Below are 72,089 nucleotides of genomic sequence, written 5' to 3' on the forward strand. Positions count from 1 at the left end.
CATTTTCCAGCACTAACCTATTGACAAGATGCCGAAGCGCCGCTTCTCGTTTTCCTGCTTTTGGTTTCGTAAATCCTACAAAGGAAATATTCTCGGAATTGGACGAAATCAACGCCCAGGGTCTTATTTTTCCACGGAGCTTCCAGAAGACCGAAGAGCATATGAAGTGGGGCCACGAGGTGGCCAAACCATAGGGCGGCGCGACCTGGATGGGGCCTACGCCGGCCTATGGTGTGGGCCCCTCGTCAGCCCTCCGACTCTGCCCTTCTGTCTACTTAAACTCTCCGTCGTGAAAACCCTATTACCGAGAGCCACGATACGGAAAAAGTTCCAGAGACGCCGCCGCCGCCAATCCCATATCGGGGGATTCGGAGATCGCCTCCGGCACCTGCCGGAGAGGGGAATCATCACCCGGAGGACTCTACATCACCATGATCGCCTCCGGACCGATGTGTGAGTAGTTCATCCTTGGACTATGGGTCCATAGCGATAGCTAGATGGTTGTCTTCTCCTCATTGTGCTATCATGTTAGATCTTGTGAGCTGCCTATCATGATCAAGATCATCTATTTTTAATGCTACATGTTGTGTTTGTTGGGATCCGATGAATATGGAATACTATGTCAAGTTGATTATCAATCTATCATGTGTTGTTTATGATCTTGCATGCTCTCCGTTGCTAGTAGAGGCTCTGGCCAAGTTGATACTTGTGACTCCAAGAGGGAGTATTGATGCTCGATAGTGGGTTCATGCCTCCATTGAATCTGGGACAAGGATGAAAGTTCTAAGGTTGTGGATGTGCTGTTGCCACTAAGGATAAAACATCAATGCTTTGTCCAAGGATATTTGTGTTGATTACATTACGCACCATACTTAATGCAATTGTCTGTTGTTTGCAACTTAATACTGGAAGGGGTGCGGTGCTAACCCGAAGGTAGACTTTTTAGGCATAGATGCATGCTGGATAGCGGTCTATGTTCTTTGTCGTAATGCCCTAAGTAAATCTCATATTACTCATCATGATATGTATGTGCATTGTTATGCCCTCTTTATTTGTCAATTGCCCAACTGTAATTTGTTCACCCAACATGCTATTTCTTATTGGAGAGACACCACTAGTGAACTATGGACCCCGGTCCATTCTTTTACATCTGAATACAATCTACTGCAATCATTGTTCTCTACTGTTTTTCGCAAACAAACATCATTTTCCACACCATACATTTAATCCTTTGTTTACCGCAAGCCGGTGAGATTGACAACCTCACTGTTACGTTGGGGCAAAGTATTTTGATTGTGTTGTGTAGGTTCCACGTTGGCGCCGGAATCCCTGGTGTTGCGCCGCACTACACTCCTCCGCCAACAACCTTCACGTGACCCTTGAATCCTACTGGTTCGATAACCTTGGTTTCTTACGGAGGGAAAACTTGCTGTTGTACGCATCACACCTTCCTCTTGGGGTTCCCAACGGACGTGTGCTTCACGCGTTATCAAGCTCTTTTTCTGGCGCCGTTGCCGGGGAGATCAAGACACGCTGCAAGGGGAGTCTCCCACATCCAATCTCTTTACTTTGTTATTGTCTTGCTTTATTTTACTTTATTTACTGCTTTGTTTGCTTTTTATATCAAAAATACAAAAAAAAATTAGTTACTTGCTTTACTTTATTTAGTGTCTTGATTGCATTCTCTATATTAAAAACACAAAAAATTAGTTACTTGCATTTACTTTATTTAGCTTTTGTTTATTTCATCATGTTTCCTCCTAAGTTCACTCTGAAAGATATACCGGTAGGACAAGGGTCTATCATTGGAAGAGATAATATAGAAGCATTTTTCACTCATGTTAGTATGGTTGAATATTTTGAAGATAGACACTTGGTAAAAGTTGTTCCTACTTATGAAAGTGCTACTGCCTCTTTAGTACACATGTTGGAAACTAGATTTGTTAATCTCAATCCTATAATGCAACATATGTTTCTTACACTCTCGGATATGGAATTGGGAGAAAAGAGAGATTTTGTTTTAGAGGTCCTTCTTAGAGAATTTGGTGATATAGCTAAAGAAGCTAAAAAAGTTTTTATTAAGCATAAGAGGCTTGGTTTTTTCACCGATTTTTGCAAAATCACTTGAAAAGATGGACATGGATAGAATAAAGTACACTAATAACGTCAATGATGAGGGGGAGATTAAAGTACTGATACCTAGTAAGCTCCTAGGAATGCATGAAGCTCTAGAAAATAACTATGCTTGGCTTGTTCCTGAAAATTTGTTTGATGAGGATAGTAAGCCTAAGAGCAACGAAAGAGGAGTTACTTACATAGACAAGATACAATGCATAGTTGAGAAAACTCCCAACTCCCCTGGTTATGATGTTGATGTTTCATCTCTTGATAATACTTGATTCACACTTTCTGCGCCTAGCTGAAAGGCGTTAAAGAAAAGCGCTTATGGGAGACAACCCATTATTTTACTTCTGCACTTTTGTTTTATATTTGAGTCTTGGAAGTTGTTACTACTGTATCAACCTCTCCTTATCTTTATTTTATTACATTTTTGTGCCAAGTAAAGTCTTTGATAGTAAGGTTGATACTAGATTTGGATTACTGCGCAGAAACAGATTTCTTGCTGTCACGAAATTGAGTAGCCCCCTCTGTAGGTAACTCATAAAAATCTGCCAATTTACGTGAGTGGTCCTCAGATATGTACGCAACTTTCATTCAATTTGAGCTTTTTCATCTGAGCAAGTTAAGTGCCCCTAAAAAAATCGTCTTTACGGGCTGTTCTGTTTTGACAGATTCTGCCTTTTATTTCGCATTGCCTCTTTTGCTGTGTTGGATGGATTTCTTTGTTCCATTAACTTCCAGTAGCTTTGTGCAATGTCCAGAAGTGTTAAGAATGATTGTTTCACCTCTGAATATGTGAATTTTTGATTATGCACTAACCCTCTAATGAGTTTGTTTTGAGTTTGGTGTGGAGGAAGTTTTCAAGGATCAAGAGAGGAGGATGATACAATAGGATCAAGAAGAGTGAAAAGTCTAAGCTTGGGGATGCCCCGTGGTTCATCCCTGCATATTTCAAGAAGACTCAAGCATCTAAGCTTGGGGATGCCCAAGGCACCCCTTCTTCATCGACAACTTATCGAGGTCACCTCTAGTGAAACTATATTTTTATTCCATCACATCTTATGTGCTTTACTTGGAGCGTCTGTATGTTTTTATTTTTGTTTGTGTTTGAATAAAATCGGATCCTAGCATTCTTTGTTTGGGAGAGAGAGACGCTCCGCTGTTTCATATGAACACAGGTGTTCTTAGCTTTACTTTTAATGTTCATTGCGAAGGTTGAAACTGCTTCGTTCATTGTTATATGGTTGGAAACAGAAAATGCTTCATGTGGTAATTGGTATAATGTCTTGAATAATTTGATACTTGGCAATTTTTGTGCTCAAATAGATCATGTTTAAGCTCTTTCATCATGTACTTTGCACCCATTAATGAAGAACTACCATAGAGCTTGTTGACATTTGGTTTGCATGATTGGTCTCTCTAAAGTCTAGATATTTTCTGGTGAGGTGTTTGAACAACAAGGAAGACAGTGTAGAGTCTTATAATGCTTGCAATATGTTCTTATGTAAGTTTTGCTGTACCGGTTCATACTTGTGTTTGCTTCAAACAACCTTGCTAGCCAAAGCCTTGTATTGAGAGGGGATACTTCTCATGCATCCAAATCCTTGAGCCGAAAACTATGCCATTTGTGTCCACCATACCTACCTACTACATGGTATTTCTCTGCCATTCCAAAGTAAATTACTTGAGTGCTACCTTTAAAATTTCATTCTTTGTCTTTGCAATATATAGCTCATGGGAAAATAGCCTTAAAAACTATTGTGGTAAAGAATATGTAGCTTATGTATCTTATTTCTTATAAGTTGCTTGTTGAGCGGTAACCATGTTTCTGGGGACGCCATCAACTATTACACCTTTGTTGAATATCATGTGAGTTGCTATGCATGTTCGTCTTGTCTGAAGTAAGGGTGATTTATCATGATCAAATGGTTTGAGTATGCATATTGTTAGAGAAGAACATTGGACCGCTAACTAAAGCCATGTATCATGGTGGAAGTTTCAGTTTGGACATTAATCCTCAATCTCTTATGAAAATATTATCTGTTGTTGAATGCTTATGCATTAAAGAGGAGTCCATTATCTGTTTTCTATGTTGTCCCGGTATGGATGTCCTTAGTTGAGATCTATCAAAAACGAGAAATCAAATGTGATCTATCTCCTTGGACCTTTGTATAGGTGACATAGAGGTACCCCTTTGTGACACTTGGTTGGAACATATGTTATGCAATGATAATCCATGTAAATCCAAGCTAATTAGGACAAGGTGCAAGCACTATTGGTATTCTATGCATGAGGCTTGCAACTTATAGGATGTCTTATGCATAACACATATGAATTATTACTACCGTTGACAAAATTGTTTCTATGTTTTCAAAATGAAAAGCTCTAGCACAAAAATAGTAATACATGCTTCCCTCTGCGAAGGGCCATTCTTTTACTTTATGTTGAGTCAGTTTACCTACTTCTTTCTATCTTAGAAGCAAACACTTGTGTCAACTGTGTGCATTGATTCCTACATACTTGCTTATTTGCATTCATCATATTACTTTGTGTTGACAATTATCCATTAGATATACATGTTGAAGTTGAAAGCAACTGCTGAAACTTATATCTTCCTTTGTGTTGCTTCAAAACTTTCTACTAAGAATTTATTGCTTTATGAGTTAACTCCTATGCAAGTCTTATTGATGGTTGTCTTGAAAGTACTATTCATGAAAAGTCTTTGCTATATGATTCGAGTTTGTTTAATCATTGTCTTTACCATTGCTTCGAATCACTTCATTCATCTCATATGCTTTACAATAGTATTGATCAAGATTATGATAGCATGTCACTTCAGAAATTATCCTTGTTATCGTTTACCTACTCGAGAGCGAGTAGGAACTAAGCTTGGGGATGCTTGATACGTCTCAAACGTATCTATAATTTCTTATGTTCCATGCTGCTTTTATGACAATACTCACATGTTTTATACACACTTTATGTAATTATAATGCATTTTCCGGCACTAACCTATTGACAAGATGCCGAAGCGCCAGTTCCTGTTTTCTGCTATTTTTGGTTTCGAAATCCTACAAAGGAAATATTCTCGGAATTGGACGAAATCAACGCCTGTGGTCTTATTTTTCCACGGAGCTTCCGAAGACCGAAGAGCATACGAAGTGGGGCCACGAGGTGGCCAAACCATAGGGCGGCGCGGCTTGGATGGGGCCCGCGCCGGCCTATGGTGTGGGCCCCTCGTCAGCCCTCCGACTCTGCCCTTCCGTCTACTTAAACTCTCCGTCACGAAAACCCTATTACCGAGAGCCACGATACGGAAAATGTTGGGGGGATGACCCCCGGTATGCCAAAGGCATGCCAAACCGGATGGTTTGAACCATCAGGATATCGGTTAGATGTTCATGCCGGAGTCTAAGATAGGCGTTTGGCTGAACAGGCTAAGCCGGTATCCTCAGAGGAGGGATACCGGAACCGGATAGAAAAGGTACCGGGTCACCGGAAGGAAGAGCTTGTCGGCAAGGCTGGTCAAAGATCCTCTCCGAGCTAGAAGACAAAGATGAGCTAAGCAAAGTAGCTTTAAACGAAGGGCCGACGATAAAGAAGAAGATGACGGAGAAAGAAGCCGGAGGACGTCAGCCTCCCTGATTAAAGAGGACCCCGGTGTCATCTATGATTAAAGTAGCTTTGTAAAGTAGCTTTATAAAGTAGTTTGTCTAGTCAAAGATGCCATTAGGGTTTCTTGCACTGTAAGCCACCCTCTCCCCTATATAAGGAGAGGGGGCAGCCCTCCTTACGGGCGCGGAACACAGAGGGAGAGACAAAAACTGTAACTTGTGAGAATCAATGAACATAGTGATCTAGAGCGAGTTCTTCCTTGTGTCTTTCTTCGTCAACCTCTGGCCTTGGCCAAGTTCTTGAGGAAACCATCTGGAAGTTCATCCCACCTGATCACAAACCCTCCCCCGAATCCTCTAGCGTCCATTCGGCCCCAATCTAAGCCATCCTATGGCATCTGTCTGTTCACCACGACGACAGTTGGCGCCCACCGTGGGGCGAGAAGTGGCGCTTGAAGGAGTTCACATTCGGGCGGGCATCCTCGAGGTCGCCAGCGAACGTACGGTGTCCGCGCTCGTGCAGCGCATCTACGCCATGGACTTCATCAACGACAACGCGGGCTGCTTCGCCAACGGCGGCGTCTTCCCCAAGAACGGCCGCGTCATCGAGTTTGGCAGCCACCGCGTCTATTTCGGCACCGTCCCTGTGCGCCAGCGCCTCTCGCCGGTGCTGGTGGCACCGGACCCACCAAGATGGCTCTGTGCTGGCCGCGCCGCCGGCAGCGTCGAGGTAATGATGACCAGCGTGGTTGGTGCAGGGAAAGAAGCTGTGGGAGAAGGTGCTGGTCGCGCGGTTTCGACCCGTGCGGCCAAGCCGCCGCTGGAGCGCGACGCAGGCGCAGCGGGAACATCATCCGCGCCACCGGAAACACCGCTTCAAGCGGCGATGAACGTCCTCGCCACCCCCATCGCGCAGAACGTCGATCCGGCAGCGGCTCAGGCGGAGCTGGAGGCGCAGCGCCAAAAGGTGCTCGAGAGCGGCAAGGATATCCTCCGGGCGCAGCGCGAGCTGAACCTAACCCTACGTGAGTACAACGCTGCCCATGGCTTTGCTTCTGTTAGCGCGCATGCTGCTAGGATGCCGGAAAACCGGCTAAAAGCTCGCAACCTAGATCAGGATTTGCGCAAAGAAATTCTTACCGGCAAGAGTGCCTCTGCATCTGTTAGCATCGTGGAAAAACCTAAGTATAGCAGCCCGGATAAAACTATAAAAGCTGCTAAAGCTGCGGTAGAGCTATGCGAGTCGCTTTCCGGAGATGCTTTGATAAAACAGCAAGAGCGTGTTAGAGAGCTGCTAGAAACTATTGAGCAGCAGAACGCTGAGCAGCTGGCTAAGCTGAACAAGGCCGCGGCCTCGAAATCCGCGCGTTCAACAAGGAATGCCGGTAGCAAGTCCCATGGGCAGGCTTCGTCCCCCCATCCGGACAGAAGAAGAGAAAAAGAAGTGAATGCGCAGCAGATGACTGTGTATGATCCGGTTCTTGCCGGAAAGCAACAAGCCGGGCAACATGATGCAGGTAGAAAAAGCCAAGGGGCAGAACGAGGCTACGCCAGAGGAGGCTATGCCGGAAACAATCATGCCGGTAGATATGAGACCGGGCAAAATTATCGAGCTGCAAGGGCAGCGTACGATGAGGAGGAAATAGATCCCCAGAGGTACCGTCAGGCAAGGGCCGCGGTACCGGAATGTTATGATGAAGCTGATTCCGCAAGACCGGCAGCATACCGGAACCCTTTGGGAGAACGCTTGGGAGAGAGATACTTACCGGAACGGGATGCGAGGCACCGTCTGGATAGAGTGTACTTGTCGGAAATGATCGAGGAAGAAGGTCCTCCAGGTCCAAAGTGCTTTGGCCCAAGGATCATGAGAGAAAAACCACCAGTTCGCAACTTTACGTTGCCCCGTGACATAAAAACATACGATGGCACTACGAAGCCGGAAGATTGGCTCGCGGATTACGTGACCGCGGTATACGTCGCAGGCGGTGGAGGAACCGTAGCAGGAGGAGGAAATCGGCGTTGGGCCGTGAGAATCATACCATCGTTCTTGGTTGGACCGGCAAGAATCTGGCTAAACAACTTGCCGACAGGCAGCATAAATGGCTGGCTGGATTTTGAGGAAGCTTTTGTGAGCAATTTTAGCAGCACCTATCAGAGGCCAAACAGGCCGCAGCAACTTGCTCTGTGCGTACAGCGCGCGAACGAAACAGACCGGGATTATCTGGCCCGGTGGAACACTACAAGGAACTCCTGTGAAGGGGTAATCGAGGCACAGGCCATTGCTTGGTTTAGCAGTGGGTGCAGAAGAGGTTCACCGTTGTGGCAAAAGCTGCAGCGGAACATGCCGACAACGTTGGCAGAGATGATACGTGTGGCGGATAGCTATGCGTTGGGAGACCCAACACAGCCGGCAGTGCAACCTGAGCCGGAACAGCTACGCCAAGAACAACACCGGGATAACCGGAATAACAAAAGAAGAGAAGATTTTCCGGATCGAAGGTACGGTCTGCAGCAAGTTGCTGCTGTGCAGGAAAACTCCGAGGCCAGCGGCAGTCGGAGGCGCAGAACCGGATCGCAGCCGTGGGCGGGTCCTAAGAAACAATGGGTAGAAAAGAAACCCTGGGTCCAGAAAAGAAACTGGCAAGAACCCGCAAAGTACACCATGGAAGCAGCCATGGACCAACCTTGCCGGTGGCACACACCGAATCCGGCACACCCGTCAAACCACCTGACGAAGGATTGTACCTGGACCAAGTACTTGATGCAAAAAGGAACGGTAAAAGATGCACAACCACCACCAGACATGCCGCGGCAACAACAGCTACCGCCACCACCGCCGCTTACCGGGGCAAACGCCTTACCGGTACAGCCGAACCGGCAGCAGTACCAGCAAGTTAACCGAGTGGAGCAAAACGATAACCAACCACCTCCACCGGCACCTTTAGGCCGGAATGTTTACGAAGACCCGCATCTGTGCTGTGTTGTTTTTGTCACTGAGCCAACGGATCGTGCAAAGTATGCATCGCCGCTCCATGGAAGTAAACGCCGTGATGCCGGCAGTTCCCAAATATATGATGTGGTCCAATCAAGAAATTACCTGGTCATCTAAGGATCACCCCAAAATCATGCCGAATCCGGGTGGATATGCTCTTGTTGTGGACCCAATCATGAAAGGGCCGCAAACTCGAGTAAAATTCAGCAAGGTGCTGATAGACAACGGTAGCAGCATAAACATCATGTACAAGCATACCATGCATACGCTGGGCATAACAGAAAATATGCTTCAGCCCACGCGTACGACGTTCCACGGAATCGTTCCGGGCTTGTCCTGCGCCCCGATAGGAAAAGTTCGGGTGGACGTAGCATTTGGAGGCCGTGACAATTGCCGGGTTGAAAATGTTGAGTTTGAGGTGGTGGATCTAGACAGTCCCTACCATGCATTGCTGGGGAGACCGGCATTGGCAGCCTTCATGGCCACAACTCATACGGCTTACCTCAAGATGAAAATGCCGGCACCTCGTGGGCCCTTGACTGTGGTGGGAAACTATAAGGTCTCACTGGAAACTGCGTCTGCCGGATCAAACCTAGCGGAATCGCTGGTGATCGCGGAGGAAAAGAAAAGAATGCAAACAGCTGTTGCGCTGGCTCAGTCCTCACAATTGAGCTTAGCGGCAATGAGTGGAAACTTGGGTTCACCGGCATTCAAGCCGACGAATGAAACAAAGGACATTGTGCTGGATCCGGCTTACCCAGAGCGCACCGTTCGTATCGGTGCCGGACTTGATCAAGCATAGGAAAGCGCGCTCATCAGCTTCCTCCGTGAGAATCGGAATATCTTTGCCTGGTCAACTGATGATTTGGTAGGTGTTCCGAGGGAGCTGGCTGAGCACTCCTTGAATGTCCGGAAAGATGCCAAGCCGGTGCGACAACCCTTGCGCCGGTTCGCTGAAGATAGAAGGAAAATCATAGGAGAGGAGGTGACAAAACTGCTCGTTGCCGGATTTATTGTGGAGGTCACGCACACAGAGTGGCTGGCCAATCCGGTAATGGTCGAAAAGAAAAAAGATGAGAACCTGGAGGCAAAAGCTCCGAAGGTGTGGCGCATGTGCATCGACTACACCAACCTAAACAAGGCTTGCCCAAGGGACCCGTTTCCTTTACCACGGATCGATCAAGTGATTGATTCAACTGCTGGGTGTGAGTTGTTGTCCTTCCTGGATGCGTATTCAGGTTTCCACCAAATTCCCTTGAAAAAGGAAGATCAAATAAAAACTGCGTTCATTACCCCGCACGGGGCTTATTGCTATGTTACTATGCCCTTTGGTTTGCGCAACGCTGGTGCAACGTACCAGCGCTGCATGCAAAAATGCTTGTTTGATCAAATCGGAAAGAATGTGCAAGTCTATGTAGACGACATTGTGATAAAAACTAAGGTAAAGAACACCTTAATCGATGACATCCGGCAAACATTCGATAACCTAAGACGGTTCCGGATGAAACTTAATCCGGCAAAATGCACCTTCGGTGTCCCTGCCGGCAAGCTGCTCGGTTTCCTGGTATCAAGCCGGGGCATAGAAGTCAATCCGGTAAAAATCCGGGCAATAGAAAGAATGGCTGTCCCTCGAGAGTTAAAAGATGTGCAAAAGTTTACCGGAAGCTTGGCATCGCTAAGCCGGTTCGTAAGCAGGTTGGGAGAAAAAGCTCTGCCACTCTATGCTCTGATGAAAAAATCTGACACGTTCGTCTGGACCCCTCAGGCAGACGCAGCGTTTAAGGAGCTAAAAACAATGCTAGCCACAGCACCCATACTGGCTTCACCTCTAGAAAGAGAGCCTATGTTGTTATACATAGCGGCAACAAACCGGGTTGTGAGCGTAGTGGTTGTGGTTGAAAGAGAAGAGGAAGGAAAAACCGTCCAGAGGCCGGTATACTACCTGAGCGAGGTGCTCTCCCTCTCAAAACAAAACTACCCTCACTTCCAAAAAATGACTTATGGCGTGTACATGGCCGCCACAAAACTAAAGCATTACTTTGAGGAGCATCCTATGAAAGTGGTGAGTGAAGCACCAATCTCCGATATCATGTGTAACAAGGACGCCAGCGGCAGGATTGCGAAGTGGGCAATCCAGATATCACCATACGTGCCGGTATATGAAAGAAGAGATGCCATAAAATCACAGGCTTTGGCTGACTTCCTAGTCGATTGGGCGGAGATGCAATACAAACCGCCAGATCAAAGGATAGAATACTGGAAAATGCACTTTGATGGATCCAAACTCAAAGAGGGTCTAGGTGCCGGTGTGGTGCTCACCTCACCAAAAGGAGATCACCTCCGGTATGTTTTGCAAGTACATTTCAGGGCATCGAATAATGTCGCTGAATATGAAGCTTTGATCCATGGGCTTAAGGTCGCAAAAGAAATCGGTGCACACCGGATCATTTGCTATGGAGATTCAGATCTTGTGGTACAGCAGTGTTCCGGGGATTGGGATGCAAAAGATGCCAACATGGCCTCGTACCGGTTTCACGTGCAAAAGATTGCCGGATTCTTTGAAGGGTGTGAGTTTCACCATGTGCCACGCGCAGAAAATGAAGCCGCGGATGCTTTGTCCAAGCTGGGCTCATCTAGGCAAGAAATTCCTCCCGGAATAGCTCTAGCTCACTTAAGAGCACCATCAATCAAACCAAGCCCAGAATCGGAATCAATTTTCGTACCGGAATCGCATGTAGTACCCATGGATATTGATGAAGGAAACCCGGGGACTGCACCGGTAAACCCGGGGACTGCACCGGTAAACTCGGGGACTGCTCCGGCAAGCTCGGGGACTGCTGTACTCATACCGGAAGAAATGATGCTAGTAGATAGCATGGAGATAGATGCACCGGTGTTTTTGGTTCGAGAGACACCGTCATGGGTTAAACCTATTAAGGAATTCCTGATCAACGGTATCTTGCCGGATGACGAAAATGAGTCAAGGAGAGTACAAAGAAGGTCCAAAGCATACACATTCATCAACGGTGAGGTGTACAAGAGAAGCGTTACCGGTGTCCTTCAAAGATGTGTGGAACCGGAAGAAGGAAAAGAAATGCTTGAGGAAATTCACCAAGGAGAATGTGGGCATCATGCTTCATCAAGGGCGCTGGTAGCAAAAGTATTTCGGCATGGGTTTTATTGGCCCACTGCTTTGGAGAACGCTGAGGATTTGGTAAGAAAATGCAACGGGTGCCAGAGGTACGCCAAGCAAAATCATACCCCAGCATCCGGTTTAAAGACAATACCATTAACATGGCCGTTCGCCGTTTGGTGCCTTGACATGGTTGGCCCATTCAAAACTGCAAGAAGCAGCATGACCCACATCTTAGTCATGGTGGATAAGTTCACCAAATGGCTAGAAGTAAAACCTATCGCAAAGTGTGATGGGCATACCGCAGTAAAATTCTTAAAAGATGTCATTTTGCGGTATGGATACCCGCACAGCATCATCACTGATAATGGAACCAACTTTGCTCAAGGTGAGTTCAAAAGGTTCTGTGAGGACAACAACATCCAGTTGGATTTGTGCTCAGTGGCACACCCACAAGGCAATGGCCAAGTGGAAAGAATGAATGCTTTGGTACTTTCCGGTATCAAACCTAGACTCATTGATGCAGTGGAAAAGTCACCGGGATGTTGGCTCGATGAGCTACCATCAGTACTGTGGAGTATAAGAACAACTCCAAACCGGTCTACCGGATACACTCCTTTCTTCATGGTTTATGGAGCAGAAGCGGTCATACCAACCGACATCATCCATGATTCACCAAGAGTACAGCTCTATACCGAGCAAGAGGTCAAAGAGGCCAGAGAAAATGATGTGGACTTGCTAGAAGAAGCAAGAGAGCTGGCTTTGGCAAGAACAGCCATTTACCAGCAAAACCTCAGACGCTATCATAACCGGAAGGTTAACCCGAGAGTTTTCCGGGAAGGAGATCTCGTGCTACGCCTAGTGCAGCGCGACCGAAGGCCGGCATAAGCTCTTGCCACCATGGGAAGGTCCCTTCATTGTAAGCAAGGTGCTTCACAATGATGCATATTACTTGATTGATGCACAGGAGTGGAAAAAGGAAAGGCGGACGGAGTCCGGAGAGGAGAGCAAGCGTCCATGGAACGTAGCTCTGTTGCGTCCTTTCTACTCTTGAAGTTGTGGTGTAAGAAGTTCCTTTTTGTACCTTAATTGCTATGAATAAAAGATGCCGGAACCTTGAATGAATCTCGGGGGCTACCCCAACTTAAAGTTGCATGTAACTTGTTTATTTTTTCAGTTTACCGGTTGCTTATTGAACGTTTTTTCTTTCCGGTTTAGTAGTGTGCTAAGTCCTACCGGAGTCTTCGACTCTGCTGCTGTCCGCAACCCGGCTTCATGGCAAGCAAGATAAACCGGTAGGAGATAAGCACATGAACTGCGAAGAGGGAGAGCAGGAAAGAACAATCCGGAAAATGTAACTAACCCCGGTTTAACCGGTTTTTTGCAAAATTTCGAAGTTATTTCTAAGTTCAAGAAGATGCTTGTTTGGTGAAAGAACCTTGTGCTCATACGCCAAAGAACACCCAGAGAAGGCAGGCAGAGCCAAGGCAAAAGAACCAAGTATGCATCGAATTGGATGCGGAAACAATTTAGAAATCTTTGCAGTGCAAGATAAAAGCAAAACCAGAAACAAATATGCTAAGGCAAACTTAAGATAATTAGCTACCGGTATAACTTACCGGCATAAAATGTTGTGGGATAAGCAAAAGCGGACTTAAGGTTTTACATCATACACCCCGGCATACCGGGGTCAAATTTAACAAAGTCTGTTGTAAAGCAAGCAGGAGCAGATAACTTGTTCAGGCGACGGGGGCATCAGGTGGAGCGGCACCGGTCTCAGCGTCTTCAGGGGGAGCAGTGCTGGCCTCGGGAGCTTCCGGCGGCACGTCCTCAGCAGCCTCATCTTCATCTCCCTCGTCTTCTTCTTCCTCATCGCTGAGGTAGTCCTTGACACCAGGAGGGGGAGGGATGAAGGTGCGGACCTCGGCATACTCAGCAAGCCGGTAGGCCCGGTCCTGCCGCTTCGTGGTGAGCGCCGGATCCGTGTCCGTGGGAGCATCTTGGCGCACGCCTTGAAGGGCATCCAGATTCAGATCAGGGTACCAGGAGCATGCGGAGCGCAGCGCCGTGTCCGCTCCGGCACGAGCCGCGGAACATTGCCACTCGCGAATCCGGCGCCCGGCATCCTTGAGCCGGTGGGAGGTAAGCGTGATGTTTGCCGGCATCTCCTCCTCAGGCCATAGCACCTTGAAGAGCTGGATGGCAGCGTCCGGTAGGTCGCCAAGAAGCCGGTCGACGGAGCGCATGTGTTGGACTCGCGCGGAGAGGGCGACCAGATAGTCGTACCCGTCCTAGTGCGCGTCCATGTTGGGAAATTCCCGCGCCACCCGATCCTCCATCACCTTCTTCACGGCATGGGCCTGGGAGTCCGGGAAATGCTCTACAGGAGGAAGGGAGAAGCGTAAACACAAAATACCAGAAAAAAGTATGTCGGAAGAACAAGGAACAAGGATACATTTTCAAAAGGAGCAAGCTTATAAGCGAAAGAAGGGACAAGGCAGAGGCTTACGGAGAGCCAGCGCGTCAATCTTCATAACCAACCGATCATATTCCCTGTGATCAGTGGTCATGGTATCAATGAGGCGCTCCGCTGCCTTCCGCGCTTTCCTTTCCTCCTCCAGCTCTGCCGTCAGTACGGTGTTGGAGTTCGTGGAGTCCTCCACGACCTCCGCCAGCCTGGCCTCAGCTGCAACCCGGGCATCCTTCAGAGCTTGATCGTGCTGGAGCGCGGCTTGCATAGCCTGTTCCTTCAGCTCCCTCAAAGCGGTCTTCTGGGCGTCCAGTGCCTCGTCGTGCTCCTTGAGGAGCTGCTCCTTCTCGCCTAGATACCGGAAAGAAACATGTTAGCAGGTGGCAATAGGACAAGTGAAAACAAAACGGGTTAGCCGGAAAAGAAAGGGTGGTACCTTGAAGCTTGGCAACCTGGGCCTTAAGGGCCTCGATGGTAGCTTCCGGAACAACTGTTAAACAAAAAGATGCGTAAATAATCAAAGAAGAAAACATTCCGGTGAAAAGATGCCGGAGGAAAAGAAACAAGACAAACCTTGGCAGTGGCTGTGGGCCTCGGCAAGGTCCCGATGCTCCCACAGAAGCTCCTCAAAGAGTTGCTTCCGGGCGTCTGCGGTGCTCTGTTCAAAGGAAGATGGTTGTGAGAAAGAAAGAAGCAAAGATCTTAACCCGAAACTCGGGGACTGGCTATGCCGGTTTCGCGCGTTTCTAGTTGAAGTTTCGCGCTAAAAGCTACGCTCTCAACACGAAACTCGGGGACTGGGAGGATAGACAAGATCCGGAAAGAAAAGAAACCGGCATCAACAAAAATTACAAGAGGATTGGCAAAACTTACCACCACGTTGCTGGTAGCATCGTACCATGCACTATCAAACTCCTTCACGGCACGTTTAAGCCGCGTGAAGTGTTCTTCAGTGCACCGAGGCCCAGCAGGGTCTGGTGCCGGAAGACGGTCCTTCCCCAGGCCGCGGGTAGATGCAGAGATATCCGCATCGTTCCACTTTTGGGCGTAGGGAAGAAGGTGCCCCAGGTCCTTGCCCGCGCGATTCGGCGCAACGATCCGGCCTAGAACGCCGGAAGGTTTTTCCTCGAGAGCAGCAGCAGCTGGGCCGACGTGCAGCACCACGGACCGCGAGCCGCCTGAGGCGTCGCCCTCCACGGCCTTGCCCCGGGAAGCCCCGGGCTTGAGGAATTTGGTGATCTTGGGGGGTCTCTGGCGGCGCCGTTCGCTTGGCCGCGGAAGGTCCTTGGCTTGGCGGCGCTGTCGGCGTGGCCCCGGGAGGAGGAGAAGATACCGGCGCGGAAGTATCCGGCGCGGTGGGGGAAGAGCTTGGCTGCTTCTGCTTTTTCTTCGGGGCAGGAGGAACCAGAGGTTCCGCCTGCCCGGCATCTGTCTTGTCGGCGCCGATGTTGCTGGCGCCGGTGTCTTGGGCTTACGGAGGGGAGGTGAAGTCCTCCTCCGCGCGGTGATCGGGAGGTGTAGGGGCCGCGCGCCCCGAACTTGTAGTGCCTCCCGGAGGGGAGGCAGAGGTGTTGCCGGCACCGGATGGTGCCGGACTTGAGTGAGGAGGAGGAGTTGAGGTCCTTGCGGAGCCGGCAGAGCCCTCCGGCTTCGAGCCAAGCTCAAGCGCAGGGCTGAAAGAGAGAAAAAAGAAAGCGGGTTGGAAAAAGCAACCGGAAAAGAACTTGGTGGAAACAAAGAGAGCATAAAAAGAAACGAAGAACTTACCCGGAAGAAACCGGCATCCGCTTCTGCTTGTAGCGCTTCGTGCTCACCTGCTTCCCTCCAATGACTTCTGTCCGAGGGCGTTTGGCAGGGGGAGCATGGCTAGGGCCGGCGCCAGCAGCTGGAGGATCATCCTTCTGGCCTTCGGCCATCAGTTTGTCCAGGAACTCATCCCCAACTTCGGCCTGCAGAGGAGCCACATGCTCATGAACCTGTGGGTTGATGTTGGCTGAGGGGATGTCTACAGAGCAGAGATAACAAAAGAGTATGAGAGGACGAACAGAAAAGCTACCTCGAGCAAGATCAAGTCATCAGACGAACCAGCTGGTTCCGGCGGAGACTTGCCGAGGCGAGAAGCTGGAGTCCGGCCCATCCTCAGATCCAGCCAGTGAATGACGGGATCCGGATCGTACTTGTCCAGAGTCCTTTTCCGGCAAGGGCCTCGTCGGTCTGAGTCAATCCGGGGGAAGCGGTCCTTGGCCTGAAAACAAAGGAAAAAAGAGGATCAGTCGCAAAGAGTAAAAGTTGCCGGTAAAACGACCCGAGCCGCGCAAATTCTTACTTCTTGGGACGGAGGATTTCTGGAGCTGAGAGGGCAAAGGCCCCACTCCCAGTCATCCGGCATGTCCGTTTGGCAAATTTGGTTTGCCTTCAGGACCACGTCCGCCTTGCTCAAGGGCAGGCCGGTGATCTTGGTGGGATCACCAGGGCCATACATCTCACTAATCTTGTGAGCGCGCTGCTGAAGGGGAAGCACCCGGCGGCAGATGAAGGCGCGGATGATATCATCAGAGCAGATGTTGGTGTTCTTCATCAACTTCAACATGAAGCGCACCACCCGGTTCGTCTCGTTGTGATCCGTACCAGGGTTGTAGTGCCAATTGACCTTGGCGGGCGGCGCCGGGTTGAACGCCGGCAAGTTGATGAGGTCGGTGGCGCTCTTGTTCTTCACATAGAAGAACGTAGTCTGCCACAAGCGGCAAGACTCGAGGCCGTTAAACTTAAAAAAGGGGCTCCCTTGGCGGGAGCCGATGATACAAGACCCGCATTGAACGGGGGGTTTGGGCTTGGGAATGTCCTTGCCCTGGACCGAGTTGATCCGGAGAGAGAAAAAGCGGGCAAACGTCTCGCGAGCGGGACGGATGCCGATGTAGCCCTCCATGAAGGCCACAAAACAAGAAAGATAAAAAACGGCATTGCCGGGAAGGTGGTGAGGTTGGAGTCGATAGAAGTCAAGGAATTGGCGAAAGAAATCGGAGCGCGGAAGGCCGAAGCCACGCTCAAAATGAGCAAGGAAAACAACGACCTCACCGGGTTCGAGCACCGGTTCGATCTCGTCACCCGGAAGCCGGCGAGATGACTCCTTCCGGAATCCTCCTAGACCGGTAGAGCCGGTCGATCTCAAACCGAGTCACGTCGGAACCCCTCCGGGCTCCGCGTGTCTTATCCTTTCCGGAGGCCCGGCTAGATGTGCCGGCCTCTTGGTCTCGGCTAGATGCCGGATCCATCCGGGCGAGATCTTCGGTTAGCCCGTCAGAAGTGCTACTGCCTTGATTACTAGAGGTGGCGGCGGGGAGAGACCCTTCGCTAGACATATGGATCTAGGCGACGCCGGAATCTACCAAAAACAGTTTTCCCCAAAGAGACCCTCGCACGAAGATCTACGAGTAAGAGGAAAAGCAAAATAAAGAAGGGATAAATGCTCTACCGCCCCCAAGATCTGAAATGCAAGAAGAAAAGAGGTAGAGGCGCATCGGGCCTAACCTGAGGCGGTGGAGTCGCAGAAGAAGAGGTTCGCCGGAGAGACGGTGAGCCTGCGGCCGGCGAAGAAGTCCGTCGACGGCGAGGTGAGGAAGAACTTGAGGAAGCACGAATGCAGCGGATGCGGTGAAGGCGCTGCAGAAGGTTCCCGCACGACGAAGTCCGGCGGAAGTGCGGTGTGAGTTCGCCGGGCGACGGAGCTCGAGCAAGCGACGGCGGACGGAGAACGGCGAAGGCGCAGAGGCGAGGAGCACTGTGCGCGAGGAAGTGGAGAATGCGAGAAAAGGAAGAAGGAGCGGCGGTTGTCCTTATAAAGAAGAAGGGAGGTGGGCTGAAAACCGCTGGGCCGCGGCGGTTCGCCTCGCGGCCCGCGATGGTTCGCACCATGGGCCGCCACGTGGCGAGGAGGTACACGCGAGAAAATAAGGAGGCCACACAGCGGCACACACAGGATACCAGGTGGCCAGTGGGATCCGCGGTGGTGCATTTAATGAGCGCGCAGAAGCCGAAGGGAAGTGACCCCTGACACTGGCGCGTCAGTCACAGTGCGCATGTCTCTGTCACGCGCGGGGCCCGAGATATTCTCGACTTCGCCGAGGAAGTGTTTAATGACTAAGATACCGGAAGAAAAGATACCGGAGAATGACTTGAAAAGAAAGATAATGAAAATCCGGGTAAAGATGCTGAATCCAAGCCCTAAGCCGATGGATTAAACCAGTATCCAAAGACATGAGAACCTGGCATGGTCTGTTGGATAGAATCCGCCAGACTATACCAGCTTCGGGGACTAATGTTGGGGGGATGACCCCCGGTATGCCAAAGGCATGCCAAACCGGATGGTTTGAGCCATCGAGATACCGGTTAGATGTTCATGCCGGAGTCTAAGATAGGCGTTTGGCTGAACAGGCTAAGCCGGTATCCTCAGAGGAGGGATACCGGAACCGGATAGAAAAGGTACCGGGTCACCGGAAGGAAGAGCTTGTCGGCAAGGCAGGTCAAAGATCCTCTCCAGAGCTAGAAGACAAAGATGAGCTAAGCAAAGTAGCTTTAAACGAAGGGCTGACGATAAAGAAGAAGATGACGGAGAAAGAAGCCGGAGGACGTCAGCCTCCCTGATTAAAGAGGACCCCGGTGTCATCTATGATTAAAGTAGCTTTGTAAAGTAGCTTTATAAAGTAGTTTGTCTAGTCAAAGATGCCATTAGGGTTTCTTGCACTGTAAGCCACCCTCTCCCCTATATAAGGAGAGGGGGCAGCCCTCCTTACGGGCGCGGAACACAGAGGGAGAGACAAAAACCTATAACTTGTGAGAATCAATGAACATAGTGATCTAGAGCGAGTTCTTCCTTGTGTCTTTCTTCTTCAACCTCTGGCCTTGGCCAAGTTCTTGAGGAAACCATCCGGAAGTTCATCCCACCTGATCACAAACCCTCCCCCGAATCCTCTAGCGTCCATTCGGCCCCAATCTAAGCCATCCTATGGCATCTGTCTGTTCACCACGACGACAGAAAAAGTTCCAGAGATGCCGCCGCCGTCAATCCCATCTCGGGGGATTCAGGAGATCGCCTCCGGCACCCTGCCGGAGAGGGGAATCATCACCCAGAGGACTCTACATCACCATGATCGCCTCCGGACTGATGTGTGAGTAGTTCATCCTTGGACTATGGGTCCATAGCGTAGCTAGATGGTTGTCTTCTCCTCATTGTGCTATCATGTTAGATCTTGTGAGCTGCCTATCATGATCAAGATCATCTATTTGTAATGCTACATGTTGTGTTTGTTGGGATCCGATGAATATGGAATACTATGTCAAGTTGATTATCAATATATAATGTGTTGTTTATGATCTTGCATGCTCTCTGTTGCTAGTAGAGGCTCTGGCCAAGTTGATACTTGTGACTCCAAGAGGGAGTATTTATGCTCGATAGTGGGTTCATGCCTCCATTGAATCTGGGACAAGTGATGTAAAGTTCTAAGGTTGTGGATGTGTCTGTTGCCACTAGGGATAAAACATCAATGCTTTGTCTAAGGATATTTGTGTTGATTACATTATGCACCATACTTAATGCAATTGTCTGTTGTTTGCAACTTAATACTGGAAGGGGTGCGGATACTAACCCAAAGGTGGACTTTTTAGGCATAGATGCATGCTGGATAGCGGTCTATGTACTTTGTCGTAATGCCCTAAGTAAATCTCATATTACTCATCATGATATGTATGTGCATTGTTATGCCCTCTTTATTTGTCAATTGCCCAACTGTAATTTGTTCACCCAACATGCTATTTCTTATTGGAGAGACACCACTAGTGAACTGTGGACCCCGGTCCATTCTTTTACATCTGAATACAATCTACTGCAATCATTGTTCTCTACTGTTCTTCGCAAACAAACATCATTTTCCACACCATACATTTAATCCTTTGTTTACAGCAAGCCGGTGAGATTGACAACCTCACTGTTACGTTGGGGCAAAGTATTTTGATTGTGTTGTGCAGGTTCCACGTTGGCGCCGGAATCCCTGGTGTTGCGCCGCACTACACTCCTCTGCCAACAACCTTCACGTGACCCTTGACTCCTACTGGTTCGATAACCTTGGTTTCTTACTGAGGGAAAACTTGCTGCTGTACGCATCACACCTTCCTCTTGGTGTTCCCAACGGACGTGTGCTTCACGCGTTATCAAGCTCTTGCTCTGGTTCCTCCTATCAGCTTCACCGTCTCGAGATAATCGACTAGCCAATCCTCTGGATCTTGAAGGCCATCGATTTTTTTTGAAATTATCGGGTAATTTAAACCCTGAAGGAACTTGAGTTTTCTGGACCCTCCTTGTAAAGCACGGCAGCCCACACATATCCTCGTCATCTATCTCTGGGGAATGCCGATGTTCCCTTCTATTTTATCGTGCTCATTCCACCCGTGCCTGTGCTGCTGTGTCTCTTGCCCCACTTGTTCTCTCGGGACCTGGTGCTGCTGCAGTAGGTCGCGGACTATTTTGCCTTGCTGATCCTTCGGGAGGCAAATTTATAAACGCCGTTCCCATGGCTCCAACTCCTGCCATAGCCATATTGTACAATGCTTCTCTTGGATCTCCGGGAGGTGGCCTGGATGCGAGGATGAACGCTTGCGTCGCCATGTATCCAGCCTCTGGTGTCTTAGGGATAATGTTCCCTCTCGTGTCTATTGACATAAAGGACATGTCGAGGTTTTGAACCAGATTCTCCCTATCTGCCTCAGGTATATTTTGTAGCCGAGATCTCGCTCTATTTCGGGCTGCTCTGTGACTATCTCCCGAAGTACCAGATTGTTGATTCAAGTTAGCTCTTCGCCTGCTTGACGCAGAGGCTGCTTCCTGCCTTCTATCCAACTCGATTTTCTACTTCTCGAGCTCCCGCCTGGTACGTGCAAGCCTATATTGATATGCTTGTAACTCCTCAGGTGTCGCCGTTACGGTCATTGGCTCTGTACCATCAATAGCTCTTGCAACTCGATCCCATACTGCATGCGGAAATCGCACCATCTCTTGGGTTCCTGGTCCGATATATTTTGTTCCTAGACCTCTCGTGAGATCTGCAGGATCGACATATGAATTTCCCGCCTCGTCGAAGTTCTCCGATGTCTCCTCCTGTGGGCGACTCGAATCTCCAATTCCATAGATCTGATGATATTTTGAATTCTGAGCTTTATCTGGTTTGGTGACACCATCACATAGATTGGTGAAGACCTTGCCAATGCTAGTGGATCTGTCGATGAAGTTGAAGCTGCTGATACTGCTCGAGTCACCGCTTATATCGGAGTCCGCAGATGACTCGAAAGACATGTCGCTGAAGATCTTGGCAAGTTTTGCACTTGCCATAGTGCTGATGAAGCGTGGTGACGAAATCTCCTCGTCGCCTGACTCGATTGACGATGTTGAACTCGATAAATCGGAATCGACCGCCGATAATCCCGACGAGATAGGAATTTCGAGATGATGCGCTCCTTCTTTCTCGACGCGGAAGTGGAACTTTCCGAACGTCATCTCCAAGGCCTCCTCCAGATACGCATATGCATCCAAACGGGAGGGCGGGTGAGGAACAAAATCAACTAGACCAGTTTCGATCTGTTTACCTCTGTCCATCGCATTGCTTGCAGTTGACGAAGTCGACGATCTTGAACGTGCCATCGAGATCAGATCCTTGACACCTATAATTTCCACAGATGGCGCCAATTGAAAAGGGATTAACTTATCAATGCCTACAAGTTGTAGACTAGGGTTTTAGTCGGAAGTAGAGGGCAAGTAGATCTCGAAGGTTTCAGCCGAAAAGTATTCGACGATGTGAAAACTAGGGTTGCGTGAAACAATGAATCGATGCTCTCTTTGTCCCTCGACTCCCCCTTATATAGGAGGTGGAGTCGAGGGATTCATAATACACAAGTTACAGAGTCCGGGAGGGTTTCCAACCCATCCCGCAAGATTACAAGTAGTGCTTCCTAATACAACTCTAGTTTTCCTTAATAATAACTTGGGCCTCCGATTCTTCTTATTCTTCGAGTCGTGGGCCTTCAGTAAACCCCGGGTACCATCTTCGGCAGGCCCATTGGGGATGCCTATGTCACTGGGCCTCCTCTGGCCTGGCCCTTCTGGCTCCGTGAGTCTTCTGGCGAAATAGAATTACTGTGATTTTTCTGGATTTTTCCGAGCACTTTGGTTTTTGGGCCTTTTCTGCAATAAACAGACATAATAAATAGAAACTGGCACTGTGGCATCTTGTTAATAGGTTAGTCCAATAAATGCCATAATATGATATAAAGTGCATATAAAACATGTAGGTATTGTCATAAACTAGCATGGAACATAAGAAATTATAGATACGTTTGAGACGTATCAGCGCCACAAGCCATATGTGAGTGAGATGAAGAGTGTCCTCATAGCTACCAAGAGTGAGATAAGAGAAGTGCACCACAACCCATCCACCAAATTGCACTATGTGCTCATTTGCAAGGGGCCATCCTCGGAGACTAACAACTTAACAACACTTCCTTCGTCTTTGTTGTCTCTTTTGAAGGAGTTCCAAGATGTCTTTCCCGACGAGCTTTCTCATGGACTACCACCGCTTCGAGGGATCGAGCACCGCATCAACCTAATACCCGGCGCCCCTCTACCAAACCGCGCCGCCTACCGCACCAACCCCGAAGACACAAAGGAGATTCAACGCCAAATACAAGACCTCCTCGAAAAAGGGTATGTACGTGAAAGCTTAAGCCCTTGTGTGGTTCCCGTGATTCTCGTTCCTAAACCGGATGAGTCGCAACGAATGTGTATGGATTGTCGCCCCATCAATGCCATTACCATTCGATACCGACATCCCATTCCGCGTTTAGATGACATGCTTGATGAATTGTGTGGTGCCACGATTTTCTCTAAGATTGATTTTCGTAGTGGCTACCACCAAATCCACATGGCAATTGGTCATGAATGGAAGACGGCATTCAAGACCAAACTTGGTCTCTATGAATGGCTTGTCATGCCATTTGGTCTTTCCAATACTCCATCTAATTTCATGCATCTCATGAATCACATCTTGCGACCTCTCATTGGCAAGAGTGTGGTTGTCTATTTTGATGATATTCTCATTTATAGCAAAAATCTCGAGGACCATGTGCAACATGTGAGAGAAGTCTTATGCATCTTGCGCCACGAAAATCTCTTTGCAAATCTCCCAAGTGCACCTTTGCACAAAACAAGTTGGTTTTTCTTGGATTTGTGGTTTCCGCCAATGGGATTTAAGTTGATTCTTTGAAGGTTGAGGCCATCCACAATTGGCCCACTCCTACAAACGTTGGTCAAGTTCGAAGTTTTCATGGACTTGTCGGTTTCTATAGACGCTTTGTGAAAGATTTTAGCACCATTGCTTGCCCTTTGAATGAACTTACGAAAAAGAATGTTCCATTTGTGTGGGGCAAGGCCCAACAAAAAGCTTTTGATGAGTTAAAAAAGAGACTTACCGAGGCTCCACTTCTTGTTCTTCCGAACTTTTCCAAAACTTTTGAGATTGAATGTGATGCGAGTGGACTAGGTATTGGTGGAGTTATTATGCAAGATGGAAAACCCGTGGCATACTATAGCGAGAAGTTGGATGGCACACGCCTCAACTATCCTATATATGACAAGGAACTTTATGCTTTGATTCGTGTTCTTGAAGTTTGGCAACACTATCTTTGGCCAAAAGAATTTGTTATCCACTCCAACCATGAGTCTTTGAAGTATTTGAAAAGTTAACACAATTTGCACAAATGACATGCAAAATGGGTTGAGTTCATTGAGTCCTTTCCATATGTAATCAAATACAAGAAGGGCAAGGACAATATTGTTGTGGATGCTCTTTCCCGCAAGCTCACCCTCTTACTCATTTGTTTGGATGTCCATGTTTTGGGTCTTGATGAAATCAAAGACCTCTATGCCTCTGATACCTTCTTTGGCCCAATTTTTGCAAAGTGTTCTAGTCAAAGGGGCATTGATGATTTCTATTTGCACCAAGAATTCTTGTTTAAAGCTAACAAACTTTGTATACCCGAGTCTTCTCTTCGTAAGTTGCTTTTGCAAGAGTCACATGGAGGTGGTCTCATGGGACACTTTGGGCGAGACAAGACGCTCTCCATGCTATCTACCCATTACTATTGGCCAAGAATGAAGCGAGATGTGGAGCGCCTATGCAACCGTTGCACAACATGTTTACAAGCTAAGTCTACAACCAACTCTTATGGTCTTTACACACCGTTGCCTATTCCTTTTGCCCCTTGGTCCGATATAAGCATGGACTTTGTGCTAGGATTGCCTCGAACCAAATATGGTCATGATTCAATTTTTGTAGTGGTTGATAGATTCTCCAAAATGGCTCATTTTATACCATGCTCCCGAACGGATGATGCTACACATATTGCCTCCTTGTTTTTTAGGGAAATTGTGAGACTCCACGGTGTACCAAGAAGCATTGTTTCGGACCGAGATGTCAAGTTCATGAGCTACCTTTGGAAGATACTAATGGCCAAGTTCAACGTCAAGCTTTTGTTCTCCTCATCCTCACATCCACAAACCGATGGCCAAACCAAAGTGGTGAACTGAAGCCTCTCCACACTACTACGAGTCCTTGTCAAGAAGAATTTGAAGTCATGGGAAGATTGCATCCCACATGCGGAGTTCGCCTACAACCGTGCCAAGCACTCTACAACAAGGAGAAGCCCATTCATGGTGGTCTATGGGTTTGAACCACCTACGGCGATCGACCTACTTCCTCTTCCGCTACATGAACAAGTAAACATGAACATCGACAAGCGAGCCCAATACATGAAGAAACCACATGAAGACACAAGGGCAACAATCGAGGAACAATTCGTTCGTCAAGCCACTAGACTCAACATGAAGAAGAAGGCAAGGATCTTCAAGGAAGGAGACTTAGTGTGGTTACACCTTCGCAAAGACCGCTTCCCTCAAGAACGAAACTCCAAGCTCAAGCCCCGAGGCGATGGTCCCTTCAAGGTCCTCAAGCGCATCAACGACAAAGGCTACGGCATCGACATACCAACGTCCAAGTACTTGGTGAGCAACACATTCAATGTGTCCGACCTCTCACCATACCATGAAGATGAAGAGACCATAGAGTCGAGGACGAATCTTTCCCAAGGGGGGAGATTATGTAACCCTACCCAAGGTCGACACTACATCAAGACCGACAAGCCCTCCTCGTGGCCCAATGACACGAGCTCGAGTCCAAGCCATACACCAAGAGGTGAATTCGCTCCTTTCCACATATACATTTGATACCTCTTTGGATGGCATGCTACTTCATGCAAATACCTTGTGTTCAATCAGGTACATCGGTCAAGACGCAAGCCATGGCGACCAAGCCAATGGAGAGGGAGCTGGAAATGAAGAAGATGGAATCTCAGCGCCCCAGCCGGAACTTCCACCCCCCAGGACCGGAACTTCCGGCCAGATGCCTCCCAGATGCCCTCCAGCGCCCAAGAAGAAGCATCCAGCCGGAACTTCCGCCCAAGTTCCACCCTTGTTTCGGAAACATGCCAAAACAACACTGGATAGTGCTGCAAGGAAATCAACAGTTTCCGGAACTAGGCCGGAAGTTGGCCGGAACTTCCGGCCCGACCGGAACTTCCGGCCCTCAGGACCGGAACTTCCGCCCAGATGCCGCCAAGATGTTGTCTACATGGAATCCTGCCAGAACTTCCGCCAAGACGATCGGAGCTTCCGCCCGACCGGAACTTCCGCCCCCTGAGGCCGGAACTTCCGCCCATACGCGTTTCAGCACCAAAACTGGCCGATTCAGCATGTAACTTACCCCTTCGCCCCACCAACTATAAATAGCCTTGTTGGCTCAGATCCGAGATTCAGACTTGATGTGAAATTAAACCTGAGCTTTGCTCACCCTTGTGGGAACCCTACCATAGATCTTAGATCTTGTACCCACCCGGGCTCCGATCGAATCCTATTGTATCTCTTTGGTGACTTCTACCAATATTGGTCTTTTGCTTGCACTTCTGCCTTTGGGTCTTTTGCTTGCACTTCTATCGATTTGGTCTTTTCACCCTTCTAGATCTCTAGGATTTCGATTCGTCTATCTTTTTGCGGGACTTCTACCGAAAGGTCTTTTCCTGCAACTTCTATCGAGTTGGTGGTTCGGGCCAACGAGGACAAACTGATTTGTGTGTGTGTGTGTGTGTGTGAGTTTGTATCCCACGATTCCCCTCCGCGTTCTTCGTGTTCATCGCGTTCTTCCACCTCCCCCACGAATTCCACCCAAATCCGTGAAGATCGGGCACACCCTTGGGCTTAGCCTTTATCAAATCTATAAAAAACTTGTATGAATATTGTTTATATTTTGTGAAAAACTTTAACATATTGTGTGAAACTAGTAAAATAGCATGAAAAATTGTTGAATAATCACTGAAGAATTATTTGGTTGGTACAAATGGTAATTGTACTTTGATAATGTGATAAGAGAAAGAGAGATGAAACGTGTAATAGCCTGAAAAACCTGAGGGATGGTATGTAAAATCGTTGAGCATAGGGGAAGGGTGCCATTGTAAGACTCTTTGCACGAATCTCCGGGATTTGAATGGCTATGATAGTGCTGGGGGGGCCTTCTTACATCAGGAGATGCATTTCTCCCCCCAAATAGACATATTGGGGTCGGCCGTATTTTATTCGCAAGCCATCTCTAATGAAGCATTTTGTATCCACTTTTATCCACACGAAAGGGAAAAAGGTAGAATTATGGTTTAGCGGGACAACTAAACTGATTGAAGTGTCCGCTTGGATGCATTTCTGGTCAAAATTTGGAGCAGACTTGCATCAAAGATGACACGTCTATGTGAATCTTAGTGTCGGCCTCTTCCAAAGGCTGCAACTTTATCTACTCTCCCTCCTCATTTTATCTCCTCCATGTTTTCTAGGTAGTGCGGCCGTGCGGGGCAAGGGGCGACTGAGCATGGTAGAGGAGGAGGTGGTTCACGAGGCAGCGCTCGCGGCCGGCGGAGCACGCGGTGGTGCGGGCAGCAGAGCACGTGGCACACGGGGCAACGCTTGCGGAATGCACTCTAGTGTTTCTTGCGAGTTCATGCGCCACGCTCATGTTGTTGTCTAGGGTCATCGATACGTACCAGGAAGCCATGGATAAGGGGCTCACCCTATTCGCGTCCAACGTGTTGGAGATATGCCCGAGAGGCAATAATAAAGTAGTTATTGTTTTATCTTAGTGTTCATGATAAATGTTTACATCACATGCTATAATTGTATTAAGTGGAAACATTGATACATGTGTTTTTTTGTAAACAACCACAGTCCCTAGTAAAGCCTCTCGTTTAGCTAGCTTGTTATTAATATATGATCATAGTTTCCTGATCATGAACATTGGATGTTATTAATAAAAAGATCATATCATTAGGTGAATGATGTGATGGACACACACCCATAGTAAGCATAGCATAAGATCAAGTCATTAAGTTCGTTTTGCTACAAGCTTTCAATACATAGTAACCTAATCCTTCGACCATGAGATCGATTGCGTAAATCACTTACAACGGATGGATGCTTTGATTACATCAAACGCCACTTCGTAAATGGGTGGTTATAAATATGGAATTAAGTGTTTGGAAAGTATGATTTGAAGCGCATGGATCAAGAGTGGGATTTGTCCATCCTGATGACGGATAGATATACTCTGGGCCCTCTCGGTGGAATGTCATTCAATTAGCTTGCAAGCATGTGACTAGGTCACAAGGGATGACATATCACGGTATGATTATCGGTAACGAGGTTGAACTAGGTATAGAGGTACCAATGATCGAACCTCGGATAAGTAAAGTATCGCGCGACAAAAGGAATCGGTATCGCATGTTAATGGTTCATTTGATCACCAAGTCATTGTTGAATATGTGGGAACCATTATGGATCTCCAGGTCCCGCTATTGGTTATTGGTCGGAGAGGTGTCTCGATCATGTATGCATAGTTCACGAACCGTAAGGTGACACAATTAAGGTTCGATGTTGTTTAAGTAGATATGGAATATGAGATGGAGATCGAATATTGTTCGGAGTTGATACGTCTCAAACATATCTATAATTTAATTTCTTATGTTCCATGCTACTTTATTGATGATACTCACATCTTTTATACACACTTTATGTCATATTTATGCATTTTCCGGCACTAACCTATTGACAAGATGCCGAAGAGCCGCTGTCATTGTTCTGCTGTTTTTGGTTTCAGAAATCCTACAAAGGAAATATTCTCGGAATTGGACGAAATCAACGCTCAGGGTCTTATTTTTCCACGAAGCTTCCAGAAGACCGAGGGGGATACGAAGTGGGGCGACGAGGCGCCGCCACACTAGGGCCGCACGGCCTAGGGGGCCCGCGCCGCCCTAGCGTGTGGGGCCCCCGTCAACCCTCCGACTCTGCCCTTCCGCCTACTTAAAGCCTTCGTCGAGAAAACCCCAGTACCGAGAGCCACGATATGGAAAACCTTCCAGAGACGCCGCCGCCGCCAATCCCATCTCGGGGGATTCAGGAGATCGCCTCCGGCACCTCGCCGGAGAGGGGAATCATCTCCCGTAGGACTCTTCATCACCTTGATCGCCTCCGGATTGATGTGTGAGTAGTTCACCCCTGGACTATGGGTCCATAGCAGTAGCTAGATGGTTGTCTTCTCCTCATGTGCTATCATTGTTCGATCTTGTGAGCTGCCTAACATGATCAAGATCATCTATTTGTGATGCTACATGTTGCGTTTGTTAGGATCCGATGAATATGGAATACTATGTTATGTTGATTATCAATCTATATGTGTTGTTTATGATCTTGCATGCTCTCCGTTGCTAGTAGAGGCTCTGGCCAAGTTGATACTTGTGACTCCAAGAGGGAGTATTTATGCTCGATAGTGGGTTCATGCCTCCATTTAATCTGGGATAGTGACAGAAAGTTCTAAGGTTGTGGATGTGTTGTTGCCACTAGGGATAAAACATCAATGCTTTGTCTAAGGATATTTGTGTTGATTACATTACGCACCATACTTAATGCAATTGTCTATTGTTTGCAACTTAATACCTGGAAGGGGTGCGGATGCTAACCTCGAAGGTGGACTTTTTAGGCATAGATGCATGTCTGGATAGCGGTCTATGTACTTTGTCGTAATGCCCAATTGAATTTCACACTACTCATCATGATATGTATGTGCATTGTTATGCCCTCTTTATTTGTCAATTGCCCAACTGTAATTTGTTCACCCAACATGCTATTTCTTATTGGAGAGACACCACTAGTGAACTGTGGACCCCGGTCCATTCTTTACATCGAATACAATCTACTGCAAACATTGTTCTTACTATTCTTCGCAAACATCATCTTCCGTACTATACATCTAATCCTTTGTTACAGCAAGCCGGTGAGATTGACAACCTCACTGTTACGTTGGGGCAAAGTACTTTGATTGTTTTATGCAGGTTCCACGTTGGCACCGGAATCCCTGGTGTTGCGCCGCACTACACTCCGCCACCATCAACCTTCACGTGCTTCTTGACTCCTACTGGTTCGATAACCTTGGTTTCTTACTGAGGGAAAACTTGTTGTTGTACGCATCACACCTTCCTCTTGGGGTTCCCAACGGACGTGTGCTGCACGCGTATCAGGAGTCTCTTATGGGATCCATGAGATCACGAGGAGGTCCGGAATAGTTCGGAGAATAAGATTCATATATGGGAAGTCATTTTCCGGGTTACCGGAAAAGTTCAGGATTTTTCGGTATTGTACCGGAGGTTCTAGAAGGATCCAGAGGGTACCATAGTTGGGCCCACCTATCCCGGACGACCAACATGGACCGGAGGGGGTCACATAGGCCCACATGGACCAGGCACACCAGCCCCCCAAGGCCCATGAGGCTGGATCAAGTGGATAAGATGAAATCCCTTGAAAATAGGGACTTAACTTGGGGGGAAAGTCCCCCCCTTTTTTGGCCGACCCTAGGGTTTGGAGGAGGGGCCAAGGAAGCCCCCCACGCCTATATAAGAGGGAGGGGAGGTTTGGGGCGCAACACATCATCCCCCTAAACCCTAGGCGCCGCCTCTCTCCCTCCTCCTCCTTCCCGCGGAGGCTTGGCGAAGCCCTGCAGGAATTTATCCTCCACCACCACCACCACGTCATCATGTTACTTGGATTCCGAGGGGATCTACTACCTCTGCTGCCCGCTGGAACGGGGAGAGGAAGGACATCATCGACATCATACGTGTGACCGAGTACGGAAGTGCTGCCGGATTGCAGCATCGAAGGATCGTCTACATCAACCACGAGATCTAATCTCGTTAAAGCTTTGGTTCTTCAAGGGTTAGTTTCTCATCTATCTCGTTGCTTCGATATCATAGGTTAGATCTTGGCTTTTCCATAGATTGGATCTTTGATGATTCGTCTTTGCGGTAGAAAATCTTTGTTTTCCATGCAATGAACCTGTCACAACGATGATGCGTTCCACGCCAAGGGCCTCCCAGACCTAACCATGCTTCTTCTGAGGACCATTTATGGTCTAAAGTGATCATCAAGGTGTTAAGGTGTCCTTTGGTTTTGTCCATCAATGAAGCTGGTAAAAGATGCAATCTTCTGAGGACCATTTATGGTCTAAAGTGATCATCAAGGTGTTTGTCTTGATGAAGAGGTAAAAAGAGTTTATCTTTGGCAAAGCAAATTGTTGTTTCCGAAAGTAAAGTGGGAGCGTAAAGTATTTTATATGTGAAAGACATATGGTTAAAAGCATATGATTTCCTTAACACGGTGAAAAAGTCGGTTAAAGAAAGTTTAACAAGACTTGGGCAAATCATGATGTCTATAGGGCACTCAAGTCTATGGAGATAGAGGCACCTATAGAGATTATCCAAAGCACAACCTTAAAGGTGTTTAAGGTGGATGAATACAAGGGAAGGGTGAATCCCAAGTCATATAAAATAGTACTTAGCAAGATTCTTTCATCATGATCAACAAATGAGAGGGTATGAAATATTATGGTAATAATTTTTTGCACTTAAATCCATAATATGTGTTATGACATGTACAAAATAGTTGTTTCAAAATTACGCTAAAGTGTTAGCGACAAACACCAAGGTAACTTTTGGTTAGCAGTTTATAAGCTAACTCAAGAAGGATTAAAGAAATGTTCACAATTATTTGGATTGATCATTGTAAGAGTTACATTGATGCTAATTTTTTTAGTAATCCAATCAATGGAAAGACTATGTAATCAAATTCAATTTTGACGCAATATGCTACAGAGTTCTTAGCAATGCACCAAAGCAGTCTCTAAAATAAAGGCGTAGCACCTTGTAGCTTTGGAAGTCTGGAGGGAGAGCTGGAGGATTGAAAAGGTTCTTTACTGTTGTTTCTTCTTTGCTGGATCAACTTGAGCTCTATATGATAGTAGAGTTGTGGGTACGGCAAGGAAATCGAGGTTACACTATAAAACCAAACGCTTTCAAATTATGGTTTTACTAGTCCACATGTTGAGAAACGAGTGTGAAAGATTATGCAATATTTATACAGATCCGAGGAATTCAGTTTCAAGAGACAAAGTCTATACCAAGAGCAAAGGTGAGGCTCTCATTTCCCCCCTTCCTCTCTCTCTATCTCCTCGCTACAATACTGTTCTAAGTCTTCTCTCGCTCCCGGGCGCTCCCCCGCCTCAACTCCGGCGCGTCTCCGTATGGAGGAGAAAAGGAGGGGTTGCCTGAAGTGTACAGAGTAGGATTAGATTGTATGGTGTTCTACTGGTAGTGGGCTGCATGCCCGGTAGGTGGAGCGGGCCTTCGGATCTTGGCGACCGGATCTGGAGCAGTTTAAGGTTCATCTTCTTCCTCTGCTTGTTTCTCTGGTCGAAGCAGCTGAGCAAGGAGACGAACGGCGCTTCCTTGAATAGAGCCGCAGTTCGTTGCCATCTAGAAGAGCGAAGCTGCTGTGCTGCGGAGTATCCTCTGGCCGGCCATTGAGGCGAGGGGAGGAGCCGATGCGGCTAGCGGTCTGCTGCTTCTTCTTGGTCGCGTCAGGGTGTACGCATGCGGGCGGTGATGCGCGCGCTAGAAGCTGTGTTCCTAGGAGTTCCCACGAGGTCCAAGCAGCTATCCATGACGAAGGGAGCCACTCCAAGCTCGGGTGTGAAGACGGCCCGAGCTTCTTCTTCCTCCAAGGTGATGTGCCGACGCGGTGGATCTTCATCGACCTCGACAAAGGATCCACAACCGGCATCGCCCCAAGTGGCATGTTCCCCGGCGGCGGCGCTGGATCCCGAGCCTTGAGGTCTTGTGGCAGTTGCGGTGGAGAAGACTAGGGATTTGATTGCGTTGTTAGTTTAATTTCTAGGGTCTTTCTTGTAAAAGTCACAACCTTATCCTGTATTTCCCTATTGCTTAGAGATTTGATGTAAACTTGTACCCACCGCTTGATCAATGAAGCTTCCACTGCCCTCGGGCCTTTTCCCGTTAAAAATACCACGAGCAAATGATGAGGAGCATGGTAGTTCCGTTGGTGTTAACGAAGTCCCGTAACTAGATTATTAACTCTAATGCAAGTGGAAGACTAAAGGACTATGCCGTAGAGGCAATAATAAAGTGTTATTATCTAACTCAAGATTTATAATTTTAGTTTATTTCTTTAGTGAATTTCACTTTTTACCCTGTAGTTTTGTATTTGTGACATTAATTACCCCACCGAGTAAAAATTTGTTTAGATTGCCATTTTAAAGGCTCTGTACCCTTATTTTTTCGTGTGTGTCCATTGGGCAAGGTGTTAGGTGATGATCCAGGTCCAAAAATATCAAAACCTTAGTGATGAAGGGAACATATGGATTAAAAAAGTTTGGGCATATATCGTCCATAAGGCCCTTCTATATTTACATATTTTATCGCTCCATATCAACGTATCATACCTATTCTATCTAACAATAATAAGTAAAATAATAAATTAGGTCTAAACCGTGTTTAAAGTCTCCTAAATATTGTATTTTAGTAGAAGTTCCACTAAATGAGGTAATATGTGTCACAAATGCAGAGTAAAAATTGGAATTCACTCTTATTTCTTTGAATATGATATTCAAAGAAAAACTCACGTACATGTGTAGAGAAACGAAGAAAACAAGTGTTTCTAGTTCTAGCTCTAGAGCTAGGTCATGTGTTGTTTGATGACCTGTGTATTCCTGATCATATATGGTTAAGTGTAACATAGATACAAATAATGTGAGTACATTGCTAGGAAGAATAAAATTTTGTTTTAACCCCTTCAATAGCTACATACGCCCGACTTTCTGGTTAGAAATAGAAAAAAGAGATTTGATTTCTCTTAATCAGCTACGGGATGATCTCTTGGTAAGATGAGACATTTTCAGTATTGTACAATATGCTTTCTTTTGCTCACAGTCTCATTTTTTTTTCTTTGCGAATTACTCTCACAAGCTTTTTCATCTTTGTTTCTGCGTCACGAAATAAATAAAAAGCCTATCAACCAACAGGGCCTGTCAACCAATGTATCTGCCCTTTTAAGCGTCAAGCAAAATCCAAAACTGTTGGTCGGAATTGGCTAACCTGATACCTGACCTGAGCACCTCCAGTACATTTTACTGTTCCAGAGGAGTTGAACTTTTCTCCAAGACTATCGTAATCTTGCATTTCCAGCCTTCCTCAAGCTAAAAGTATAACTGAAGATTCGTCGTTTATTCCATCTTCCCCAAACCCAACTAGAAAAGAGTTCCACCCTGGTTCAAAAAAAAAGAAGAGTTCCACCGGCACTTTCCCATCCAAACGCCAAAACCAAGAACAAGAAGAAACCAACCCCCAATGGTCAACATGGCGGCTGCAATTGCATCCCCCAGCCTTCTCATCCTCCTCTGTCTCAGCTTCCTCCTCACCAGCTCCACCTCGACGGCGCCCTACAACCCTCCCACCGTGCCGGAGCTCATGGACCTGTTCGGCCTCCCGCGCGCGCTCCTCCCGAGCACCGCCCGGCGGTACCTCCTCCACGACGACGGCTCCTTCGAGCTCTTCCTCGACGACGTCTGCGAGGTCGAGGCCGGGGGCTACCGCGTCCTCTACGACATCCGGCTCGCCGGATCCCTGGCGGCCGGGTCGGTCACGGGGCTCGAGGGCGTCCGCGTCCGCGTGCTGTTCGTCTGGGTCCCCGTCACCGGCGTCGAGGTGGGCGGCGGGGTCGTGACCCTCAGCGTCGGGCCCCTCAAGAAGTCGTTCCCGGCCGTCGGGTTCAAGACCAGCCCCCGGTGCGCCGTCGCCGGCCCGGCCGCCGCCGATGTCGCTTAGTATCCAGAGCAGTTAGTTAGGTGCGGTTCTTAGCTAGGCCACTTGTACTCGTATTGCATTGGACGATGAAATACGTGTGTATACATTTTCTTTGCGATGAAATACGTGTCTATACGCATATATCTACACGATATATCATTGTATTTGCGGAAACTAGATGAGCTTTATTTGCCGGCAAGCATGTGTTGGTTGTTTATTTCTTCTTAATGCTGACATTGCTTGTAAACTCTTATAAGACACCACTCACCGGTAATATTCAAATGTGCAAGTAGCAATCTTCATAATTTTCAAATGTGCATGGGCAGCAATCTTTAGCAATAATTTGCAGACGGTAACTCTCCATATGTAATTGCCTTCTTCTATAGTACCTTCATGGTTCTGCTATGCTAAATGTGAGAAATAAAATACTTCACTAATTGCCACATCGTCTATTCAAAAATGATATTAATACCTTCTGTTAATCACCTCACGATCGCCTTACGAAAATACTATCACCTTCTTCCACATATATTTCGACACAAAGAAAACTATATCATCCAAAACTTTTCTATTCAAGAAACAAATATTACTTTTTTTGTTAATCTCCTCATGATAACCCTACGGGCATGGCGTGGCGCCGTGCCAATGCTTCCTAGTGTCAATTCAGTTGCAACATCTCTTGATTAGCACGAGAAGATTAGCATTTCATTAAGGCCACCCATACACATGCAACTGGGACTTCATCATCCAGATATGTACAAAACAATCTAGTTTTTCTCCATCAAGACACTGTGTTAACGAATTAAAATTAAGGTTCAGGAGAAAAGATGGCAAAAGTGCAAAAGAATCTTAAGAACGCAAACAGTGGCGGACCTATGTGCATGTCAGGGGGCCACTGCCCCCCCCCCCGCTTTCGACCGTTCTTTGAAGATTTTTTCATAGGGATTGGCTTAAATGGGATTTTTTTACCCTTTGTCCCCCAAACTTATGTTAAGAGTAGACATGCAATTACCCATCTCCGACTGTAAACAACCAATCAAGGCGTCGTAAACGGCGCTTGCTAGACATCGCGTAGATGTCCAGAATGGCCACTGAAATGCTTCACAAACACACCATACCAGAGGCTGCAACAAGAGAACTCACCAAACCAGCAACTCGTGAGTTTGATATGGGAAAAGATTTAAATGCAGCATCATGTTTAAGAAATAAGAAAAAAGCGAACCAAAGTGAAGGAACGAACGTGAAGTCTATGTTGGCCATGATGACTACAAGGGTTATCGCTGCGCAGCCGAGCAGTAAAACCGGAAGCCGAGCCCAAGAAGCGTCCCAGGCTTCCCGGGCACATGTTCCATGTTGACCCCTAGCTTCTAACCCACCGAAAGCAACGGTGCTGGCCCCTCCACCTCCACCGGACATACGGCTGTCCGACTCATTTTACTTCCTAAAATTAACCAAAAATTGAACCGACTCATGTTAAATAAAACATTGACTAGAAGAAAATCATCAAAAATAAGCTTCAAAATACAAATAAATACAATGTAAACTAGGTTCACATATTTCACTTACAAATTCCACAAATTCACGATTGGGAGAGTGGATTATAATAGTACTCGTATCATTTGCACCATTCGATAAGCGACCAGTGCGGCCCCGTCCCGTATTTGCGGAAACTATATGAGCTTTATTTGCCGGCAAACATGTGTTTGTTGTTTCTTTCTTCTTAATGCTAGCATTGCTTGTAAACTCTTATAAGACACCACTCACCGGTCGGTAGGTCGAAAGAGATGTTTCATCAAACGAATAGAATCCATCGATCTGTTTAGAAAATGCTAAATCATTCAAATCGATGAAGTGAAAGTGCAAAAGATACAAAACCACCGCCAATTAGCCCCCCTCAAAATAGATGTGTGTTTTGAAACAACTTTGCTTAATGGCTAATCCTTGTCGCTGCAAACACAAAAAATGTCATTGTTAAGATCCCCAAACGTAGCCGTCGATGGTTGCTAATTTTTATTTGATAGTTGGACGCTGCTACACAGCGGCGCCGCACAAAACTCTTTCCGTGCGGCGGCTCATATCCGGACTTTTCAACGCGCGACAGCATAGTGTGTCAGCCCGATATGATGTGTCTCGGAAACCTGGCGATACTACATGCATGCACAGCAATCGCTTCTGACTTGTGTGGATAAAAACAAGAGCGCATCTACACCCACATATATTTTACGAGAGGTCAAATGTTTCTGGCATTGTTCTTACCGTTCCTTTCCGGCTGCAGCACATGTCTTGTTTACTAGTAATTGCCTGATTAGTTAGGTCTAATTGCCATAATTACTAATTGTGAGATAAAATTAATTATTAATTAACATATTAATTTGCAGTTACCGGATTAGTTACGCCCAGTTGCCAGGTTCAATTGTTGTTCACGTACAATGGGGTGATGTCAGCCTTCTCTTAGAGATGCCACGTCAGATTTTTGCTTAGTTGGAGGGGAGAGAATGAAGAGAGAGAAGACTGTCTTCCCTTAGCTAAGGGATCATCTCTTACAAAATAAGAGAAGACTATTTTCTCCATTGTATCACATATGTCTTCCCTTAGCAACAAATTTCCTACCAAAATTTAATTATTAATATTAATTGCTAGAGATGGCAGTAAGAGATAATACGTTGTATGACTTATATCTAATGCCTTCTCTAGCTGATGTGGCGGGATAAGAGAAAGCATGCTTTCTCTACCATTGTACATGGTGCGAGAAAATCGCCAGAATCATTAAGCCTAATTTCCAGATTAAAATAAGCCTAACTGCCAGGTAACGCATGGATGGACTACTCTTCCACGCGCTTGTCGGTGGCGTCTTCGTGCTCATCGACGACGTCCCTGCGATGGGGAAGGGCGCCTCCTCCACACGCTCGTCGACGTCCTCGCCCTAGGAACGGCACCGTCCCCATGAGCACGCCGCGGACCTCGCCGGCGACAGCCTCAGCCACGAGGGACACCTCGTCCTCTTCGTGAGCACGCTGCAGATCCTCGCCGGCGATGGCCTCCCCTGGGACAGCTCCTCCTCCTCGCGAGTGAGCCGTAGATGCTCGCCGGCGAAGGCCTCCACCGGCTAGCAGAGACTCCTCCTCGCGAGCGTGTAGTAGATGGTCGCCGGCAAAAATCCCCCCGGCTAGCGGAGGCTCCTCCTCGCGAGCGCGCCGTAGATGCTCGGCGGCGAAGGCCTCCCCCGGCTAGCAGAGGTTCTTCATCGCGAGCGTGCCGTAGATGCTCGCAGGCCAAGGCCTGGCTAGTTGCGGCTCCTCGTAGCGAGCGCGCCGCAGATGCTCGACGGCGGCGGCGCAGCTCCACGTGATGACTGATGAGAGAGAGGGCAGATTGTGTGGTCCGGAGCTACTTGCGGGGATAATGATAACTGGATAAGGTGACGCGGTGCGGGTGGGGTTGGAAGCTCACAATGGAAAAAAGTCACGGTCGCTTATAGGGCGCGATGCAGTTTATTGGCGCGTCGCACGGAGTGCTGCTTATGCGGCGCCTCTGGGTAGATTTTCCCTTGATAGTTTTATGGAAGTAACTGTGAGACGGTCCATCATATCCATTTTCTTCAGGAAATTTTAGAAGAAATGTCTTTGAAAATAATATTCTGTCCGTAGCGACACTTATTTTTGAATTGGATGTAGTACTAAGGATGATGCAAGAACCTAATATGGTTAATCACATACTCATCTAACAGGAGTAACAAAGAAAGAACCCCAAAACAAAACCTAGCAAGGAAACGAGTCCGTCTTTGTCCCTCTCGACAAGAAAAAGGTCACGCCGTCTGTGGGAATCGAACCCACGACCACGTGGTTAAAAGCCACGCGCTCTACCAGCTGAGCTAAGACGGCTTGGACGAATGTAAATCAGTCATTGTAGAATTTGACACATACTTCCCCAGATGTGAATGGAAAATTTCCACTGCTGAGATCATTACGGAATCAGTCCAAACAAGAGATTGCAGCTGCACTGCTGTGCAGGTTTCCCAATTCTGAGTTATCCATGTTTTCGAAATCAGCAGTGTGCTTTCCCGATGATATGTTAATAAGAATAAACAGGACATCACATTTCAGAACGGTTGCCCTTGGAATGCCAAGGATATACTCCGGAAATAAAGCCATTGTAGGTCTCTACTTGCTACTAATATTTACATTCTCTGAAGAAACGCAATACTTAGCCACTGCTGCCAGTGAAGAGTGAGCACTGTCACCTGAAACATTCACTGAAACAGGTTGCTGCCTAATCCGGGACAAGAGGATTGAAACCTCGTGTGTCGCAAGATCCATCCGCTCATCTGATTTGGCTGCTTCGCTAACCAGAGCCGAGGCAATAGACTGCAGTGTTTTCACCCTCTGTGATGCTCCGCTATGATTCAAGGACTTGGAAGGCGGAGGCAAGTTTTTGTGCCATCGGACAGGAAGGTAATGGTCCGGGATCTGACAGTAGTTTAGCGATGTGAGCACACGCAGGGTATGCCTGCAGAGGATCCCTGATGACTCAAACATTTGGCAGCTGCAAGAAATTAGCTCCTCCCTTTGGTTCCACGTGACTATGCACCCGCCTTCTGTCTTGGTATGGTGCCGGACAAGAAAAACATCCCCTTCCAAGTGGAAGGATGCGTAATGGGCAGATGCAACAAGCTCATCCTGTAGCTTAGAGAATGCATATGGGGTGAGAATAGCCGCAGCATGGCCTTCCATGGGAGTTGATGTCTTCAAGCTTATGTTCTGCAAATTTTGTCGCATTGCTTGTTGCTCCCCAGCTGGGTCTTTGTAGTCAACAACTAGTGCAACCTATATAAAACGTGATGAAAGATATAAGGCCCCTTTCACTTTGCACAAAGTAAGCATGCATCAAAGTACAGTAAACTCATCTGAAGCAGCATTGACTAATGAAAAGGGTATCACAGTTTTTCTTAGAGAGAGATCTAATCAGCAATTCAGCATAAGCAAAAAAAATGGCATCTGGCAAAGATAAGATGAAACTCTCACCTGCTCAATAAAACGGGATAGGTATCTTTGAGCACCCAATATCCGCTGAATGAAATCATTTATTGACTTTGATACTCCTAGAGAAGCAGTCAGCCCTGCCAAAAAATGCCCTCTCAAATATGGCGATACCCAGCTACTCCGTGATGCAAACAGACTAGAAATATCCCTATTTCCATGTAGTCCGTAGCAGTCCACCATGCCACTCCACCCAAGATCAAAGTCTATTGTGCTTTCCATGCTGTACAGCCTATAGAACTCATTTTCCCAGTCATTGTAGTGTTCCCCAAGAACCGGACTGAACCAAGATGGAAACCTGGCTGCAATACACCAGATGGAGAACGCATGCTTTGTGTTGGGCAGCTCCTTTTCAACTGCTTCTTTGAGATATACATTTTGATCAGTCAATATAGTCTGAGGGGCTTTTCTGTTCATGAAGTTGAGAAACACCTGTCAATAACAAAGACTTCCTAAGAGAACAGTTGCAAAGAGGACCATGAGTTTCCACCCTCAATAGTTACCTGTATTGCCCAAGTGAAGGATTGCAGATTCTCCTCCCTTAGAAGCGTGCAACCGAAGAAGCAAGGCATGCCATGGTTGTTCATTCCAATCCAAATACCTAGCGACATGTCCAGCGCAGTTAACCGATTAGAGGTGTCAAACACAAGAGCATCACCAAATACCTCATAAGACTGAATCGACGATGCATACGACCAGGCGATATTCTCAAGGCGATTGTTAGCGTCTTTGGTGAAGTCATACTTGAAATTGGGATCCTTCTCCTTGAAAATTCTGCACATTTTAACCAGGTCCACGTTCTCTTCCTCCTGGTCGAGCCTCCTGAAGGAATGAATGAGGTTCCTCACATCCTTCTCGGCGAACGGGAGGCTCCCCGGCTCAACGCACCTCTCCAGCTCCATGATCCTCACCATCTGCTGCACAGAGATCCCAGACTTCGCAAGCAATAAGATCCGGTCCCTGTCCGAGTCCGAGATGACGCGGCACGCCGGCGGGAGAGGCCGCGCCTGGTCCTGCCGTAGGAGCTCGTGGTTGTGGTGGTCGGAGAAGCCCGTGACCCGCCACTCCGGACCCCCCGCGCCGGCGTCCCTGCCGATGCGGAGGAGCGCTCGGCACCCGCAGCGGGAGGACTTCCTGTTCCTCTGAGGCGCGGCGCCGTCGCCGAAGGGCTTCGCGGGCGCGTTCCCGGCGCGGTGGCACACGAAGTACCGCCGGGTGAGCCCCTTGCCCACGCCGTCCTTGCCCTCCGTCCGGTGCCGCCGGATCGAGAACCCGCGCCGCTTCGCGTACCCGCCGTAGAACTCGTACGCCGCGTCGTGGGTCGGAAACCGCTGCCCAATGTACGGGGCGGAGTCAGCCGCCGCCGCCGCCACCGTGTCGTTCGAAGAGTACTCCGCCTCATCATCCCCGCTGCTGGTTCCTTCCATGGAGGACGCGTGCGGCTCTAGAAGGTCGCCGCGAGATGCGGATTCGGCGGGCATCTGGCCAGCGGGGGCGAATCAGGACGGGAGGGGAAGAGGAAGGCGTAATTTGAAGGGTAGGTGGATTTCTGAGACGAAGACGGTGGCCCGGCTTACCGGCGGTGTCCCTGGGTTAGGGTCTTCGATGGAGAATCCGGCGACGGTGGCCGGAGGAATAGCCGGAGGAAATCTATCACGTTCACCGACGAACTATCGCGAAATGTAATGATGAATGGGCCTTCGTCAAAAGGATAAGAGGGCCTTGGGCTGTAGTCGAGTAGCTTGCGGGCTGATTAAGATCTCAAACTTTCTCCTTCTAAAAAAAAAGGAGCTTAACTTTCTATAGAAAATCTTACTCCATCCGACTCAAATCAATTGTCGCAGATTTAGACAAAAAATATTGTCAGAAATCTCTCTAAGTTCATTGAACATGCGATAAATAATTTGGATCAGAGCTACTACGACTTTCTTTCTAACACCAATAATCCGGCAAGTGAAGGCACGTCATGATCCAACTTTTAGGTGTCCAATTTGGAGATGTTTTCTACTTATTTCGGTGGACACATGTTTGCTTTCAATTATTCTGGTAGATTCTACATGTGTTTGTTGTAGTTTGACTCAGTGGCGGGTCTAGGGGCAAGCACCAAAACTTGATTGACGAAGCAAGCCAACCCGATAACAAAATTTGATTCCGCTTGGGGGTGGGCGGTATCAACGAACATTTGGGCACCAAAATCAATATTATTTTTTGCGAAAAGGACCACAATCGATTAATCATCATTAACAATAGTATTGTACAAAGAATACCAAAGGTAATAAGAATTATAAATAGATATTTAGACCACCTACCGAAGACTACGAGCACTGGAGCTAGCCGAAGGCGCTCTGTCGTCCTCGCTCCTCCATCACGGGAGCCAATCAAAGCTTATTGAAGTAAAGTTTGTTATAGTAGAAAGCTTGGAGGTCGTCGTGCTAATTAAGGTCCCAAAGGATCAACGCAACAGTGTAGTAACCATCACCAGTGATGAGAACCGTGGATCAGAAGAGCCAAACCTATAACCACACAAACGGAAAAGAAGATGGACCGCATCTCAGGAGATCCGCTGGACGAAAAAAACTCCATACACCCTCCGCTGGCACTAGGCGCACCACCGAAGAAAGTATATGATGTAGATGACCTTATTGTGCCATCAGGATGTAGCCACCGTGTCATCACCTCTAAGAAGACAAAAAAAAATCTGAAAAAGAATGGGAATCAAGAACCAAAAAGAAGAAGAAGAAGAATGTGTAGTGTTGATGATCCTAACATGTCCTATTAGAGCATCTCCAGTCGCGTCCCCCAAACCGTCCCCCAAAGGGATTTGGGGCGCGCCGGACAAAAAAACCGTTCCAGCCGCGTCCCCCAAAGCCCATTTTTGTCCGGCGCGCCCCCATACGGTGTCCGGCGCCCGAGCCCGTCCCCCGTCCCACGGGGACGCACCGGGCACGCTGGACACAAGGAAAAGCGAGGCGGGGAGTGGCGGGGCCGACCCGTCAGCGGCACGGAAGGCTAAAACTCCGTCGCCTACCTTTGGTCAAGCGACGTTAATGGCGTCCCTGTTTTCCCAGGCGACGCAGGGACGCGTCTCGTCGTGCATGGCCGCGTGGCCGTCCGCGCCGGAGTTATTGCGTGCAACCACCCGCTGCCGCCGCCGTTTAAGACGCCCTGCAGTTCTCGCCGCTCATCACAATCCTTATCGTCGCCGCTGCCTCCCCCTCCCAGATCTTCTTCTCGCCGCTCCAAAAATGTCGAGCTCGTCCTCCCGCAAGATCGCCGCGGCGAACGGCTTCGGCCGCGGCAGCCTCACCGTGGCGGAGGCGAGGGCGGCGCACCACGCCCGGTATCCGGTCCCCGCCGGACATGCGGCTGCCAAGCAGCGGCGGCTGGAAGATGGCCGTGAACGGCATTGGCATCCCGCCGCCGTCGAAGCCGGACACGGATAAATGGAGGGACGCCATCAAGGCCCGGCGGGCTCAACTCAGCCCCCGCAGAGCGGTTGGATCCAACGTGGGCGGTCACCAACAACGACGCCTGGTGGACGACGTACTTCAAGGCGAAGTACGACGTCGAGATGCACAGCACCGAGAACCTCGTCGGCGGCCCCAACAGCTGGAACAAGGACGGCCGCGCCTCGTTCGGGGCGTTCCGGGCGCACCCTCGACAACGTCATCCGCGGCATCCGCAACGGCGCTCCAAGGCTGGAGATGCCGTCGTCGCCGCCGCCGTCTCCTCAATGGCAGCCGAGGAGGACGACGTACTGCTCCTCCTCGCACTCTTCTTCCTCGGGACCGGCGCGATCGACGCCGTCCTCGTCGTGTAGGATAACGTAGCATAGAAAACAAAAAATTTCCTACCGCGAACACGCAATCCAAGCCAAGATGCAATCTAGAAGATGGTAGCAACGAGGGGGTATCGAGTCTCACCCTTGAAGAGATTCCAAAGCCTACAAGATGAGGCTCTTGTTGCTGCGGTAGACGTTCACTTGCCGCTTGCAAAAGCGCGTAGAAGATCTTGATCACGATCGGTTCCGGCGCCACGAACGGGCAGCACCTCCGTACTCGGTCACACGTTCGGTTGTTGATGAAGACGACGTCCACCTCCCGTTCCAGCGGGCAGCGGAAGTAGTAGCTCCTCTTGAATCCGACAGCACGACGGCGTGGTGTCGGTGGCGGTGAAGAAGTCCGGCGGAGCTTCGCTAAGCTATGCGGGCAATATGGAGGAGAGGAGCTTGGCTAGGGTTTGGGAGGGGTGGCCGGCCACTCTATGGGGGGCGGCCAGCTTGTGGTCTTGGGGTAGCCGGCCCCCTCCCTTGGCCCCTCATTATATAGGTGGATCCCAAGTGTTGGTGTCCAAGTCTTCGAATAAGACCCGAAACCAAAACCTTCCATAAGAGGGGAAACCTAGCCCAACTAGGACTCCCACCCAAAGGGTGGGATTTCCACCTCCCATGTGGGGGGTGGCCGGCCCCCTATGGTGGAGTCCACTTGGGACTCCACCCCATCTAGGGCTGGCCGGCCATGGAGGTGGAGTCCCATGTGGACTCCACCTTCCTTGGTGGTTTCTTCCGGACTTTTCTAGAACCTTCTAGAACCTTCCATAGAACCTTCCGCGACATTTTATTCACATAAAATGACATCCTATATATTAATCTTATTCTCCGGACCATTCCGGAACTCCTCGTGATGTCCGGGATCATATCCGGGACTTCGAACAAATATTCCAACTCCATTCCATATTCAAGAACTACCATTTCAACATCCAACTTTAAGTGTGTCACCCTACGGTTCGAGAACTATGCGGACATGGTTGAGTACTTACTCCGACCAATAACCAATAGCGGGATCCGGAGATCCATAATGGCTCCCACATATTCAACGATGACTTTAGTGATCGAATGAACCATTCACATACATTACCAATTCCCTTTGTCTCGCGATATTTTACTTGTCCGAGGTTTGATCTTCGGTATCTCTCTATACCTTGTTCAACCTCGTCTCCTGACAAGTACTCTTTACTCGTACCGTGGTATGTGGTCTCTTATGAACTCATTCATATGCTTGCAAGACATTAGACGACATTCCACCGAGAGGGCCCGAGTATATCAATCCGTCATCGGGATGGACAAATCCCATCGTTGATCCATATGCCTCAACTCATACTTTCCGGATACTTAATCCCACCTTTATAGCCACCCATTTACGCGAGTGGTGTTTGGTGTAATCAAAGTACCTTTCCGGTATAAGTGATTTATATGATCTCATGGTCATAAGGACTAGGTAACTATGTATCGAAAGCTTATAGCAAATAACTTAATGACGAGATCTTATGCTACGCTTAATTGGGTGTGTCCATTACATCATTCATATAATGACATAACCTTGTTATTAATAACATCCAATGTTCATGATTATGAAACTAATCATCCATTAATCAACAAGCTAGTTTAAGAGGCATACTAGGGACTTCTTGTTGTCTATATATCACACATGTACTAATGTTTCGGTTAATACAATTATAGCATGACATATAAACATTTATCATAAACATAGAGATATAAATAATAACCACTTTTATTATTGCCTCTAGGGCATATCTCCTTCGATCTCCCACTTGCACTAGAGTCAATAATCTAGATTACATTGTAATATACCTAACACCCATGGCATTCCGGTGTTGGTCATGCTTTGCCCTAGGGAGAGCTTTAGTCAACGGATCTGCTACATTCGGATCGGTGTGTACTTTGCAAATCTTTACTTCTCCATCTTCGATGTACTCGCGAATCGAGTGGTAACGCAGCTTGATATGCTTCAGCCTCTTGTGTGACCTTGGCTCTTGTGCATTGGCGATGGCACCCATGTTATCACGAGTAAATGATTAATGGGTCCAATGCACTAGGAACCACACCGAAGCTCTACAATGAACCTCTTCATCCATACCGCTTCGATGAAGCCTCCGAAGCCGCTATGTACTCGATTCCGTTGAAGACTTCGCCACCGTGCACTTGCTTCGAGCTTGCCCGAACTTACTGCGAGCACCATTCAATATAAACACGTACCCGGATCGTGACTTAGAGTCATCGGATCGGTGTTCCAACTTGCATCGGCGTAACCATTTACAACGAGCTCTTGGTCACCTCCATAACAAAGAAACATATCCTTAGTTCTTTTCAAGTACTTCAGGATATTCTTGACCGCTGTCCGAGTGTTCCATTCCCGGATCACTTTGATATCTCGCTAGTCAAACTAACGGCATGTGCTATATCCGGTCTAGTACATAGCATGGCATACATGATAGATCCTATCGCCGAGGCATAGGGGATATTACTCATCCTTTCTCTTTCTTCTGCCGTAGCCGGTCCTTGAGTCTTACTCAAGACCTTGCTCAGTAACATAGGTAAGAACCCTTTCTTACTTTCGTCCATTCTAAACTTCTTTAGAATCTTGTCCGAGATATGTACTCTGCGATAGCCCTATTAGGCGTCTTGATCTATCTCTATAAATCTTGATGCCTAATATATATGATGCTTCACCAAGGTCTTTCATTGAAAAGCTGTTATTCAAATAACCTTTTACACTTGCTTAATAGTTCTATATCATTCCCGATCAATAATATGTCATCTACATATAATATCGGGAATGCTACGGAGCTCCCACTCACTTTCTTGTAAATACAGGCCTCTCCATGACATCGTATAAACCCGAAGTCTTTGATCACCTTATCAAAGCGTCGGTTCCAACTTCTCGATGCTTGCTTCAGTCCATAGATTGAACGCTGAAGTTTGCATACTTTGTCAGCATTTTTAGGATCAACAAAACCTTTGGGTTGTACCATATACAACTCTTCCTCAATGTCTCCATTAAGGAACGCCGTTTTGACATCCATCTGCCAAATCTCATAATCGAAAAATGCAGCTATGGCTAACAAAATCCTCACAGATTTTAGCTTCGCTACGGGTGAGAAAGTCTCATCGTAGTCAACTCCTTGAATTTGTCGGAAACCCTTTGCGACAAGTCGAGCTTTATAGACGATAATATTACCATCGACATCTGTTTTTCTCTTGAAGATCCATTTATTCTCGACAGACCTTTCGGCTATCGAGTAAGTCTACCAAAGTCCATACTTTGTTATCATACATGGATCCCATTTCGGATTTCATGGCTTCTTGCCATTTGTTGGAATCTGGGCTCATCATCGCTTCTTCATACGTCGCAGGGGTCCTCATCATTGTTATCCACAATCATGACATTTAGACAAGGATCATACCAATCAGGAGTGGCACGTTCCCTTGTCGATCTGCGAGGTTCGGTAGTTTCCTCGTTCGAAGTTTCATGATCATTATCATTAGCTTCCTCTGTTGCCGGTGTAGGCGGTACAGGTACATCTTCCGGTCATTGCGCTACTCGATCAACGAGTATAGATTCATTAATCTCATCGAGTTCTACTTTTCTTCCAGTCACTTCTTTAGTGAGAAATTCTTTCTCAAGAAAGGTTCCGTTCTTAGCAACAAAGATTTTGCCTTCGGATCTGTGATAGAAAGTGTACCCCATAGTTTCCTTAGGGTATCCTATGAAGACGCATTTCTCCGCTTTGGGTTCTAGCTTGTCCGGTTGTAACTTTTTTACATAGGCTTCGCAACCCCAAACTTTAAGGAACGACAGCTTAGGTTTCTTATTAAACCATAATTCATACGGTGTCGTTTCTACGGATTTTGATGGTGCTCTATTTAAAGTGAATGCGGCTGTCTCTAATGCATAACTCCAAAATGATAACGGCAAATCAGTAAGAGACATCATAGAACGAACCATATCTAAGAGAGTTCGATTACGACGTTCGGACACACCGTTTCGTTGTGGTGTTCCCGGCGGTGTCAATTGTGAAAGTATTCCGCATTTCTTTAAATGCATGCCAAACTCATAACTCAGATATTCACCTCCGCGATCGGATCGTAGAAATTTAATCTTCTTGTTACGTTGATTTTCTACTTCACTTTGGAATTCCTTAAACTTCTCAAAAGTTTCGGATTTATGTTTCATGAAATAGATATACCCATATCTACTCGGATCATCTGTGAAGGTTAGAACATAACGATAACCACCGCGCGATGCTACACTCATTGGTCCGCACACATCGGTATGTATGATTTCCAATAAGTCGGTAGCTCGCTCCATCATACGAGAAAATGGAGTCTTAGTCATTTTTCCCATTAGGCATGCTTCGCATCTATCAAGTGACTCAAAGTCAAGTGATTCAAGTAATCCATCGGTATGGAGTTTATTCATGCGTTTCACTCCAATATGACCAAGACGACAGTGCCACATATAAGTAGAATTATCATTCAATTTAATTCGCTTAGCATCAATGTTATGTATATGCGTATCACTACTATCGAGATCTAATAGAAATAAGCCATTCTTTTGTGGTGCTCGACCATAAAAGATATTATTCATAAAAATAGAACAACCATTATTCTCGAGACTTGAATGAATAACCGTCTTGCATTAAACAAGATCCGGATATAATGTTCATGCTCAACGCAGGTACATAATAACAATTATTTAGGCTTAAAACTAATCCCGAAGGTAGATGTAGAGGAAGTGTGCCGACTTGCGATCACATTGACCTTGGATCCGTTTCCAACGCGCATCGTCACTTCATCTTTCAGCAGTTTGTCGTTTATTCTTTAGTTCCTGTTTCGAGTTACAAATATGAGCAACCGAACCGGTATCAAATACCCAGGTACTAGAACGAGAACCGGTGAGATAAACATCTATAACATGTATATCGGATATACCTTCTTTCTTCTTCTTGACAAGGCCGTTCTTCGGATCAGCCGGATACTTGGAGCAATTACGCTTCCAGGTGTCCCTTCTCCTTGCGGTAATAGCACTCGAGCATCGGGCTTAGGGCCGTTCTTAGGTTTCATAGGAGGCGTGGCAGCTTTCTTGCCACCCTTCTTGAATTTTCCCTTAGACTTGCCCTGTTTCTTGAAACTAGTGGTCTTGTTGACCATCAACACTTGGTGCTCTTTCTTGATCTCAATCTCTGCAGCTTTTAGCATGCCAAAGAGTTCGAGTAACTCCTTGTTCATGTTACGCATATTGTAGTTCATCACAAAGTTCTTGTAACTTGGTGGCGGTGATTGAAGGACACGATTAATCCCCGGTCTGTTAGGAATCACTATTCCCAAGTCACCGAGTTTCTTCGCATGCCCGGTCATGGCGAGCATGTGCTCACTAACGGAGCTACCTTCTTCCATCATGCAGGCTGAAAAATTGTTTCGATGCTTCATAGCATTCCACGGCCGCATGAGTCTCAAAAATAGTCTTCAACTCTTTCATCAACTCATGAGGATCGTGGTGCTCAAAACGTTTTTGAAGATCGGATTCCAGATCGCATAAGATGGCACACCGAACTTGAGAGTACCGAGTTTTCCGAGTCGCGTAAACGGCTTTTACTTCATCGGTTTCAGTTTCACGGGAGGGTCACCTAGCGGTGCATCAAGCACATATTGCGGATATCCGCCGGAGAGGAAGATCCTCACATGACGGAACCGGTCGGTGAAGTTGCTACCGTTGCTCTTAAGCTTTTCTTTCTCTAGGAAGCTGGTTAAAATTGATTGAGGACGCCATCTCTACAACATATATTTGCAATAGTTTAGACTAAGTTTATGACAAATTGAGTTCAAATTTTAATTCAACATAATTAAAAATCTAGGTGAACTCCCACTCAAAACAATATCCCTCGCATTGTCTTAGTGATCACACGAACCAAATCCACCGCACCTCAAATCGATCATCACGAGAAAAGGTGTAATTTCAATGGCAAACACTCAAAGTGTTCATCATATCAATCATATGATTCATGCTCTACCTTTCGGTATCACGTGTTCCGAGACCATGTCTGTACATGCTAGGCTCGTCAAGGCCACCTTAGTATCCGCATGTGCAAAGCTGTCTTGCACCCGTTGTATGTACTTATCGAATCTATCACACCCGATCATCACGAGATGCTTCGAAACGATAAGACTTGATAACGGTGCTACTAAGGATGAACACTTTATTATCTTGAGATTTTAGTGAGGGATCATCTTATAATGCTACCGTCGCGATCTAAGCAAAATAAGATGCATAAAAGGATTAACATCACATGCAGTTCATATGTGATATGATATGGCCCTTTTGTCTTTGCGCCTTTGATCTTCATCTCCAAAGCACGGACATGATCTCCATCATCTTCGGGCATGATCTCCATCATCGTCGGCGAAGCACCAAGGTCAATGGCGCCGTCTTCATGATTGTCCTCCATGTAGCAACTATTACAACTACCTTGAAATACTACTCAACATGAAATTTAAAGACAACCATAAGGCTCTTGCCGGTTGCCACAATACAATAATGATCATCTCATACATATTCATCATCACATTATGGCCATATCACATCACCAAACCCTGCAAAAACAAGTTAGACGCTCTCTAATTTGGTTTGCATATTTTACGTGGTTTAGGGTTTTCGATATAGATCTAATCTACCTACGAACATGAACCACAACGTTGATACTAATGTTGTCAATAGAAGAGTAAATTGAATCTTTACTATAGTAGGAGAGACGAGACACCCGCAAAGCCTCTTATGCAATACAAGTTGCATGTCGAACGAGGAACAAGTCTCATGAACGCGGTCATGTAAAGTTAGTCCGAGCCGCTTCATCCCACTATGCCATAAAGATGCAAAGTACTCAACTAAAGATAACAAGAGCATCAACCCCACAAACCATTGTGTTCTACTCGTGCAACCATCTATGCATAGACACGGCTCTGATACCACTGTAGGATAACGTAGCATAGAAAACAAAAATTTTCCTACCGCGAACACGCAATCCAAGCCAAGATGCAATCTAGAAGATGGTAGCAACGAGGGGGTATCGAGTCTCACCCTTGAAGAGATTCCAAAGCCTACAAGATGAGGCTCTTGTTGCTGCGGTAGACGTTCACTTGCCGCTTGCAAAAGCGCGTAGAAGATCTTGATCACGATCGGTTCCGGCGCCACGAACGGGCATCACCTCCGTACTCGGTCACACGTTCGGTTGTTGATGAAGACGACGTCCACCTCCCGTTCCAGCGGGCAGCGGAAGTAGTAGCTCCTCTTGAATCCGACAGCACGACGGCGTGGTGTCGGTGGCGGTGAAGAAGTCCGGCGGAGCTTCGCTAAGCTATGCGGGCAATATGGAGGAGAGGAGCTTGGCTAGGGTTTGGGAGGGGTGGCCGGCCACTCTATGGGGGCGGCCAGCTTGTGGTCTTGGGGTAGCCGGCCCCTCCCTTGGCCCCTCATTATATAGGTGGATCCCAAGTGTTGGTGTCCAAGTCTTCGAATAAGACCCGAAACCAAAACCTTCCATAAGAGGGGAAACCTAGCCCAACTAGGACTCCCACCCAAAGGGTGGGATTTCCACCTCCCATGTGGGGGGTGGCCGGCCCCCTATGGTGGAGTCCACTTGGGACTCCACCCCATCTAGGGCTGGCCGGCCATGGAGGTGGAGTCCCATGTGGACTCCACCTTCCTTGGTGGTTTCTTCCGGACTTTTCTAGAACCTTCTAGAACCTTCCATAGAACCTTCCGCGACATTTTATTCACATAAAATGACATCCTATATATTAATCTTATTCTCCGGACCATTCCGGAACTCCTCGTGATGTCCGGGATCATATCCGGGACTTCGAACAAATATTCCAACTCCATTCCATATTCAAGAACTACCATTTCAACATCCAACTTTAAGTGTGTCACCCTACGGTTCGAGAACTATGCGGACATGGTTGAGTACTTACTCCGACCAATAACCAATAGCGGGATCTGGAGATCCATAATGGCTCCCACATATTCAACGATGACTTTAGTGATCGAATGAACCATTCACATACATTACCAATTCCCTTTGTCTCGCGATATTTTACTTGTCCGAGGTTTGATCTTCGGTATCTCTCTATACCTTGTTCAACCTCGTCTCCTGACAAGTACTCTTTACTCGTACCGTGGTATGTGGTCTCTTATGAACTCATTCATATGCTTGCAAGACATTAGACGACATTCCACCGAGAGGGCCCAGAGTATATCAATCCGTCATCGGGATGGACAAATCCCACTGTTTGATCCATATGCCTCAACTCATACTTTCCGGATACTTAATCCCACCTTTATAGCCACCCATTTACGCAGTGGTGTTTGGTGTAATCAAAGTACCTTTCCGGTATAAGTGATTTATATGATCTCATGGTCATAAGGACTAGGTAACTATGTATCGAAAGCTTATAGCAAATAACTTAATGACGAGATCTTATGCTACGCTTAATTGGGTGTGTCCATTACATCATTCATATAATGACATAACCTTGTTATTAATAACATCCAATGTTCATGATTATGAAACTAATCATCCATTAATCAACAAGCTAGTTTAAGAGGCATACTAGGGACTTCTTGTTGTCTATATATCACACATGTACTAATGTTTCGGTTAATACAATTATAGCATGACATATAAACATTTATCATAAACATAGAGATATAAATAATAACCACTTTTATTATTGCCTCTAGGGCATATCTCCTTCACGTCGTACCGGTCGGCGCCCTACACCGTCCCCAAACGGGAGGTCAAGGAGGAGCCGGTGACGCCCGTCAACACGAGGCGTGGCGGCAGCGGCAGCAGCAAGGGAGGCGCGACGGCGCCCTCCTCATCCCGAAGCCGGAGGTGAAGGAGGAGCCGGAGGAAGCGTCGCAGGCAGCAGCGGCTCATCGCCAGCAGCGACGACCCCGAGGACTGCCCAGGGTTGCGGGCGGCGTTCTTGGCGTCCATGATCGACAAGGACGCCTGGAGGGGCGACCTAGACGCGGCGATCGCCATGTCCATCCGCGACTCCGGCAAGCCGCTGGTGGACCTCACCGACGACGGCGAGCGGGACCAAGCGGCTTGGTGAAGGACGAGCCCGTCGACGAGCCCGTCGAGGAGCGCGTCAAGCAGGAGGTCGTCACCGAGGAGATGTACAACTTCCAGCAGTACTACGACGCCTCCGGCCGCCGCAAGTGGTTATAGATTAGGTTTAGTTTAAATTTACTCAAATTTCGTTCGAATCTATGTAAGTTTGGACGAATCTAATCGAATCTTGTTAAGTTTAAATTTTTTGAATTTTTGTTTGGGGGACGCGACTGGGGAGCGACGTCCCCCAAAGACGGCACGAACGAAACACGTCCCCCAAACGCTCAATCCGGCGCGGTTTGGGGGACGCGACTGGAGATGCTCTTAGAACTAGCTACTATGCATTTTAGTTTTTACGTTTCCAGAGTTGTATTTCGAACTTAGATTTAAATCTTTGTGCCATGCTTAGTAAACTATAATGCATTAATTGCCTGACGAGTGACCAGGTAACACGTGCACGCAACCACACACTATTTTTCTTCACCTCCGGAAGTCTCGTTGGGCCAACTACACATGGAGTTGATCGATCATCGGGAGCTTGTAGAAGGGTACCATGTCACATGGACGCGCAACCATGTCCATGTGGCATGTTCCGAGGAACTCATACGTACACCGGTGATATGGTAGCTATATACACAGTCCGTCTCTATGATTCCATGTGCGTGACATGGCGTGTGCAAATCGATCAGGTTCCAACCCCATCTACCTCTCTTCTGACCCGTGGAGGAGCACATGCGCGCCTCGTTCCAGAGATCATTTCTCGGCGACATGTACTGTAGTATATCTGTACGTGTAATATACAGTGTACTCCGTGTATCGATTGCTTGGAAGTTAGGAACGTTCACCTAAATGCACGCTTAATTAATTGCTACTGTACGTGCTTGAGATGTGGGTCGGAGCATCGGCCTCCCATCTCTCGTCAAGCGCAGTGTGTATGAATCGTCGAGACCGTTCGCCTTCAGTAGTAGGCTAGGAAATGACCATACGGGTCCAGGATACAGATGTGTGTGTGCGTCACCGGACAGGGACACGCTGCTCCACATTCAGAATCCTCGATCGCGATCCATCACGAGACAATCAGACGTTGCCAGCTCGGTACGCTGCTTCAATAGCTGCCACCGCGAGCTGATAATTTCCTTCATCCTACGATCCTAGTATAAGTATAACGCAACTTGCCCCACATGGCCACATGTACCGTGTATGATATGATGTTACGATGTCTGGTGTGCATCTGCGGTGCGGGGTTACCTCGTATCTCTGGCAAATTAAACTCTGACCTCGTAGATCCATCGGCCCTCTGCCTCTTGTATATACTGTACATGAATTGAAGTTTCCTCTCTTTCAGAAGGCTCGCGGCCATGTCACTGTCAGAGCTTGTGCTTAATCAATTTGACAATGAGGCCGCCCCGTGATGCATGCAACCGTCGGGCTAATTCTCACATCCAATTCAGGCCGGTTCGTAGGATAGGACGGTGCGTCCGGGTACTGTCTAGTGGTCGGCAAGCACAGTCGTAGCTCTGGACGTATCAAGCCGACCAACAGCAAAGAAAATGTGAAGAGATCATAATTAAGGACATTTTCGCCCAGACGCAAATAAATAAAAGTGTCCGTTTTTGTCTAACCGGTCAGAATTAGGCTAAAACCCTAAATCACAGACCGAACGCAAAATGAATCTCACACCCGCGTACAAATTTTAGGCTACACTAGTGGAGAAGAGGCCTTTGGTCCCAAGCAAATGACCCACTGCTGAACCAAACCGGGTCCAATGCCCCCATTGGACCCGGTTCGTTTCTGCCTGAGACGACCCCACCACTGGCGCCTGTCTCGTAGCGGCCTTTGGACCCGGTTTGTCATATAAACCGGGTCCAAAGGTCCACCGCAGGCCGCGGCAGGCCGTGTCGGCCTGGGGAACCCTTTAGTCCCGGTTTGTATGACAAGCCGGGTCCAAAGCGCCCTCTGCGCTATATAACCTCGCTCCTGCCCAAGTGTGAGCCACACTTAGCCATTTTTTCACTATCTTCACAAGAGGGTGTATTGCTCTCCTCTCTTCTTCACATGCACAAGAGGTGTTCGATGAAATGCTTAAGAGGATTTGCCACTTGAGTTTACACAAATCAAGCCACACTTAACTTGCTTTTTCTTCTTCATCGAGGTTAACAACTTTATCCTTTTCATCCGCAATTGATAAAATGCATGTGTATATATACATCGTGATGTTCACGTAATGGTTTTGACCAGCTTAATTATATCATGCAGATGAATCGGCAATGGATGTACATTGACCGACGGTTTGACGAGTTCACTGCGGGCCTGGATAATTTTATGGCCGTGGCGGAGGCAAACAAACATGGTGGCTTCATGTATTGTCCATGTGTGGACCGCAAGAATACCGTAAATTACGCTCGCTCGAGTCTCATTCACGGCCACCTTCGCGATCCGGTTTCATGCCCGAGTTACTATTGTTGGACCAAGCACGGAGAAAGAGGGGTTATGATGGAAGACAATGAAGAAGAGGAAGAGGATGATGACGGTTATCCCAATTTCCCCGAATACGATGATACTGCAGAAGGCAATGAAGACAATGAAGTAGAAGATCAAGAGGCACCGGATGAGCCTCGCTGATGATGATCTTGGCCGGGCCATTGCCGATGCAAGGAGAGAATGTGAAACTGAAAAGGAAAGGTTGGCCTTCGACAAGATGATAGAAGATCACAACAAATTGTTATACCCAACTTGCGAAGATGGCCATAAAAAGCTAGGCAAGACACTCGGAATTGTTGCAATGGAAGGCGAGAGAACGGTGTCACCGACTCGGGATTTGGAAAGTTGTCGACAATAATTAAGAGGAAGCTTCCAAGGGGTAACGAATTGCCCTCCGAGTACGTACGAAGCGAAGAAGATTGTCTCGCCCTCTAGGATTAGATGTGCAAAAGATACATGCATGCATTAATGACCGCATCCTCTACCGCGGTGAGTACGAGAATTTGGATGCATGTCCGGTGTGCACTGCATTGCGGTATAAGATCGGACGAGATGACCTCTGGTGATGTTGAGGGCGAGCGCCCCAAGAAGAGGGTTCCTGCCAAGGTTATGTGGTATGCTCCTATAATACCACGGCTGAAACGCTTGTTCGGGAATAAAGAGCACGCTAGGTTGTTGCGATGGCACAAAGAAGACCGTAAGAAAGACGTGATGTTGAGGCACCTGCCGATGGATCCCAATGGAGAAAAATCGATAGAGAGTTCCCAAACTTTGCACAGGATGCAAGGAACTTAAGGTTTGGTCTAAGTACGGATGGCATGAATCCTTTTGGAGAGCGAGCTGCAGCCATAGCACCCGGCTCTGTGACTCTTTGTATATATAACCTTCCTCCTTGGTTGTGCATGAAGCGGAAGTTCATTATGATGCCGGTGCTCATACAAGGCCCGAAGCAACCCGGGAACGACATTGATGTGTACCTGAAGCCATTAGTCGAAGAACTTCTACGAGCCTGTGGTCCCTAGCGGGTGTACGTGTGTGGGACGAGCACAAGCAGGAGGAATTTGACCTAAGAGCGATGCTTTTCGTAACCATCAATGACCGGCCTGCTCTTGGTAACATTTCGGGACGATCAAACAAGGGATACAATGCATGCACACACCGTTTACATGAGCTCGAAGGTGATTATTTGGAAAAAGGTCGGAAGGTCGTGTACACGGGGCATCGTCGATTTCTTAGGATTACCCATCCCGTAAGAAAGAAAGGAAAGCATTACGACGGTGAGGCTGATCACCGGAGGAAGCCTCCCCATCGTGATGGTGTTGATATATTTGGTATGGTCAAGGATCTAGATGTAATATTTGGAAAGGGTCTCGGCGGACGGTCCGTTCCGAATGACGCTGCCGGACACGCGCCCATGTGGAAGAAGAAATCTATTTTTTGGGAGCTAGAATATTGGAAAGTCTTAGAAGTCCGCTCTTCAATCGATGTGATGCACGTGACGAAGAATCTTTGCGTGAACTCGCTAGGCTTTACGGGCGTGTACGGGAAGACAAAAGATACACCGAAGCACGGGAGGACCAGCAACGTTGGAAAGACCCCAAAAATCTGCATGAGAGAGTTAAAGGACGTCATTTATCCAGCCTACGCTCTTACAAAAGCGAGAGAAGGAGATATTTTTTGAATGTCTTAGCGAGTATCAAGGTCCCGTCCGGCTTCTCCTCCAATATAAAGGGAATAATAAATATGGAGAAGAAAACATTCCGGAACCCGAAGTCTCATGACCGTCACGTGATAATGACACGAGTTGCTTCCGATTGCATTGAGGGGGCTTCTACCGGAAAATGTTCGATCGCCCATTGTGAAGCTATGTGCATTCCTCAATGCAATTTCTCAAAAGGTAATAAACCCGGAAATTCTACCGAGGTTGCGAGAATGATGTGGTCCAATGTCTCGTTAGTTTTGAGCTGGTGTTCCCACCATCCTTCTTCAATATTATGACACATCTCCTCGTTCACCCGGTCGATGAGATTTCCATTCTCGGTCCTGTGTTTCTACACAATATGTTCCCCTTCGAGAGGTTCATGGGAGTCTTGAAGAAATATGTTCATAACCGTGCTAGGCCGAAGGAAGCATCTCCAAGGGCTATGGAACAGAGGAGGTCATTGAATTCCGTGTTGACTTTATTCCCGACCTTAAGCCGATTGGTGTTCCCGAATCGCGGCATGAAGGGAGACTAAGTGGAAAAGGCACGCTAGGAAGGAAATCAATGATATGTAGGGACGGGATTTCTTTGACTCAAGCACACTACACGGTTCTACAAAGTTCCACCATGGTGGCTCCGTATATCGGTGACCACAAGAACTTTCTACGCTCCCGTAACCCGGGCGGTCGAACGATTGGATTAGACGTGAACACATGTCGACTTTCGGCGGTTGGTTGCAAAAACATCTCCCGAATAACGAAGATATTGAAGATCAGTCCGTACTTGTCGGCCCAGTACACCATCTTCGACCGTAGTGACTTTCCAAGGGTACGAGATAAATGGGAATACATTTTACACGATCGCCCAAGATAAAAAGAGCACCAACCAAAACAATGGTGTCCGCTTTGATGCAATAATGAATGAAGGCCCAAATGACACATATTATGGTTACATAGAGGATATTTGGGAACTTGAGTATGGACCTTCTTTTAAGGTCCCTTTGTTTAGGTGCAAATGGGTCAACAAAACAGGAGGCGGGGTTCAGGTAGACAAGTTGTATGGAATGACAACAGTGGATCTCAACAATCTTGGGTATAGAGACGAACCATTCGTCCTAGCCAAGGATGTGGCCCAGGTTTTCTATGTGAAGGATATGTCTAGCAAACTAAGAAAAAGGAAACATAAGGAAACAAATACATCAAACGATGAGCCAAAGCGCCACATAGTTCTTTACGGAAAAAGAAACATCGTGGGAGTGGAGGACAAGACAGACATGTCGAAGATTATAATAAGTTTGATGAAATTCCACCCTTCGTAGTGAACATTGATCCAAGCATCAAGTTAAATGATGAAGATGCTCCATGGTTAAGGCCGAAGAAGATTAAATGATGAAGATGCTCCATGGCACAAATGAGTATCTCAACATGGCAATCAATTTCCCATTTATTTTTGTGTAATCATTTAACAGTATGTAAGATATGAAAAGTGGAGATGTGGTTGGCTTTTTGTACCATATATATAGAGGAGATGTAGTCGTTCACGGGTTTGCAGGGGAAAAATTCCGAGGCGCAGTTTCCGAAGATGCCGTAGGGCATGTGCACCAACAACATCTTCGAGAAACTGCGCCACGGGAGATTTCCCAACCCTTTCCCCAACACTATTAGAGGAGATGTAGTCGTTCAGGGGGCTTGCAGGAAAAAATTCCGAGGAGCAACTTCCGAAGATGCCGTAAGGCTTGTGCACCAACGACATCTTCGAGAAGTTGCGCCACGGGAGATTTCCCAACCCTTTCCCCAACACCGTTAGAGGAGATGTAGTCGTTCACGGGCTTGCAGGGAAAAATTCCGAGGCGCAGCTTCCGAAGATGCCGTAGGGCGTGTGCACCAACAACATCTTCGAGAAGCTGCGCCACGGAGATTTTCCAATCCATGGGAATGAATCTCTGCTTGGCTTGTTGATCCGCTTGGCAAGCCGTATCGATGCTCCTTTTATAGGCACGAGCACCGCTTCTACTCGACAGGGCGTCGTGCGCTACATGCTTTATCTCATCGAGCAGTGCGTCCACCCATGCGTTCTTATCCTCGCCGACATCTTTAGTCCCGGTTGTACCCACCAGCCGGGACTAAAGGTTACCCACACGTCCTTATCCCACCGACAGCTTTGTTAGATGACAAAAAAAGGATCTTTAGTCCCGGTTGTACCCACCAGCCGGGACTAAAGGTTACCCACACGTCTTTATCCCACCGACAGTTTTGTTAGATGACAAAAAAAGGATCTTTCGTCCCGGTTGTACCCACCAGCCGGGACTAAAGGTTACCCACACGTCTTTATCCCACCGACACTTTTGTTAGATATGACAAAAAAATGATCTTTACTCCCGGTTGTACCCACCAGCCGGGACTAAAGGTTACCCACACGTCCTTATCCCACCGACAGCTTTTGGCGCCATCGCGTTCCCGCCTATTTTTCTTCCCGCGCTTTCCACCTGCTTCCCGCCTCCGTCCTCCCGCCATTTTTTCACTATATATATGTTGGCTTGGCCTCCATTTACATATCACATCTAGACTCATATCCGCAAACCTCATCACCAGGTCACATGGCTTCCATCGTATCTCTAACCCTCCGGGAGGCGGAGGCGCTTTGCGCGTCGAACTACCCCTGCCCGCCGGGCTACCGCGTCCCTACCGGCTGGTTGCTGAGGCGTCGGAGGGGTACCGGTCCCTCCTGTCCCTCTAGGTGTGGCGCGCGAGATGGCCATCACGAACCACTACTACTTCGAGCTCACGCCGGAGCAGGCGGAGGAATCCCCGGTGGCATCCCGACTACAGCCCGACTTGGGAGAGCTTCTTCATCAATCGGCGTGAGAGGGCGCTCGCCAGGCACGAGGACGGCGGCCCGCCTCCTTCGAACTTCAACGAGGCCGGCCGTCGGCTGTGGTGGCGCGACCGAAGAGGGGGGTGACGCTGAAAAGGCCAAGATGGAGCAGGCCCTCCGCGAGTTTGGCAAGAAGAAGATGGCCGAACTATTCAAGAGCCACAAGAAAAGATTGCGCCGCCTTATCAAGATAAAGAAGACTCCGGACAATGAGAAGGTAAAAACTCACTCGGGAAGAATTCGTGAAGTACAGACACGGAGTCGGAAGAATTTAAGAGAAGGTCGGAAATAAATAAGGCAAATGCTGCGTTGAAGCTATATCACCAAATTCCGGGTCCGGTGGATACGGGGCTAACCGTCCTAAGTGGCGAGCAGCTGAGGCGGAACCGACCAATAAAGGGATCAGATTAGGGACACACGGTTGGATCGAACGGTGCAAGGAGTGGTTCTACGGGATTGGGGGAACGTTGGATCCGGAAACGGGGAAGTGCATCTATAAGAAAGCTCATCCGAAGGTTCCCATTGATGCCCTGGAAAAAGCACATAGGGACGTGGAGGCGGGGTTGTTCCAGCCCGAAAGAGAGAACGATGAGCCGACACGCGCCCTTGGGAACAAAGAACACGGCGGACGAACACGAGGCACAGCAGGCTCCGTTCCGTGGAAGTATGGCTTTCTCGCGGAAAGGAAGAGATTTCCCGATAAAAGCCATGAGAGGAGGAAGGCAAGGGAAACAGACCGCCCGGCTAACTTAGAGGAGGGTATGAGCACCATGCAAGCCCAATTAAGCATGGTAACCCAAGTACTTACATCTCGGATGGCTCTGGGGCAGGCTGTAGATCCCGCACTCGCTCAATGCCATCGCCCGCTGCAATCTCAACCACACCGGAAAAGCGGCGTGGCTTCCTCTCGACGAGGTGGATAATGATGATGATGATGACCGGGTGGTCGAGCCTCCTCGCTACCCCCCGTGGATGATCTCACCGAGAGCCGTCCTTGTGAGCTGCATGTTAAAGTTTTCAACCTATCCTTCAAGGCGGCGGTCGGCATCCTCTTACCTACAAGGTCTTACCATTGCCGTTCGGTCCAAGACGACTTTGTCTGTTGTGATGGTGGATGAAGTGATGAGCGCTTATGAGGGGTTGGTGCTTGAGCACCCCGCAGGTGAAGATGGGGAAATCAAAGAACCGGGAGAAGCCCGTAGAACCACCGTGCAATGGCGGAAGGAGAACATTGTGTTTCCGGGTGAGAAGCCAACAAGCATGCCACCTCCGCCTCCTCCGCCACCCGAGTCTCCTCCGCGTGATGATTCTCCCGTGCGCGATGATGATTCCCCTATCCATGACCGGTCTGCTCCGCGTGAAAATACTCCGCCGCCTCCTCCTCCTCCTCGTCGGGAGACTCCGCCGCCTCCACTTAAGCAAAAGAGGAAGCTGTCCGCGGCACCTCCTACAGCTCCGAAGAGATCATCAACTCCAATGAGGGCACGGACTCCGCAGTTGTTACCACATGAGCGGATCGAAGAGCAAAAGGCGTTTCTTGCGCCGAAGAAGGTGTTTATTCGACCGCGGACGGTGAAGCACTTTGCCGAGACGAGAATGAAGAGACCTGAGCTGAGAGCTGATTATGACCGCTCTCTTGGACAGTCCTCTAGAGCGAGCAAAGAAGCAAAAAAGTCGCCCGGCTTGGACAGCGGGACATTCGAGGCCGTACCCCACTTCATCGTGGAGCCATATCATGATCCGGAGACGGCATCGATGATCGAACGGGCGGCTAGAGCTCGGGGAGCATCGGTTGAGTACGAAGATTACTATCCAACGGCTCAAGTGGTAAACACGTATAGATACGGAAAAGATCTCGTCAAACCCGGCGAGCTCGCGCGTCTAGGGACTCGGATGCGAAGGTTGCATGACCTGGTACCGAAAGCCCGTCGAAGATGTGAAACCTACCTCACGGTGTATCTTAGAGATGAGCATTACTTCCGGGGGGAAGACGAGATAAACCTTGAGTTATGCGAACTGTTTCAGTTATTCAATCAAGACGCCCTCGACAAAGCTGTCATCAGTTGCTACTGCCTGTAAGTGATTTATTTGTGTAATTAAGTTTGTAGCTCATTCATTTGCACTAACAATTATCCTCATTATATTCTTTGTGTACGCTATACATTTAATTATGCGGAATGAAGAAGCTGGAATACAAAAGAGGCAAGCTCCTACCGCTGGGGTTCATAGACCCAAACACAGTTCATGAAGTTACGGTGCGAGACTTCGCCAAGGACACAGAGGACAACATCGTAATGTTTTTAGAGAAGCAAGCGAGACAAAGAGGATATATTCTTTCCCTACAACTTCAAGTGAGTGTTATATATAACATACATTATGCTTGTGCATCTTCCACTTTATTCTCGTAATCATTGAGCTATGCTTGTGCGGTTTCCATTTTATTCTCCTAATCATTGATCTTCACCTTGGAGTCGTAAACGTCATGGACTCGAAACGTACGGAATATGCGGAATGGGCGGACATGGCTGCCATCCTCCGGAGGTAGTTTCAATCAATTTCGTATTGGCATCTTCATCTGCTCTAATTCGAAGATATCATCAACTAATCAATTACTCATTTACTCATTATTTTTTGCCGGGCAGGGCTTGGAAACGGTTCATCAATACTGTTCCGGGTGAATGGTGGAAACCGGAGCTTACATTTAGAGATTACCCTGTAAGTAGTACTATATATATAGCTATGTCCGTGAAACTTTATATATGATATTTACTTTCAATACGATGCTTGATTATTAGTTTGATCGAACTATTTTTTCGTAAAGTGTATGAGGCAGGAACAAGGGAATAACTTATGTGGATACTACGTCCGCACCTTCATGCGTGACATGGCCTGTCCCAAGGGTGGGGATCCCCAAATACACCACACTCGTGTACGATAACAAATTTTCACAATTAATCTTAATTAGTACCATCTATTGTATTGAGTTCCATTCATATATTGATCTCCTTTTTTAAATATAGATGACACACCTGCGGGACACTCTCATAACAGCGGATCAAATAAAAGCAATTCAAGAGGAAATCGCGGGATTCTTTATTACCGAGGTCCTTACCCCGGTGGAGAGCACTATCGGAAGATCGTGACGGCGGAGGATATTCGTTCAGGAAAAGTTGTATTGTAAATATGCATGCATTACGTGTACTCGTGTTGACTATGTCGTCTACCGTTGACGATGTCTATATATATTCATGACGATTTTTTGTGGTTTCTTGAATGATATAGATATGCATTGCTGAAACTCGCCGCGGCAAGGGAAACAGATCGTTTCTCGCCGCGGCAGAAACGCCGGTACAGCCCAAATCCGTGCCGCGGCAGAGAAATAGCAATTCTCCGCCGCGGCAGAGAAACATAGGCCCGGTTCGTACCACGAACCGGGACCAAAGCCCTTCCGGCGGGAGCTCCCGGTCGCACCACGTGTTGAGGCCTTTAGGCCCGGTTTATCTTTGAACCGGGACTAAAGGGTACCCCCTTTAGTCCCGCCTAGTTGGTCCCGGTTCGGGAACCGGGTCTAAAGGCCCAAATGGACCGGGCCTATTGCCCCGTTTTCCACTAGTGCTACTAATGTGTCGAATAATACAGCAAACGAGTATGTAATGCACGTCCTCCTCTACTCGGCCATCGGCCAGGGACATCAAATCCACCTCGCCCATTTGTGTCCCTCCCCTCCCCTTTATAACCCTAGAGCTTGATCGCCGTCAGCCATGCCCTCGCTATTGCCGATACATGTTTGTTCGGCCCACACATCGCCGGAAGACACTTTTTTTGGTGGCAGAGTGTTATGATCCTACTTCTTCATCACGCGAGTATACTCTCAAATACAGATCAAGTTCAGATACAGGGAATAAATCCAGATACAGAGAAAGGGATGAGATCTAGATGAATTGGAGGATGGGAGATAGAAGTAGGTAGGTGAGACGAGAGCCGTGCGCCGTTGGCCGTAATCATCGATGGCTTGTCCCCTCAACCACGTCTTCCCTTTATGCCTCACTTTGTCCAGCTGGAGCTTGCGTAAAGGCGAGACAGAACCAGTCCACGCTTGGACCTCCTCGGCTGGGCTTGGGCTGGTCGAGCCTCTTTTGGTCTTTCTTCCTCTCGACGCTGGACATGTAGCTCACCCGACACCTTGCTGTCTTCCGCTATCTTCGGGCTCGTTACATTTCCCTCTTCTTTACTTTCGGCATGTGCCCAAGCCGACGCCGTTGGGAACTTGGTCTTGAGCTCTTGCTCGTCCTCCCAGGTCGCCAACTCCTTTCCCATACCTGTCCATTGGATTAGTAACTGCTTACCAGGGCCATTGTGCATGCTGTAGTTCCTGGATTGCAAAACACGTTCAGGTTCACAAGGGTTGTCCGAGTGGTCTGGCAACTCCTTTTGCACTCGATCAGATGGTTTGATCGCCTTCTTCAGCTGCGACACGTGCAAAACTGGATGAATCCTAGCTTTTTCTGGTAACATAAGCTCATATGCTGCTCTCCCCACGCTGCCCTTGACTTCATATGGCCCATAGTATCGGAAAGAAAGCTTCTGGTTTGCCCGTGTGGCGAATGATTTTTGAATATAGGGCTGGAGTTTCATATAGACCAAGTCACCAGATTTGAACTGCCTTTCTGTACGCCGTTTATCTGCTTGGTGCTTCATTCGCAACTGCACTCTCGTCAAGTGTTGCTGAAGGACATCCCGCATTTGTTCTCTTTCACGCAACCATTCTTCAACATCTGGAATTGCACACGACTCTAGGCGGTCAATACCCATATGCACTGGCTCCCTTCCATAAACCACCTCAAAAGGCGTTTTGTCCAGGGATGAATGCTTGGTCGTGTTGTACCAGAATTCTGCCAAAGGCAACCACTGCAACCATTTGTGAGGACATCCATGCACAAAACACCTCAAGTACCCTTCTAGGCATTGATTCACCCGCTTAGTCTGCCCATCAGTCTCTGGGTGGTACGGCGTACTAAAATTTAGTTATGTGCCTGTCAATCTGAATAACTCTTGCCAAAATTTACTCAAAAACACCTTGTCCCTGCCAGACATGATAGATTTTGGGCGTCCATGCAGTTTGTATATGTTGTTCATATAAGCATTTGCCACTGTGGTTGCGGTGAAGGGATGTGCCAATGGCACAAAGTGGGCATATTTTGAGAAACGATCCACAACTACCATAATGCAGCTGTATCCTGACGCCTTGGGAATTCCTTCCACGAAATCCATCGAAATATCTCTCCAGGCACCATTCGGAACAGACAGTGGTTGCAGTAGCCCAGGATATTTCACTCTCTCCGGCTTAGCTTGTTGACAGATGTCACACGATGCCACATACTCTTTTATCTCCCCCTTCATCCTTGGCCAAGCAAACAGACGTTTCACCCTATGGTAGGTCACTGCAAAACCTGAGTGTCCACCTGTTGCGCTGGAGTGTAATGCTTGCAGTATCTTGTGTTTCACCACAGAAGTAGAGGGAAGCCAGATTCTGTCCTTGAATTGGATTACTCCCTACTGCAAGGTAAACGGCCATACCTTGCCTTGGACTGCCAGGTTAGCTACTAGTTTACTCACTTTCTTGTCCTTCAAATACTCCTCCATGATCTCCTCCATCCAGGTGGGAGTACATGATGACATAGCACACAGATCTTCGTGAGGTTGATGCACCTGACGAGATAAAGCATCGGCCACTTTATTTTCATGCCCCTTTTTGTAAATTATTTTGTAGTTAAGCCCCAATAACTTTGTCAAAACCCTATGCTGTTAGGGAGTAGATAGTCTTTGATCATCAAGATGAGTAAGCGTTTTTTGGTCAGTCTTGATCACAAATTCACCCCTTTGCAAATAAGGTCGCCATTTTTCTACCGCCATTGATATGGCTAGACATTCTTTTTCGTAAGTGGATAAGCCCCTGTTCTTCGGCCCTAACGCCATGCTGAGGAAAGCAACTGGATGACCTTTTTGCATTAGAACAACACCAATTCCATAGTCACACGCATCGGTCTCAATTTCAAACTTTTCTTGAAAGTTGGGTAAGGCAAGCACATGCGCTGTCATGAGTGCAGTCTTCAGCGTCTGAAAAGCCTCTTCGGTTTGCTTTGTCCAAACAAACCCAGTTCCCTTTTTGAGCAAGTCAAACAGTGATCGACTGATAATACCAAAGTTCATGACAAATCTTCTGTAGTATTCCACCAGCCCCAAGAAGCTGCGAACTTCTTTATCATTTTGTGGAACTGCCCAGTTTTTTTATGTCATGTATCTTGCTACTGTCTGTCGATACCCCTTCCGCACTTATCTCATGTCCAAGGAATTGCAGTTTCTTCTGTGCAAACTTACATTTTGAGAACTTTACCTTGAGCTGATGCTCTGTCAATGCTTCAAAGACTTTCTTGACCAGCTGCACATGTTTCTCCAGCGTATCCGAATGGATGAGAATATCATCTATAAATACCAAAACTCCTTTCCTCAACCACTTGGCTAAGATGTTGTTTATGGTTCCTTGGAACGTATAGCAGGCGCGCCAGTGAGGCCATAAGGCATTACCTTGTACTCGTAATGCCCACGATGTGTTTGGAACGCTGTTTTGGCTTCATCATCTTCCTTCATACGATTTGGTGATACCCTGACCGCAAATCCAAGCTTGTGAAATAAGATTCCCCATGCAGTTCATCTATCAGTTCTTCCACTATTGGAATTTGGTATCTATTCTTTATCGTCAAAGCATTTAAGTGTCTAAAGTCAGTGCATAGTCGCCAGGTCAAATCCTTCTTGAGTACTAGAAGTAAAGGTGAAGAGAAAGGACTAGAGATTGGTTGAATAATACCATTTGCTAACATGTCTGCAATCTGCCTCTCTATTTCATCCTTCTGCGCAGGGTTATATCTGTAGGAACGAACATTAACTGGTTGTGCCCCCGGTATAAGTGGTATAGAATGGTCGAATTCCCTCTGGGGAGGTAATCCCTTTGGTTCCTCAAATAAGGCAGAGAACTCATCAATCAAAGCTTGCATTTCTGGAGGACATTGTTCTGTCCCTTCTTTCTGCACCGGGGTCAAAGGGAATCAATACAGTATTGAATCCTGCTCCTCCATACTCAACAATTTTCCTGGGAAACTTCCATACATTCCTGTAGAGCTGGTACAATACCTTGCAACTTATGCTTGCCTGTTTCGACTGGAACCACCATCCATTTCTTTTTCCAATCCACCTCCATTGGACTATGAGCCTTGAGCCAGTCAATGCCAATAATTGCATCATAACAATCAAGTGATATCACCTTGAAATCTGTTTTGAACCTTGCTCCCTGGCATTTCCACTCACAGTTGGGGAAACATGCGTCTCCTTGCAGAATCTCTCCATTTGCTATCTTTACCCTAAGTGCTCGTTTTAGAGGTTGAGCTCCCTTTAAATTAGCAGCCAAGTTGGTGCTCAAGAAATTGGTTGAGCTACCAGAATCTACCATAATGACATCTCTTTTCTGAATTCTACCCCTCAAGCGCATGGTTTGATTGCCCACTAGTCCTTTAAGAGCATGGTCAGAGATAGCATGCAATTCCTCAACTTCAGAATCACTACTGTCAGTACCTTGGGTAGCTTCAGTTTCTTCATTAGCCAACATTTGCAACAGCTCCTCTACAACATGTAGTTGCACAGTTTGGCCACATTTGTGTGTTGGCCCATACTTTTCTCCGCAGGTAAAACACAGTCCATGAGCTCTCCGATATGCCCTCAGCGTGCTAAGTTTGTCCCCAGACGATCTGGAACGGGAAGCTTCAGTCCCTCTTTTATCTTCGGCCATGAGAGTGCCCCCTTTCTTGTTACTGAGATATGGAGAGAATTGTGCCAGTTGAGCTGGCGCTGCAGTATAATTCGACCTTGCCCAATTTGAGGGATCCCTTCTTCTTCCATCCTTCCTCTTCAGACTCTCCAACACCTCCTCCTGCAGTATAGCAAGAGAACTAGCAGCATCTAGGTCGATAGGTTGCTGGATAATAACAACTTGCTGAATCTCATCTCGTAAACCATCAATGAACGTGGTAGTAAAAATCTCTGGATCTATAGTTGGATTATGTGCTAACATTTGATGCATCAAATTGCTAAAACTTTCTATATATTCATGCACTGATCCTATTTGGGTAACATTTCTTAACTGTCTAATTAAGGCCTTATATTGATTTTTGCCAAACTTTTCACACAATAAATCACAAAACTTTTCCCAACTAAGATTTTCTATCTTACTTTCTACAGACTGCAACCACAACGCTGCCTGACCCGTGAAATTCATCGTTGCTAGGTCCATCCAATACATGTCATGAGTTCTACTTATCTTAAAGTACTTTTCACAGTTCCTTTTCCACCGCTTAGGATTATCCCCATCAAAACATGGAATATCTGCTCTAGATGCCATCCCAATAATGTTGTTACCATGACTACACTCTATTGAATCAAAATCTAGTGCACGATTGATATCAGTAAGGATTGGAGAAGTAACCATTGTACCATTATCCAGAGGTCTAGTGTGAGACCTCCGGTTTTCCTGTTGTTGACGGTGCCCACCACCTGGGCCTGCCATTTCACCGCCCCCTTGAGGATGTGACGACATCAGTGGCCGTTGTTGGCGAGTGAGGTCGAGTACCCCATGGCCCGGCCGAGCGACCGCAGCGGTGGATGGAATCATCACCGCCCCATGGCCAGCCCTCGAGACCGCGGTACTCGATTGCGTGTCTAACTGATCCACGTGTTCCTTGAGCGCTCGCACCGCCCCGGTGAGATCCCCAAGCGCCAGATCCACTTGCGGCTTCTAGGATCCTGCGATCTCTTGCTGCGTGGTCTGGGTCGCGCTAAGCTTCTCCTTGAGCGCAACCGTATCCAGATCACGACACTTCTCCGCCGCCGTCATGAACTCGAACAACTGGGACACAGACATCTCCTTCTTCTCAACCTCTCCCATGGCGCCGATCTATGTGTGTGTGTGTGTGTGTGTGTTCTGTGGAGTTCCCCGCTCGATTTGGGTACACCAAGGTGTTCTGCGCAGAATTCAACCGAATTCCGCACCCTTCACCAAGCCTTACGGGATCAATCCACTCACTCTCTCTAATTGGAAGCAAATCTCGTGGATCGGAACTGCTCTAGATACCATATGTTATGATCCTACTTATTCATCACGCGAGTATACTCTCAAATACAGATCAAGTTCAGATACACGGAATAAATCCAGATACAGAGAAAGGGATGAGATCTAGATGAATTGGAGGATGGGAGATAGAAGCAGGTAGGTGAGACGAGAGCCGTGCACCATTGGCCGTAATCATCGATGGCTTTTCCCCTCAACCACGTCTTCCCTTTATGCCTCACTTCGTCCAGCTGGAGCTTGCGTAAAGGCGAGACGGAACCAGTCCACGCTTGGACCTCCTCGGCTGGGCTTGGGCTGGTCGAGCCTCTTTCGGTCTTTCTTCCTCTCGACGCTGGACATGTAGCTCACCCGACACCTTGTTGTCTTCCGCTATCTTCAGGCTCGTTACACAGAGTCGAATGCCCTTGCAGGCCTTGCCGTAGCACCCGCCTCGCCGCCATTACGCTCAGAACCGTCCGCTAGTCACAATGCCCACGACCTGTTCGGCCAATTCCGGTAAGAAATCCTAGACCATTTTGACCATTTTCTTGAAATACTCAGACCATTGACCCATAATTGTTGCCTCCGCAGATAAATTTCAGGGATCGACTCGATCCACTTCTTCATCAAAGACATCCTATACAACTTGTCGGAAGACAAGTTAGACGCCTCTTTGGGGCTCATGGTTACAAGGCCTCCCTTATCCACGAGTACACTGAGATGATGAGGCCCGTGCACAGTGGCTCGCAAGGCCAAAGAGTTGCGCTATCGAGAGGATGGCCACTAACGGCTGAATCGAGACTAATTCCACCCCGCCAATCCGATCTTCACGGAGGTCATGTTCCGACGGCGGTATCAGATGCCAACATACTTGTTCTTGACTATTCTACGCGGCATGAGGGAACACAACCCCGATTTCGGATGCAGACCCGATGCCAGCCCACAGTTATTTGTATGGTTGCGTATGGAGTGGCTGGTGATCTCCTTGATGAGTATTTGTGAATCGATGTACAAGTTCTACCGAGGTGTGATTGCGGTGTTCTGTGTTCGGCGATCTTTAGTTGAGAGAGCTAACTGTTGCCGACACTGCCCAACAGTTGTCGATCAACGAGGAAAGAGGATTTCCGGCAATGATCGGAAGCATAGTTGCATGCACCGAGAGTGGAAAATTTGTCCATTAGCATGGCAGTGCCAGTATAACGGGCATGCGAAGGGATACATTGTCATTCTTCAGGAAGTTGCATCACAGGATATGTGGATTTGATGCTATTTCTTTGATATGGCCGATTTCCACAATGACCTCAACTGATTCTGAATGCTTATATCATCATGCACAATATGATTGTTGAGCAAAAGCATGATGACAACCTCCATGATTAAGGATGCCAAGGAGAAGCAACAACATCTAAGAAGTTTGCCCATTTGCTCAGTGAGCTCTGCCACATATCTGCTCGTCTCCAAACGGATATTATTGAGTTTGAGTGGACATTGGCAGGGCATGATGAGTAGTTTTTTTTTGAATTTTCGCAGTTTGATTTTAAATTTTATTTGTGCGTAAATGTTGTCATTTATTTGAGTGTAATATAGAGCTTAGGTTTATTTTATTACAAGATCTATTACCAATTTGACTACAAATGAATAAAATTGGTCAGAGTGGACCAAAATGCGTGGGGCCGTTGGCGCAACCCCAACCCAAACGGACATTTGTGCAAACCAAAATAATTTGGTGTCCGTGGCCTGATCCTAACTGAAACTTGTTATGTCTAAAATGAGCCGAGCCGTTGGAGATGCACTAAGTTGACCTTAAAAAAAAGGAAGGGGGTTAATTTGTAGCCGCGGGTTTGCTGCAATCGCAGCCGTCCACCTATCGGCGGGCCCGCGGGTGCCACGGGAGACACGTTCCCGGGCAGGACAGCAGGTTCCACGTCGGCGCCATGATTTGTATGACGGATGGAGCCGGCCCCAGATGGAGCCGATCGAGTGCACGGCAGGGAGGGAAGGTATCTCCATCCGATCCATCGCTTCATTCATTTAGCCCAATACTTAAGCTAGCCTTCCATCTCCTTCTCCCCTGACTTGTCCCGCGCTCCTCTCCCTCCACTTTCTCCCCACGAGTTTCCTTGCTGCCTTTCTTTCGGGCACGTCTCCTCTTCCTCCTCTTCATCGTCTCCGCCGTCCTTGGTCACGAGCAGAGCAGGAAGTCTGGTACCGGACGAGGGGAAAGGGCCTCGATCGATCGGCACTGTTCTTGGCCTCGGATCAGCTCATCTGCAGGGCAGCGGGTCAACACCGCTACTCCGCTAGGTAATCTCCAGCTCCCTAGCTCCTCTGCATACTTAATCTTGGCCTAGCTGTGCTTTCTACATTTCGCATTCCGTTCCATCTTCTCTGCATATTCATTCATTCCTTGGGTCGCGCTGCTGGGATGCTTGATCGATCGCTCGCCGCGCCGGTTGATCCCTAGCGTAGCGGCAGATTTCGGACGCTGGTAGCAGTAGATCGAGCGCCAGTGTTTGCCTAATTAGCGTCATCCAAGTTATGGGTGCGATTGTTGGCGGCTAGGTTGGGCATGGCGCCATGCTGGATGCGAAGCTTCTGCAGTAGCTAGCCGATTGGTGGCACATTAGCGGGCGGGCCCTACCAGCTGCCCTCATGCCTCAATCATGGCCTTCCTGTGACGTGAGATTGCCTGAAATTTAGGACCGAAAGAAGCTTGACTAGTACAAAATTACCGTGTGATCTAGATCATGAGCCGGTAGAGAGACAGAGGGAACAAGCGGCACGCATCTGCTACAATTAAACTACTAGTTTTGTTAACTGGTTTTGTTATTATCTGAGTGGAGCAGGAGGCGATTACTGGCTTACTGCACTCTGCTTTGCTTGCCCAGCTCGCTCTTCTTGTCCTCTTGTCCACTTGTAGGAGGCCCAAGGATAAACATCGGTTGTCTATTACCACTGGTTCCTCGGTTAATCTGGAAAGCTAACCATGATTGGAGGGTTCACCTAAAAAGCAAGCATGCGTACGTTGATTAACAATGGTCAGCATTTGAGCCGTGAGGGTGTTGGCAAAGCTGGCAGCGACGCTAGCTACGTCGACATGCGGATTCGATGCTTTGTTTATGTCTTTACTTTGCCTTTTTGTGAAGCTGATTCTGTCCTATCCTATGGGAGCGGGAACCTGTCGACTTTACTCGTACTAC

At 47.7% G+C, this 72,089-nt stretch overlaps 3 protein-coding genes and 1 non-coding gene across 4 annotated transcripts in view; 2 read left to right on the forward strand and 2 right to left on the reverse strand.

The window, feature by feature from the left end:
- Positions 1 to 34,164: 34,164 nt before the first annotated feature.
- On the forward strand, positions 34,165 to 34,836 carry LOC124669966. Its single transcript, XM_047206494.1, has one exon. It carries the CDS (start codon positions 34,212 to 34,214, stop codon positions 34,686 to 34,688), a length of 477 nt encoding a protein of 158 aa, XP_047062450.1. The 5' UTR covers positions 34,165 to 34,211; the 3' UTR covers positions 34,689 to 34,836.
- Positions 34,837 to 38,475: 3,639 nt separating this feature from the next.
- TRNAK-UUU lies at positions 38,476 to 38,548 on the reverse strand. Its single transcript has one exon. It is a non-coding gene; the product is annotated as a tRNA-Lys (tRNA).
- A 279-nt stretch (positions 38,549 to 38,827) lies between these two features.
- On the reverse strand, positions 38,828 to 41,184 carry LOC124671970 (protein FAR1-RELATED SEQUENCE 11-like). The gene is made up of 3 exons (XM_047208280.1): positions 40,207 to 41,184; positions 39,689 to 40,135; positions 38,828 to 39,490 (listed from the first exon to the last, which is right to left on the reverse strand). The coding sequence occupies exons 1-3, from the start codon at positions 41,182 to 41,184 to the stop codon at positions 38,828 to 38,830; spliced, it is 2,088 nt and encodes a 695-aa protein (XP_047064236.1).
- A 29,752-nt stretch (positions 41,185 to 70,936) lies between these two features.
- Positions 70,937 to 72,089, forward strand: part of LOC124670252 (chloride channel protein CLC-c-like) — an 8,488-nt gene continuing 7,335 nt past the window's right edge. Inside the window, exon 1 of the mRNA XM_047206747.1 lies at positions 70,937 to 71,193. The gene's annotated coding sequence lies outside the window, so the exon portion shown is untranslated. The remainder of the gene's footprint in view (positions 71,194 to 72,089) is intronic.

The sequence above is a fragment of the Lolium rigidum genome, chromosome 7 (genome assembly GCF_022539505.1).
Source record: "Lolium rigidum isolate FL_2022 chromosome 7, APGP_CSIRO_Lrig_0.1, whole genome shotgun sequence".
Classification (NCBI taxonomy): Eukaryota; Viridiplantae; Streptophyta; class Magnoliopsida; order Poales; family Poaceae; genus Lolium; species Lolium rigidum.

Coding starts and splice junctions, on each gene's coding strand:
- LOC124669966 (XM_047206494.1), top strand. CDS start 34,212: ATGGTCAACATGGCGGCTGCAATTGCATCCCCCAGCCTTCTCATCCTC.
- LOC124671970 (XM_047208280.1), bottom strand. CDS start 41,184: ATGCCCGCCGAATCCGCATCTCGCGGCGACCTTCTAGAGCCGCACGCG. Junction 40,136..40,206: donor CCTTCACTTGGGCAATACAG/GTAACTATTGAG, acceptor TGTTATTGACAG/GTGTTTCTCAACTTCATGAA. Junction 39,491..39,688: donor TATCCCGTTTTATTGAGCAG/GTGAGAGTTTCA, acceptor CGTTTTATATAG/GTTGCACTAGTTGTTGACTA.